The sequence below is a fragment of the Capra hircus genome, chromosome 19, assembly GCF_001704415.2.
Source record: "Capra hircus breed San Clemente chromosome 19, ASM170441v1, whole genome shotgun sequence".
Classification (NCBI taxonomy): Eukaryota; Metazoa; Chordata; class Mammalia; order Artiodactyla; family Bovidae; genus Capra; species Capra hircus.
The window spans coordinates 37,195,907-37,266,032 of record NC_030826.1 but is presented as its reverse complement, the minus strand read 5'-3'; the positions used below and the strand labels follow the sequence as shown (position 1 = coordinate 37,266,032).

Below are 70,126 nucleotides of genomic sequence, written 5' to 3'. Positions count from 1 at the left end.
CTTTGGAATGTGGTCAGAATCTGGATCTGACGTGTACCCCCAGTCTAGCTTGGCCACAGCAAGATTGCCCTCTGAAACAAGTGATTCTCAACCTTGGCTGCACGTTGGAATCGTATGGGGAGCTTTAAAAAATCTTGATGCCCAGGCTGCACCCTATGGGGATGAAATCCATGCATCTGTATTTTTTTTTAGAACTGAGGTGATTATAATGTTCAACCAAGTTTGAGAACTGCCACATTATATTTCTTAAAATAGCTCAAGAAAGCTTTGTTACAGGAGTCTCTGCTTAGGTGACTGTTTCAGGAGCCTTACCAGGCTTACTGGCCCACTCCATTCAGGGTGTGTAACAGTGACTACATTTTTTAGCAAAATAAGATTTTTCCCCTTCTGATTCCTTTGGTGGTCTGGATGCAAACCCTTCCTGTGCTTGATCTGATGTTAGTGTTTTGTTTTGTTTTGTTTGCATTCTGGGATACTGATTAAGGACTGTGCCCATAGAAGTGAACTTTGTTACCCAGTTTTAAATGGAAAGATTGCCACTGCTGACTGCACCAGGGTCTCTGGTACAGCCATGTCTGATAGAAACAGTAATGCATTGATTGACCTTGAAATACCTTGGACTTGTTTTATTTACAATATTTGTAATCTTTTTTGACAGCTCAGCGGTTAGAGGGGTTTTTTCTTTTGTCTTCTTGCCTGATTTGGAGAAATGTGTGTTTCTGATTTTATAGATCCGTTCTTGTACCAGGGGTCTGATTAGGCCTGTGTCTGCCTCCTTCCTGAGTAGGCCAGAGATCCCATCTGTACAGGTAAAGGAGAATGGGCCCTCTTAAGAATGTCCCCAGACTAGGTTCTTTTAAGTTTGTGCAGTTGCCTCTAAGGCAAAGTGGGAAGACAGTCAGAGAATCTGGGGGGCTTTAATAGTTTTAAGTACCCACAAAGTGAGTATTGTACGTGAGACTTGGAAAACTGAAATTATGTTTTCATGAAATTTCCCTAGCCCTGTCTGGAAATGGACCCTAAGACTAATTCTAATCACACCCTGCAGTCTGAGCATTCTGTACTTGCTAAGCAGCCTTCCAACAATTTCTGAGCTCAGGTGGGTGGAGTAAGGGGCGGGGTCAGCCACCTGTCCTTGAGCCTCACTATCTCCTCTCTCTTTCCCTACTTTCCCTCTCTCTCCCCCTCCTTCTAGCCGTCCTACAGCAGTGGCCCACTGCAGGTGGCTCGGCGGGAATTCCAGACCAGTGTTGTCTCCCGGGACATTGACACAGCGGCCAAGTTTATTGGCGCTGGGGCTGCCACAGTTGGTGTGGCGGGTTCAGGGGCTGGTATTGGAACAGTGTTTGGCAGCTTGATCATTGGCTATGCCAGGTAAGGTCCAGGGTGGTCTAGAGCATCTCCTACTGTAAATTCCACCTTCAGCAAAAGATCCTTCTAGCTTTGTGTTGACTTCATCTACATCCTATTTTCGCAGAATTTAAATGTTTCCAACTTGGCTCCCTTAAAACTTACCATGTTGATACTCTGCTTGCCTGTCCAGTCCCCAGGATATATGCAAGCTGGGCCCTCTCCCATTTAGCACCCCCCATTCACCTAAACTACTTGAGTCTTCCACCACCACCCATGACCCATGCCCTCACCCTTTTCTTTCCCTGTCTCTGTGCCTGACAGGAACCCGTCTCTGAAGCAGCAGCTCTTCTCCTATGCCATTCTGGGCTTTGCCCTGTCTGAGGCTATGGGGCTCTTCTGTTTGATGGTCGCCTTCCTCATCCTCTTCGCCATGTGAGGCTCCGTGGAAGTCACCTACCCACCCCTGCTGCTTCGACTCCAGGCCATGCCCGGTGCTGGAGTATGCTAACCTTTACCATTAAACACAATGTTTCTCTAAACTCATATGCCAATGCCTCAGTCCTTTGCCCTTGGGGAGGGCCTTCATATATTAATAGAAAGGTGAGACAAGGAAGTAGGATTAGGGCAGCCACTGGAGATTAAAACTCCTCAGGGCTGAGAAGTAGCACTGCCATGACTGTAATAACATCCCCAGAGGAGAGAACATGGATTTGTCTAATGATGATTGGTGCTTTTTTCAAATTTAGTGTAATAACATATAACATTTTTGAGGGGCTTAATTTGCACCAAGCTCTTTACAGAGTGTTTTGCATTTCTTACCTCAGCAACCCTATGAATTATAAGTGCAGTGATTATACCTGTTTTGCAAATGAGGGAACTGAGGCTTAAGGAAACAAAATAACTTGTTCCTCATCTCAGAGCTGGTAAGTGGCAGAATTAGGGATTCCCCCCTCAGGCCAGCCTAAGCCTTTATCTGCTGTGTTGCCCATCTGTTTTCATTTTGCCACACAATTAAGGTGGCACAGACAGGGAAACTGTCCTAAAGACGTTGAATAGCACATTAGAGGTGGGCCTCCATCTGCCAGCATTTGGCTCCACTGTAAGTTTCATTGCCATTCTCAATTAGAACACTTAGAGTGCCTAAATGTTCTTGAATAAAGCTGATAAGGGACATGGTCTGTGTTCCTGGAGAATTTAAAATCTTAGCTCTGCTAGAGATGAAAAGGAGCCAGTGCGGGGTGAGCAGACTCCGGGAGTTGGTGAGGGACAGGGAAGCCTGGCTTGTTGTACTCCATGGGGTCGCAGAGTCGGACATGACTGAGCGACTGAACTGAGTGCGTGGGTGAGCAAACTGCTTTCAGAGCTCCTCACAGTATCTTCCTGTGGTCTCAGTCTCCGCTCAGCCAGTGTCCCACACTTGGCCAAAGTGGACTTATGACCCAGGTAAAAGAAAGCTAAGCTGATATATCCACAGAATGAACTCAAGGGTGCTGGTAGACATGACCTGCCTCAAAAAGAGACTCACTTTTTGAAAGCGGTACTTAAATATACTGTAAAACTGTGAACTAGGAACAATAATTAACACCTTCCAGCTGAAGGGCAGCTAGCAAAGGTTAAAACACAGAAAAAAATGTGAGTCAATAAGAATGAATTCAGTTTACATGCAATTTAAATACAGTCATGCAGGTATTTAGGTGTTAAGCATTCTCCTAGGAGTTTTGGGGAATGCTGAAAATCAACAGAGTGGAAACAATACTGAACAATGCCAGAAATTATCAGCTCTGTGGGTAGACAAGCCATGTGCTGAAGAAGAGGGAAAGCAAGGAGGCAAGTGTTGGTTGTAACAAAACCAGCGAACATTTGGGCACTTGCATGACAGGCATATGTGTGTGTGTGTTGCTCAGTCATGTCCAACTTTATGACTCCATGGACTGTATTCCCACCAGGTTCCTCTGTCCATGGAATTCTCCAGGCAAGAATACTAGAGTGAGTTGCCATTTCCTTCTCCAGGGGATCTTCCCCACCCAGGGATCAAATTTGGGTCTCTTGCATTGCAGGCAGATTCTTTACCATCTGAGCCATCAGAGAAGCTTCATGACAGGCATCAGTTCAGTCGCTCACTTGTGTCTTGACCCTGCAACCGCATCGACTGAAGCACGCCAGGCTTCCCTGTCCACCAACTCCCAGAGCTTGCTCAAACTCATCCATCAAGTTGGTGATGTCATCCAACCATTTCATCCACTGTCGTCCCCTTCTGTCTTCAGTCCTTCCCAGCAGCAGGGTCTTTTCCAAGGAGTCAGTTCTTCACATCAGGTGGCCAAAGTACTGGAGCATCATCTTCAGCATCAGTCCTTCCATTGAGTATTCAGGACTGATTTCCTTTAAGATTGACTGGTTTGATCTCCTTGCAGTCCAGGGGACTCTTAAGAGTCTTTTCCAACACCACAGTTCAAAAGCATCAATTCGTTGGCACTCAGCTTTCTTTATAGTCCACCTCTCACATCCATACATGACTACTGGAAAAACCATAGCTTTGACTAGACGGACCTTTGTTGGCAAAGTAATGTCTGCTTTTTAATATGCAGTCTAGGTTGGACATAGCATGACAGGCATGATGATAAGTATTTTCAATTAATAACCTTAACATCCCTAGGAAATAAGTTGCTCTATTGGTAAGGAAAATGAGGGAGGCACAGAGGTAGGGAATCCTATGAAGGTCATTCAGCTGGTCATTCAAACTCCAGAACCTGTATTCTAATCACTGTGCTGAGTCATCTAAGGTCAGTGACATGCTCAAGGTCATATAGCAGGCCAACGGTTTCAATCCTAGACCACCTCACATTCAATAATCATGGTCTTCTCCCAGAGGTTTGCTCACCTGGCACATTGGAGGTCAGATAATTCATTGTATGAAGATGTTTAGCAACATGCTTAGTCTCTACCCACTAGATGCCAGTGACAACCATCCCTTCCCCGATTGTGACAGCCAACTGCGAAATGTCAGATATTGACAAATGTCTTCTAGTTAGGGGACAAAATCACTCTCAGTTGAGAACTATTGGTCTACCATAATCTGCTGCTTGTCCTCTTAGCCTCTTCCCCTTATGTAACTCAAGATTGTCCACAGCAACCCAGTGATAGAACCTAAAGCAGAGCCCAGGAATTTCAGGGCCAAAGAGAAAGAACCAGACTGAGGTTGAAGTGGTAGCTCAGGTATCATCAAGAGAGCAACTGATCAACTGGTAATGCTATTGTGCAAATGGAATACGGTAACCTTTTGGGATGTCAGGCTGGTACCCTCGGGCAGTAATCAAGGAGCAGCCCTTAGGGAAGATGGTTGCCTTTTCCTTCCTGTGAAGTTCCAGGAACCTTTATTTTCCCAAGTGGCATCATGGGTTCCAATCAGCTTTGAAACTGCTGGGGTTTCAGATCCAAAACAGCAGGATTGGGAATGTGGTTCGTGAGCCCATGGAACCTTAGAGTCAAGAGAGAATGTGTTCCTAGCCTGAGTCAGGCAAATAGTCCATGACCATTGAGGTTCTTTATCTAAGGTCTATGGCTCATGGGTGGGATCATTTTGCTTACTGCAAAATATTTGAGTGGAGACAAGGGTACATTGTTCTTGGGAGAGGGTCCTTTGTTTTCATTATACTCTCAGAGGAATAACGACATTGAGTAACCACAGCCTTAAGCATGGTGGCAAAGAGCATGGACTTGTGAGTTACAAGGGAGTGCAAATCTCAGCCCTGCCATTTCCTATGAAGTTAATTTTCTCTCCTGAGCCTTGATTTCCTCAGCTCTAAAATGGGGATGAGAACAATTCACGGTGGTTGTGACAACGAAGTAAGATAATACAGGGAAATATTGGGTTCCCTGGTAGCTCAGATGGCAAAGAATCTGCCTGCAATGCAGGAGACCCGGGTTCAATCCCAGGGTTGGGAAGATTCCCTGGAGCAGGGAATGGCAACCCAGGCAATCCCACTTGCCTGGGGAATTCCATGGACAGACCATGGGGTCGAAAAGAGTCGAGCAGGACTGAGTGACTAACACTGGCCTCTAGAAGGAATCTACAAAGACCTTTATTAAGATGTCAAAAATACGACCTTTTGCAGAAGGAAATAGTAACCCTGGCAGGCTATAGTCCATGGGGTCACAAAGAGTTGGACATGACCGAGCAACTATCACTCACTCACATATGCAAATGATAATACATGTAATATATACATGTACAGATTTTTAATATACATGTATAGCATTAATATATGTAATATAAAGATGTATTGATATATGTAATAACAATACATATATTCTTAAATTTTTTTAATTTAGCTATTATTACTTATAATCAGAAGTCTCAAGATACCCAGTCCAAGTTCTGATTTTTCTGTTTATCCCCAATTTACAACCTGGGTGGGAGTTCTTCATCTGTTCCTGGCACCCCAAGACAAAAGGCTAGGCACTGGGGAGGAGAGGCACTCCCGACAGCAGTGGGACACAGGACCTTGGGGAAGGACCACCTTCACGATGTATCGATATAGAGAGGGTCGAGGCACAGCAGTGACCTGAACTCCAGGGTACTTGCTGGCCTCTGTCCTGGGGAAGTGTGCTTGCCAGGTTGCCATGAGTAAGGTGCTACCAAACTGCTGCACTAAGAGATGGCTCAGTGCAGTCTAGTGTGCTGGGGAGGAAAGAGGCTTGGATCCAAGTTCCCATCTCCCAGTTCTCCCAGGGAGACTGCTTGGTTGTGTCATCTATCCCCAGAGGCCATGGGATTGGCTCCAAAAACCACTCTTGCCCTCTGGTCAAGCTGCCAGGGAAAAGCGCCAGGTATTGCCTTGAAAAAAGTAGCACATGACCAAGAAATGCCAGTTCACAAAGTCCTGCTAGCCTCTCCCTGGTCCTTCTTCTTCCCAGTTTATAGGCCATCTGGAGTTCCCTTGGGAGTTAGTGAGCTGGTCCTTTAAGCAGTTGCAGCCCTTCAGGCCTCGAGTTGATTCTTTGTACAAGGCTGGCCAGCCCTTTGGAAAGAAAACAGGCATTTCTGAGGAAAAGGAAGTGAAATCTTAAAGATCCATGGTAAGGGGAAGGGCAACTGGCTACCATGTCTTAATTTCCATCTGTTCACCATTTCTTCAATAATCACAGACTGTCAAGTCCTGGAGATGAAGGTTACTCCATGCTTATATCCCAGAGAATGTATGGACAGATGAGTAACGAAACCACTAAAATAAAAAGCAGGATGTGCTATAACAAAAGAGAAGGCAATGGCACCCCACTCCAGTACTCTCGCCTGGAAAATCCCATGGATGGAGGAGCCTTGTAGGCTGCAGTCCATGGGGTCGCTAAGAGTTGGACACGGCTGAGCGACTTCACTTTCACTTTTCACTTTCATGCACTGGAGAAGGAAATGGCAACCCACTCCAGTGTTCTTGCCTGGAGAATCCCAGGGATGGGGGAGCCTGGTGGGCTGCCGTCTATGGGGTCACACAGAGTCCGACATGACTGAAGCGACTTAGCAGCAGCAGCAGCTATAACAAAAATCTGAGTTACTTCAGAGGATGAAGTCATTTTAAATGGCTAATTAGTAATAATATTAATAATATGCCTGGAGGTGTTAACGCTTGGCAGAGTAAGTAATATTACAGCCAGCCTTGACAATGAGGAAGAATATTAAGAATTAATAATTACTGAACACTTACTCTGGCCAGGTATTGTGTACATTCGTTATCACATTATCTCTTCTTTATAACTGCTATTACTTTATCAATATTACTGATGAGGAATAGAAGCATAGAGAGTTTAAATAACTAGGATTTTCCCTAATGAAGGGAAAGAGTATTCCAGGTAAAGAAAATTATGAGCACAGGCTCAGAAAAGGTACATGGGCAAGTGAAGTGCCAACTATTTAGACAAGGCTTGAAGGTGAAGTCGCTCAGTCGTGTCCGACTCTTTGCGACCCCATGGACTGTAGCCTACCAGGCTCCTCCGTCCATGGGATTCTCCAGGCAAGAGTACTGGAGTGGGTTGCCATTTCCTTCTCCAGGGCATCTTCCCGACCCAGGGATCAAACCCAGGTCTCCCTCATTGGAGGCAGACGCTTTACAATGCTTACCACTTTGCAAAACACACCTAAAAGTGCCACACTTAATCTTCAGAAAAACCCTGAAAGGTAATAATTTATCACCATTCTATGGATGCAGAAATTGGCTCAGAGAGGATATTTGCAGAGTGCTACAGATCAAAGGTTGAACCTCATTCTCTAAGGCTGTGTTTTCTGTCATAGTCCCAGTGCTGATGGACCTTATACTTGAAAACAATGTCCCAGTAATAAGGAAGAGACTCACTGAGGGACTCCCTGAGGGTGAGAGGGAAGAGACTCTCACCCACGGGTCTCTGCAGTCTGTAGCCCTGGAGAAGCTATGTAGTGCTTTTCTTTGTGTGAGGTTTTACCCTGTGAGTTGACTTTTGATCATCTTACTAAGTAACTAATAACCAAGAAAAATTCTGGAATCCTTGAAAAACAAATGAAATGTATAGTTTGAATAGGCAATAGATGCACAGCACATATAAAAGGTACAAGTGTGTGAATATGTGTGTGTACCTATGTATGTATGTTGCAACCAAACCATCAAGAGGCAACCACTGTTACCAGTTTCTTGAGAATCCTTTCACAGATATTTGGGCATTTTTATTATAGAGAGGTAAAACACTATACCAACAAAACATGAAATCTGTATAGCATATCAATTCATTTTGCTTCATGTTAAGTACCTAAGTTTATAACAAGGCCCCTGCTAGATTCATAGATAATACATGATCTAAAGTCCCAAGAAACAGGGGTGGAAAGTAGGAAGCAATAGGTATCAAATTAGTTGTACTTTTATGTACCATAATTAGTACAAGGTACAATATGATAGTGTGAGAGAGTTCCAAGCTGTAACAATATGCCACCTATCAGAAGGGACTAATAACAATACTCACTTCACAAGTTTGTTGAAAGGAATAAACAAGACAAAATATATAGAGCCCTTGGCACATATTCAGTTCAGTTCAGTTGAGTTGCTCAGTCGTGTCCGACTCTTTGCGACCCCATGAATTGCAGCACGCCAGGCCTCCCTGTCCATCACCATCTCCCGGAGTTCACTCACACTCACGTCCATCGAGTCGGTGATGCCATCCAGCCATCTCATCCTCTGTCGTCCCCTTCTCCTCCTGCCCCCAACCCCTCCCAGCATCAGAGTCTTTTCCAATGAGTCAACTCTTCGCATGAGGTGGCCAAAGTACTGGAGTTTCAGCTTCAGCATCAGTCCTTCCAATGCACACCCAGAGCCGATCTCCTTTAGAATGGACTGGTTGGATCTCCTTGCAGTCCAAGGGACTCTCAAGTCTCCTCCAACACCACAGTTCAAAAGCATCAATTCTTCGGCGCTCAGCTTTCTTCACAGTCCAACTCTCACATCCATACATGACCACAGGAAAAACCATAGCCTTGACTAGACGGACCTTTGTCGGCAAAGTAATATCTCTGCTTTTGAATATGCTATCTAGGTTGGTCATAACTTTTCTTCCACGGAGTAAGCGTCTTTTAATTTCATGGCTGCAATCACCATCTGCAGTGATTTTGGAGCCCCCCAAAAATAAACCCCGACACTGTTTCCACTATTAGGCACTCAATAAATGTTTTTTTTTCTTTTTTTCTTTACTCAATAAATGTTAACACAATATTTTAATTCCCAATAAATGCTGGCTATTATCATTCAGCTCCACAGTCCCTTGTTGGAAAATTCACAAAACAGTGAAGACAGGACTTCCTTTTCACGAATAAATTTGGCAGCAAGAATATAAAGTAAAGCTATTTGTTTTAGTATGAATATTCATAAATTACCCAACTAGTATGAATATTCATGTGCTTTCCTGCAGAAATATCAGTATGGTTACTCAGTGCTGCCCCAGGTCCCGCTGGGAGTGCTAGATTACGATCCTGTACTCTTGCTAGGAAGAAAAGGGAAGACTTTTTTTTCTTGATAGCTTGTGTTCCTTAGCCCGTAGTGTTTTTTCAGCTTACATATCTCAATAAAGTCCTGAGAAATCCTTCCAGGATTTAAACTCACATCCCCTTGAGTCCTGCATATTCAAAGATTTGTGGGAAGAAATGCTGAGCGTGGAGTCAGGAGGCTTGATTTTTTTTTTTTTAATCAAGCTTCTCTAGGTCTGTTTCAATATCCCTATGGCAACGCCTAGCAAAAGTGCCTGGCATTTAGCAGGCCCTTCATAAATATACATCGAATAAAATCTAAAACGAGGTAGCTTTTCCACTAGCAATTTCTGATTCCTTCCTTCCTTCCTCTTGCTTGTGTTGCAGGCAGGGGGCAATGGCAGCCTGCCCTCCGTGAGTGAGGGTGCAGGAAAAATAAATCACAGTTTCGGACAGGAAGGGCCCTAAGCGAGTCAACTCCTCTATTCAGGGCCTCCCCACAAAGAAGCTGGAGCCTCAGTCCTCCCCCTTGCTCAGGTCTGAGGGTCGCGTTCCTAAATGTGGTCAATGGTCCTCCTCTCTTTCCCTTTCAACGCCTGAAAACAAAATATTCCTTGGAGTTGGGCACCCAACCACACCTAGGAGTTCCAACAAGCCTCAGGACCCACTCTCCCAAAGCGCGGGATCCGCGCAGGCCCAGTACACACTTTTGCCCGGCGAGCTCCGACCCCCACCCTCTCTGGAGGACTGTGGGTGGACGCTCTTGCAGAGCGCTTCTCGCTGCTCTGCGAGGGGGCGGGCGGAGCCAGCGCCGCCCGGCCCGGGGAAGCGGAGGGTGGGGACACTCTGGCCCGGCTCTCGGTGGTGCAGGCACGGGAGGGAGCAGCGGCCGCTCTGGTCGGCGGACGTGCTGCCTAGCAGTCCCGGAAGCGAAGGAGCGATGGCGGAGAGTCCGACTGAAGAGGCGGCGACGGCGACAGCAGGCGCCGGGGCGGCGGGCCCTGGGGCAAGCGGCGTTACCGGTGTTGTCGGTGTTAGCGGCAGCGGCGGCGGGTTCGGGCCGCCTTTCCTGCCGGATGTGTGGGCGGCGGCGGCGGCAGCGGGCGGGGCCGGGGGGCCGGGGAGCGGCCTGGCTCCGCTGCCCGGGCTCCCGCCCTCGGCCGCTGCCCACGGGGCCGCGCTCCTTAGCCACTGGGACCCCACACTCAGCTCCGACTGGGACGGCGAGCGAACCGCGCCGCAGTGTCTACTCCGGATCAAGCGGTGAGCCGGGGTTTTTCCTCCCCCAGCCCCGAGCTCCGGGACTCGACCTTCCCCGCCCCCCCTACCTTTTCCCACTACCACCCCCCCAAACCCCGCTGCCTCCGCGCTGCCCTCGCGATGGCCCAACTCCAAGGCCCACGTCTTGCTTACCTGGAGCTTCGGGATCCAAGTCTTCTTTCCCCCCGCCCCACAAGCACCAAGCCCCTCCTAGGCTGTCCAGGTCCGACCCCGCCCCTCAGTAACCTCTCTTGAGCCCTTGGTCTCCAGTCCGGACACCCTCCCCCACACCACCCGACCTCCCGCCCGAAACCCGACCCTTTCGCGCTTCAGTAACACCCCCTCCCGCCCTCTGCACCGCCTCAGTCCCCTCTTCCCCACCCCAGCCTTGCTAGATGCTGCCGGGAGGCCCCACCCAGCGGTCCCCTGCGTCGTCTCCTCCCGAGCCCCGTTTGTAATACACAGCTTGCTTTGCCCGGGCTGAGACTCCAGACCAGTCTGGCTTTTTATTCCCGGCCTCCTCAAACCCCCTCCTCAGAGACCCTTCCCCAAGTCTAGGTCTCTTCCCCCATATGCCAGCAGCCTTCCCTTGAACCACTTTTCTAGAATCGCAAAACTGTCTGCTCTCACACCTGTTCCAGGAACTCAAGCTTCCTTCACACTCAGCCCCCACCCCTAGTCTCACTTTTGCTTGTAATATCCCACTCAAGACTTTGTTTTCTGTAGTCTTTCCCCTGAGTCATCTGATTTACTTTCTGAAGCCAATATACCCAGTTCAAATATAGGAACAAAGGTTCAGGTCCCTTCTGTGCTTATTTCTTGGGTGACTGGTCTTAGATCATATCATTTAATAGATAATGTTTTTGCGAAATGGCTTAGCGTATAGTACCTATCACAGAGGAAAAGGGAATGCTTTTAGGCTACCGTCAGTCCTGAAACCTGTTTGCTGACAACCAGATTCTCTCCCCATGCCCCCATCACAGTCATCCTCATCTGGGTAATCACATTCCCCACATTCCAAGTTCCTTCAGATGTTTCTACCTACTGATTGTTCTGAAAATTAAACAGCATACTGTGTGTAAAGTACCTGGCTCAGTGCCTGACACAGTTTGCCAACTCCATCGAGGTTGCCACCACTAAGTTAAATTCAGCACTCCTCAACTCTTGTACTCCTTTGGCCATTTTCAGCCTTCCAGTCCTAACATACCTCTCAGTTCTGCCAATACTTCTTTTCCTTTACTCTGTTGCTTATTTGCACTTTTTAATGTCCCTATGTATCCTCAGTTCAGTTCAGTCCAGCCACTCACTCGTGTCCTAACTCTTTGCAACCCCATGAACTGCAGCACACCAGGCTTCCCTGTCCATCACCAACTCCAGGAGCTTGCTCAAACTCATTTCAAGAGCAAGTCCCTAAACTTTCCAACTAGAACATTCTTCTGTAGACCCTTGCTCACAACTGATCCGTTCTAGTTCATGAGCTATGACCTAGAAGTTTTCTCATCTTATATAGTAATGGTTACATGACCTCTTCCACATGTGCAATTCTCAGCAATTTCAGAGGATCCCTTCCCCAGCCTGAGGACATTTGTACCCTATTAGTCTCCTGGTCAAGAAGGCTGTTATTGCTCCCTGTTAGCTCACTTGCTTCATATAATCCACATGCCAACAACGATCTACTATGTGGTTTATAGAATTGGATTTTTAATGGAATTGATTAAGCCTTCATAGTAACTGAAAAATCTTCATTTAGCATTCAGGAGTAGTACCTGGGAATCTCGGAGGTGGGGAGTGAATGAAGTGCCATGTGGGAGGAAGTGAGAGTAAATGGGATGTGGCTTTTCCAGGGTGACATCTGATGCCATTGGGATCTCTGATTTCCCCCCCCCTCACTACCCTCCCCCTGAGGAAACAATGCCCCTTTGATAATAATTTGCTCTCTGCTTGCCTGACAAGTACTCCCTCAGCTGAGATTTCTCAGCCCACAAGACAGTGCAAACATTTGTGATACCAAGCACCACCTTTTCAAACCCTGGCCTCACTGAGGTGACAACTATCCTGCTCAAGGGATTCCCTTTTTTCTCCTCTCCCTCACTCCCTTCCACTTCCTCTTGGTGTTATACAGGGATATCATGTCCATTTATAAGGAGCCTCCTCCAGGAATGTTCGTTGTACCTGATACTGTTGACATGACAAAGGTATGTACCTTGGTGGGGTTTGGGGAAAGTGGGGCCATAAAGTTGGAAGAGCCTAAAAGAGATTATCCAGTTCACATCTTTGATTATATAAGTGAATAAATCAAAACTGCAAGAGAGTAAGTGGTTTGCCTAAGGTGACACAGTGAGGTGGAGCAGAGCCTTGAACAGGTTATTTGTTTTTGGGGTGCCAAAGGTTCTAGTTGGCTTGGAAAATCCCAGTTTATGCCTGTTGTCCAAGCCTAACTATTAATAGGGCTCTCTTTCCCTCAAAAATGCTCCAGTTTGCATAATAAATTATATGGACATCCTGTTGTACTACCCAACTCTTCCCCTATCCTGCCATTCTTGACCTTTAAGTGTGGTGCTCTAAATCAGATGAAAAGATGGTTGGGGATGGGGAAGCTTGAGTGAGCAGTGTTTGTAGTTGCAGGGCCTTGTTTAGGCTCCTGTCCTTACTGATCTTTGAATATCCCTTCCACCCCAAAGACCATTCCTGTCTTGTCCACACACAAACACAGAGAAAGCTTAAATTCCTCTGGCATAGATACCTAGACTTCCTGTCACTGATTACTCTACCTTAGAGATGAATTTTCACTTAAACTGATATTAGGAAGAAATTGGATTACCTGAATCTTGTGTTGTTTAAATGAAAATTCCTCATATCATATTTCTTACAGTAAAAATTCAGATTTAGTATTTTTTGTGTGTCTCTTTTGTTTTAAATAGGTTTCCCTTTAAATTGAGATTTTCCTTTTTATGTGGTTGGAAATTTTTTTCCTGGGACATCTTGTCCTTAGTTACGTATCAGTGTTATACACTAGTCCCTGGCATCCCAGAGTTGATGTCATGTTGATACCATTTGAGCTTGCTATTCCAAAGAACTGAAGGCTAAAAGATAACAAAGGATGCCACCAGGACAAGGTGGGGACTATAAATGGAGGCATTGGATTGCAGGTTCTTTTTCCTCTTGCTGTTTAAATTCTGAGCAGACTTAAGTGCCTAGGAGCCTTTGCAGATGAAGAAATATAACTGAGTCAGTTAAGGTTTTCCTCCCTTGGAGAAGAGAAATCTTGTTTGATAATCACAGCTGGAGGAAGAGAATTTAGTTCTAAGTGCTGATTTTTATTATTTAACCTACGGTGTTGGGGAAAGTTCTGGGGATAGTCTGTGGCTCCGAGTGGACCCTGAGTTTCCCCATTTTTCTTTGTATCTTTCACACAGCTGGATGCTGCCTGAGCCACATCCTCTACAGTAGGTTTGATCCTTTGCAGAGGAAACAAATACCAGAGGCCCCCATCACAAACCTCAGCTCTGCCCTGTGATTGGCACTGTTGTTGTGGCCTCCGACCCCTTTCCTCTTTTCTGTTCATCTGCCTCCCCTTTGTGCTACATAACTGGAGGGTGGAGTTGCATCGTACACATGTTTAACCTAGGCAAATCCAAATATTCGTACTCAGTTAAAAAAAAAAGTATTGATTTCTTAAACATTGCTAGGATAATATTTTACAGGTGTGTGTTATATTTTGTGCGTTGGTGTTCTATTCATTTGTTACATAAAATGCTGATCAGCAAAGTCCAAACGGAAAACATACTTTAAGGGACACTCAAGGGTGATTTTTGGCTAGATCGAATGTTCACCCTGGGCTCTAACTTTAGAATGTAACCCCTGAGTAAGATGCCACTCCACTGTAGTGGGGGTTCTTAAAATTCCAAAAATATTAGTGTGAGTGAGCACAGGCCATTGATTCTGCATGGTGAGGAAATGGAATATGGATTCAGATGAAGGTCCTGCTTCTGGTGTGGTAGCAAGTGGAAGTCAGGAGGGTTTGGGATGGGACATCACCTCACAATTTTGAGATGGGGTTTTATTTTGCAGATTCATGCATTGATCACAGGCCCATTTGACACTCCTTATGAAGGGGGTTTCTTCCTGTTCGTGTTTCGGTGTCCGCCCGACTATCCCATCCACCCACCTCGGGTCAAACTGATGACAACGGGCAATAACACAGTGAGGTTTAACCCCAACTTCTACCGCAATGGGAAAGTCTGCTTGAGTATTCTAGGGTAAGAGGAGACTCCTAAGTGGCCAAGTTGGTTGTCAGCAAATACTACTCAAGGCCAGCCTTTATCAACCAGGGTTTCTCATCTGAATCACAGAACATGGAAAATAATTGGAATGACTGTTTCCTCAATTCTACCCTGGATGGTACTTGATTAGTATCATTCTAGATGCAAAAAACAGAATTTATGATGTACAATGGATGCCTTAGTGAAGTGGTTCACCCGGAGCAGCAGTAACACCTGGGAATTTATAGCCATACAGAATCTGGGCCCCACCCTAGACTTACTATATCAAAAGCTCTGAGGGTAGGGCCAGCAATGTGTCTTACAGGCTCTCCAGGTGATTCTGGTGCAGACTGTTGGAGAACCACTACCTTAGGGCATCAGGGCTTAATTCTTTGCTGAGCAGGTTGAGAAAGGCTGCAGATCCTGTGCCATTCAAGGGTGTGAATGTCTTATTTCTGAGTTTATCGTGAGTGGCTTTGGAGGAAGTGGTGGTGGTGATGATTAAATATTTTAACAACTGAATGAAAAATGTTAGATTGGAAATCATATCAGATATGAAACAAATTTCAAGTTCATTTTTGTTTCTAGGTGATGCCAAGGTTTTGCTTCATGTAGTTCTCATCCATTCCCTTTTAACCACCTTTGGGGGTTAATTCAGAAAGAAGATATCTTCTAGCATATTCTGGATTGGTCTTTTTAGTGTGATCTGAATTTCCCTGAGTCGGAGAACAAGTTAAGAAAGTTAACAACTTTCAGTTAACAACTGAAGTTAAGAAAGTTGCCCAGACTGGTGGTACTGTTCTCTTTCTTCCTGTCCAGTCCAATACTTTTTAGGTTTGTGTAGGGAAACGGCAGCTGAAACAAACTTCTCCTCATCCCCATTTCTCTCAAATGTAGGAATATGTTGCATGATTGTGGCAGTGAGAAAGTCCTTTAAAGGAGATTGTCTTTAAAGAAGTCCTCTTATTTCATTAGGGTAGAGAATTGTCTGTGCTGGAAAGATGGTGATATGTGTGTCCCATAGTGGTAAGGAGATTTAGTTGTTGCTTCTGTATGGAAGCCGTTCTTGAACGTGTTTTTGTATTAAGTTTTCCTTCATTAGGCCAGTATAAAACTATTTTGAGCAAACATCAGCTCACGGTAGAAACAGGGGAAGTAAGATGGTGTGGAGTACAAGTGACATAAGTACTGGGTGGAAAGGAAAAGAAGCTACTCTGAAATGGGAAATTGCCATCGAGAGTCAGAGGAGAATATTCCCATGCATACTTAGTTGTCCATTCACTTTATCACCGTCATCCCTTTCCTCCTTAACTATAAAAAATATTGGGCTGACTTACAAAAGACATTGAAAGTTTACCCTGTTGACTTTAATTCCCATATACTAGAAGCTTCTAAGAGTGTGATGTCTAGGGTTCCTGGGGGAGCAGAGCTGAGAAGAGAAGTTGAGAGGCACTGAAGAGTGAGCTCTGAGGAAGTTGTTATTCCTCATCACTTACTGGCCTTTTCTCAAGACGAGCAGGGAGAAGGAAGTGGCCAGTTAACTTGAACAAGCCAATACTGTTTTAGGTTGTGTTCAGCTTCCAGCTCAGGTGCCATCTCTTCTGTTAATTGAGCTAAAACATAAATGTCTTTATGTCCAAGCTTCCCTGCTTCTCCCAGCATTCCATCAGGTTTATGAAAGAGCAGTAATTTTGGTGTTTCTCTGTTGTTGAAGATGTTATTTACTTTCAAATCCTCCACGCTCTCGGAATGCCCTTTGTTTCCTTTCTGTCCTTTGTCAGAGTTATGTAGTCTTCAGAGAATTTGGTCGTCTTTGGGGGCTTGATAGAGACTGGATCCCCAATCATCAGTCCCACCACATGGCCTCTATCTAACCAGATGGCTTCACTCCCTTCTCTGCCTCTGTGCTCAACTTCTCTCCTCTCTGACTCCATCACCACCCATAAATAAATAAGCAAGCCCTTTGAGATCCATAGAGGTTAACATTTAGACTGTCGTTGGAGTTGTTTTCTTACCTTATTTCTTTCATTTTGATGAAGGGAACCTCCCCTGTCTGCTGTTTCTCTCCTAGCCCTAAGAAAATCCCTTCAAAGTTACCATGCTTGCTTTACCCTCTTTTGTGCCACTTGATAAGAGGATTAGTCAGTTGACTGATTTCTGGTGAATGAGAGGAGATGGAGGCTGGGAAATTCCAGAGTATTCATAGTGAAAGAGAAAGTGAGTCACTTACGATGGTGCTGCCAGGCCCCAGGGTACTTGTACACTGGTCTTTCTGTGTGGCCTTTCCCCGTCTCTCTCTGCCTCACGTGCTTCCCTCCCCTCTGCTGTGTTTTGCAGTACGTGGACCGGCCCTGCCTGGAGCCCAGCCCAGAGCATCTCTTCTGTGCTCATCTCCATCCAGTCCCTGATGACCGAGAACCCCTATCACAACGAACCTGGCTTTGAGCAGGTAAGGCCACGTGGGCCCAGCTCTGCAGTGTAAAATATTGAATATCGAGTTTTAAGAGATCTGAAAGATCCGCTTGAGGGTTTTTGTTTCATTTTTGACCTGGCTCAGTCCAGTGTATTACACTTGTCCCTGTTGGAACTGGCATGTGTGTGTCTTAATGAATTTTTTTTCTTACTAAATTACAATAACATCATCAAGTTATTTCCATTGACTTGGATTAATCTACCATGTGGAAGTCAGTGGAGTCATTTGGAAATTGATTTCCACGTCTTATTTGGAAGGTTGCAGCCAGTGTGTTCTTCTGTATGCCTCCATTCTCCAGTATCCCTTTAAGGTGCTCCCAAGTGACTGCTGCTGAGCCAGACTTTCTTCTGGAGTCCTGAAGTACTGTTACCTACAGAGCCAAAGGAGCAGTTGTTGGCTAGAGCAAGAGTATTTTAGTCAGTGCTGCCAAAGGAAAGTGGAGGAAACTCATGTTTTCCAAGGGGATACCGTATGCCGCTGCCAAACATTTATATGCAACTTCTCATTTAATCTTCATACTGTCTCCGCAAAATAAATGTTATCCCCATTTTCAGCTGAGGTAATTGTGACTCAGAGAAGTTAGTTAACTTTCACAAGGACGCACAGATCAGGATGTAGTCCCAGGAGCCCAAAGTTTTACATTGTTCCAGAGACCCTTCCAGGGTTACTCGTGAGCACAGGAAAAGAATTCCACTGATATCTCAAAGGATAATAATTCAGTTTAGGTGATTAAAACAGCTTAGTTCATTTTGAAACTATTTGAGATAATGTTAACGTTGGTGATTGCTTGCAGGCCTAAACAAAGGGAAATACCCATTAAGAATGAACAGAAATTATTCCCTAAGCCATCCTTTCAAACATATAGTGAATGCAATTTCAGGAGTAGTGGAAATGGAAATAGACCTCATTGGCTAACCAGGGAGCTTATTTTTACATATTGTCTTGTGTGCTAAGTCGCTTCAGTTGTGTCCAACTCTTTGCAACTCTATGGACTGTAGCCTGTCAGGCTCCTCTGTTCATGGGATTCTCCAGGCAAGACTGGAGTGGGTTGCTGTGCCCTCCTCCAGGGGATCTTCCCAACCCAGGGATCAAACCTGCATCTCTTATTTCTGCTGCATTGGCAGGCAGGTTCTTTACCACTAGCGCCATTAGGAAGCCCATGTCACTTTCAAGACATGTGACTTTTATTCTTAAGTCTACCAAACATTCTTGGTTCACCGAACCCTCTTGTCTTGGTGGTTTTTCAGTTTCCCAGGCAGAAACGCCAGACTCTTCCATTTGTTAAGTAGTTAGGTCCAAATCACTTACTTCCTTCTCAGGTGACTACAGTGACTTAATAATAGGATGTGTGCACCTGTTGAGTGCCACACAACTTTTAAACTCATGGAAACAGATCAGAGCCACCAGCCTCATTTCTGTTCTTTCCTGTCTTCTTATGGTACTTGATATTTATCAAATTAGAGACTGAAAATCCACCTTCACAAAACAGTATGTCATCAACAGGAATGTAATACAGGTCAGTATTAAAACTGAACTGCTACCTCATGGTAACAGCATGGAGTTTGCACAAGTGTTGAATACTCTTGTTTCCCTCAAAAAGATCACAGTATCCCATATTGCCCTTGTGATTTTGCTCTGATGCACATTGGGAACTGAGATGGTAGGCTGCAAGCACGTTTTATCTTCCCTGTTCCTTTTATGTTTTGATCAGGGCCAAGGCTCTCGTTGATTGGTGGTGGTAGGAGGGGGCAGCAAGGGAAGAGTTAAAGGTAAAGGTTGGGACACCACGCTCTCGCATTTTCTGTCAGCTCTCTCAACCAAGTTTGGAGTTTTTCTTTTGAAAATTTTGAGTTCTACGTCTGATAGATAACAGTTGATTCAGTGATGGTGGCACCAACAGGCATGTAAAGGAGTTAACCAGGAAGCATCCTGCTGTCTATAGGTTTTTCAGGTTGAGACTCCTAGCATCATTTATAACTTTTTGTCCCACCATTATTCTTACATATGGTTATTTCCCACTTAATCCTTTCTGCAAAGCTGTTCGTTTCAAGCGTAGGGAAGTTTGATGCATCTGGTTTGCTGCTTATAGTCAAATGATCCATAGCAGAGGATGGGTGTTGGTATGCATGGGGAGAGGTGAGTGGTCTCAAGTACTTAGTTGCTCTTCATGTCTGCCATATAGTGGGAAAGGTATCCTCATAGTTAATTTGCTTGGTTCATATACCGTATACTAATCTAAAGTCTCTTCCCATTGGGTTTTCTTTTTACCTGATTTTTATACTTGGATACTGTGCTATCTGTCACATTATAGGAGAGACATCCAGGAGACAGCAAAAATTACAATGAATGTATTCGGCATGAGACCATCAGAGTGGCAGTCTGTGATATGATGGAAGGAAAGTGTCCCTGCCCTGAACCCTTAAGGTATGTGTAAAGAGAGCCCACTTGATACTTGATATTCCTTTTGGAGATTTAGCTTGTTCATATCTTTGGGGCAAAGTCCAGTGTTGGGCACCAGAGGGAGATAAAAAGGAAAGATGTGGTTCATGCCTTTAAAGAGCAAGTGACCAAAGGGTTATCTAAGAGGAAGTTCAAAGAGCCTCTCAGTTTTGGGAGAGTGCCAGGCCTGACTGGAAAGATGTAGTCCATGCCCTCAGGGAGCCCTTGTTTGATAAGGACCTGGATGTATTAAAGACATGTGACTGTCACACAGCCAAATGAGGTGTAGAGCACTCCCATAACAAACCCATTTCTTATGTCGACTTCTAGGTGTTAAAACTAGATGAATAAAGAGTTAATGAAACAAACTTTTCTAAGATTTGAAGGGGCTACTTTTCTTTTTTTAAAGTTGATATAGGGTTCATGTACAATGTTTCAGGTGTATCTAGCAAAATTTTGAATAAGGTTTGGGATTAGGGATGGCCTCTGGAAAACGATTGGGCAAGTCATGAGTTGAAGTTGGGGTTCAGGTGATCAGTATTGAAAGTCACTCCCATTTTAAAATCCTTAAAATCTAAGGAAAATAAACCATGGGCGGTCAGTGGAAAATAAAGTAATCTCTCTTTTCCATTCAAAGATTTTCATAGGAAACCAAATCTGGTCATGGGAACTCTAGCTGCTTAATTTGGCATTAAAGTTAGATGGTGAAGTGGTGGTGCCTTCCCCTCTTGTGCCTAACTTAAACTTCTCTGCTTTCCAGAGGGGTGATGGAGAAGTCCTTCCTGGAGTATTATGACTTCTATGAGGTGGCCTGCAAAGATCGCCTGCACCTTCAAGGCCAGACTATGCAGGTAACAACAGAGCCCCTGCTGCTAGCTCCAGAGACCTTACAACAGACCATTTAAACCCCCCTACAAGGGTGACGTCCGCATCTGTCATAGCATTCAGAACCAAAAGGAACCTGATGCATTTGAGTCACTGAGACCCAAAGAGAGTGAAGCCATCTGGAGTTAGTTCTAGGTTCCTGGCCTAAAGTAGGTGCTCATGAGTCATTCTACTTTCTATCCTGTAACCCCTTCCAATCTTGGTCAGCAGTCTTTTCAAACTAAGAATATCAGCCTTCTCCGAATTTAGGGATTATAGAGTCAGTTATTGGGATTTCATCCCTAGTTCAGAGGGGTGCCAAGAGAAAGAATGCTTAGGGAAACATTGAGTGGGCAGTTGTTACTGTTGAAAGATTCCTGTTACAAGGATGGTAACCAGTTGTTCATTCTCTGCCAGAAATATGCTTCTGCTTCCAGTAAGAACGCAGAATCCAGGCTTGTTTAAATGAAGAGGTTCTTATTAAACTAAGTTGTAAATAGACTCAAATATAAGCAACAGGTTGAGAACCCTCGTGTCCTGAAGGACCAGTCCTGTGTTTTCGGATCCTTTACTTGCTCTAGAAAAGTGGTGACTTGGCTAAACGACTAAGGCGTCATCAGGTTTTTTCCAGTTCTTTTTGGTCTGTGTTGCCACACACCCACCACCACCAGCCATGGGAGTAAATGTCCTATTTCCTCAGGTGCTCCTCAGAGATGGTATTTTCCCTATACTTCCTTCAAGGACTTCCTCCCTACCTGCCCCATGTAAACTCAGAAGACAGGGCAAGTTCAAGGTTGACTTGTTCCTGAAACTTCTCTAAGAGTACATTGAGGATGCTGCGTTCTGTAGCTTGTTTCCCATCAGGAATTCTCTTTGCTGGTATCTAGCAGTATTTCTAATACTCAGTCTGTGAAGGAAAAACAATTTCTGATGAGGGAAGGGCAGGAAAAACATCTGGGGAAGAGGAGAGTGGGTGGAAATGGAGCCAGTGATGGAGGAAGATTTGAGAAATTGACAGCTCCAGAGTAAGTGTGAAGTTCAGCCTCTGGGGACCATAACCCTCACATGTGAAAAGTGCAAGCTGTAGTCTCGAGACTGTGCTTCCCATCCACTGGCCCCGATCGTGAGGGTAATGTGTGTGCAGAAGTGTGACCGGAGTTTATGTGGGAGAGGCAGGAGCATGCACTTTTTTGTAATTGCCAAGGAAAGAGGTCTCCACTTGTGTAAACCTTGGCCCAGCTACATTGCTGCCATAATCCCTATTTAGCATTTTTAATTCCTTTTTTATATTCTCCACCCCACCCATAGTTATCTTTGAGACTTTAAGGACAGTTATCCCCTTTCCACATGATGTTTGGTGGTCTTTGATCTCGAATGACAAGGACTGGCTGCTGCTGCTGCTGCTAAGTTGCTTTAGTCGTGTCCAACTCTGTGCGACCTCATAGACAGCAGCCCACCAGGCTCCGCTGTCCCTGGGATTCTCCAGGCAAGAACACTGAAGTGGGTTGCCGTTTCCTTCTCCAATACGTGAAAGTGAAAGTGAAGTCGCTCAGTCGTGTCCGACTCTTAGCGACCCCATGGACTGCAGCCTACCAGGCTCCTCCGTCCATGGGATTTTCCAGGCAAGAGTACTGGAGTGGGGTGCCATTGCCTTCTCTGGACAAGGACTGGAGTGATGCCCAAAAATCTGGACAGGAATGTGGTGACTAATCCTTGGGGAGGAGGGCAGGTGCTTATCCAGAAGTCAGAATTCCTGAGTTCTCTACCTGCCTGTGATCTTAGAAAAGTAAATTTTCCTTTTGAGTATAGGGAATGAAGGACAGTTTTTCCCTTGTATAGTTTGAATGAAAGTGAGGTGTTAGTCGCTCAGTCATGTCTGACTCTGTGACCCCCATGGACTGTAGCACACCAGGCTTTTCTGTCCATGGGATTTCCCAAACAGTAATACTGGAGTGGGTTGCAATTTCCTTCTCCAGGGGATCATCCGACCCAGAGATCAAACCCAGGTCTTCTGCATTACAGGTGGACTTTACCATCTAAGCCACAGAGAACCTCTCATAGTTTGTATGAGGTTAATTGAAAACATCGCCATACTTAATGATTACAGTCCTCGTCTTGAATTTCTCTTCTCTCTCCTCCTGTTAGCGTGTCCCCTTTTTGCATGCTGGCTTGCTTTTGGGGAATGCAAACACATTTCAGTGTTAGCCCAAGCCAGACCTGTCTGGTTGTTGAACACGCCACAGTATTCTTAAACAAGGATGATGTCTGCTGTTGGGAATCTCTGTGCTATGCCTTCCTCTGTCCCCATGCTCAGAAGTTGAGCGTGTACTTCATGCGGGCCTAAAGCTGTCTCTCTAGGGTGAGCCACCCAGACTTGAATCTTCCTTCCCGATTGTCTCCTTTCCCCCCCACAGGACCCTTTTGGAGAGAAACGGGGCCACTTTGACTACCAGTCCCTCTTGATGCGCCTGGGACTGATTCGTCAGAAAGTGCTGGAGAGGCTCCATAATGAGAACGCCGAAATGGACTCTGATAGCAGCTCATCTGGGACAGAGACAGACCTGCACGGGAGCCTGAGGGTTTAGACCCTGCTCCCCTCTCCCCTCCCCCAACTCGAGAGTCCCAGCAAAGTCCCTTTCCCCCACCCCAGGGATGGAGAGGCACTGTGTATCTCCCTCCAAATGTGACGTCATCCTGCAAGATGGCAAGAACCAAGCAAGCTCGGATCCCAGGGTGTGGGAGAGGGGAGGCTGTTTCTGATCTGACCTCCTTGGCTCTCGAGCATCTGGGACTGTGTTCATCCTAAATCAGGGGCCAAGGTACCTATGCAGAAGCACCTAGGGCGAGGGCCTCTGGCAAAAAAAAAAAAAAAAACCAATACACCTCTCCACAGGGCCAGCTCCTTAGGGACAGGTGGGAGACGGAAATTGCAATTCCTAGAGGGAGTGTTCCCAAAAGATTTATGGGGATATCTGGAAGGGAGCTTGGGGTGGGGGGCTGTCTGTGACACTTCAGCAGTCTGGGTGGTTGTCTGTCTGTCTGTCTGCAGTCTTGAAGCAGGGCTCCCCAGTGCCCTTTTCCTCCCTGCCTCTACCCCCATTATTTCCCATGGGCCAGCGTAAAAGTTTTTCCTAATTTATAGTCACTGTTCTAGACAGACCAAAGAGAAGGAACAGTGGTGGAGTCTAGGCTGCTGATGAGTAAGCTTTACCTAGCACCTGAGCACCTTTCTCCTCTGTCCCCCATTCCCTCACCCATTTTAGATTTAAGACAGAAGGTAAATGTGACTGGGACTGAACCAAGGTCGTGGTAAAGCCTGCACAGGCACCATAAGAAGCTGAAAATGCCATTTGTTCCCACAATCACTGATTAGAAAAGTCCCCCACACAAGCAGCTGCTGTGTGGATGGGATTAGAGCCACTACATAAAATAGTCTAACAGATTTTTCATAAATACTAGTCACGATGAGGGTCTTTCTCCTGGGGGTGGGATACAGAGAGGAGGCTGATGCTAGTCCTATTGTATTTTGTTTGGCTGTCCTTGTGTATTTTCACTTCAGCCTGTAGTCCCACCTCCTCCCTTCAAAGCCCAGGGAGTTGTGGGGAACAAGGGTAGCCAATGGCAGAGGGGATGGGGGCTGGGACTCTGAAGACTCCTCCCCTTCTCCACCCCCCCTCACCTCCAGCTGCTCTGTCACTGACTGACGGGTGTTTCCCTGGCTGTGTTGCTTCTCTTATCTGTATTTAGCTGCGGTGATCCTTTAGCTGGTTGGCTCAGAAAAATGTGCTTTAGGTGCCCTGTGATACTGGGCATCAAGGGAACCCATCCTTCCCTGCTTTGATGTGTTCTGTACTTTCCAGATTCTTACTGTTAGGGCTCCCAGTGGGCTAATAGTGAGCCGCATGACACAGGGCCTCAGTCAGTATCCAGCCACATGTAAAGGGGAGGATACTGGTAATTTGTACCTGCTTCGCCCGCTGCAAGGGAGGCCTCTGCCTTGTGGATCATGGGACCTCCCAGGGGTGGCAGGGTGGGCACAAAGGAGAATGTCCTACTTGGGAGGGCAGGAAGAAAAACTGGACAGTAAGTGGGCTTGGCGGATGGAGGTTTAGCTTTGTTCCTAAAGGCTGGGTCTTTTCACAAGGAGACTCAGAAAGGGACCCTGCTTCCAATTTTCCCTCTTCCGTTCCCAGAGCTAGTACAGGGCTGAGAAGAATGCCCTTGGTCTGTTGGTCCAGTGTCGTCTGTCATCCATTTTAAGTGTTCCCACTTTCAAGTGACAATCCTCCTTGGCCCTGCCATGGGCAGAGCATGTCTGGCATACCAGCCTGACTTTTACGCCCTAAATCTTGAGTTGAGGAAATATATGCACAGGAGTCAAAGAGATGTCTTTATATCTGTACATAAATGAATTTTTTTTTCCTTTTTGGTGCAATAAAGTTTGTTTTGGCAGAAGGAGGAAGCGCCTGTGGGTGTGGGAGGGTTTGTGTAAAAGGAAGAATGATCGTTTTGACAACCAAACTTTTCACCTAGGCCTGAAACTGTCGGATAAAGATAGTGCTCATTGGAAGCCAGAAACTTGGGTTAAAAGATGTGTGGAAACAGGACTGCTAGTGACAAGAAGTTTCCATCCATCAGAAATATGGTCTTTTTTGAGGCTGTAACTTTGGCAGTCAAGGAAAGGAATGCCACCTTGGTCTTAGTTGCTTCCAAAGAAATACCTATTCAGGAAGTGAACATGTCCTAAAGGACAGGCAGAGCTAGACAGGCTCCGACTATAGATCCCCTTGGTAGGGGAAAGGTGTGTCAATATGGATATCCCAAACCATTGGGTTTTCAGTTTTCTGATAGCAGACCAACCCTGGGGAATTTAGAATTAAAGACCATGAAGACAGAGCTTAACTCTGGCCACCCAGCTCATCACCTCTATTTGCTATAGAAGGCTCTTGCTTTCTGGTACAGAGGCTTCTCTTGGTTGACCATCTGTATGGGAAGAAATTAAATACAAAATCTATTAACCTGTGCCATGCAAAGCTAGATAAAGGCAAGTGTGGGCTCTGGGGTTAGTTGGCCTAGGCTCTAACTTGAGCTCTGCTTAAGGTGGTGGGTGAAAGTGAAGTCGCTCAGTCGTGTCCAACTCCTCACGACCCCATGGGCTGTAGCCTATTAGGCTCCTCCGTCCATGGGATTTTCCAGGCAAGAGTGATGGAGTGGATTGCCATTTCCTTCTCCAAAGGTGGTGGGTGGGCCCTGTTAATTAAGATTCCTCACCTGAAAGGTTAGGGCACCCATTTGACATTTACCATTGTGAGGACTATATAAAAGGTATAGAAAACTGGGTGTCTCACGGGTGTTCAATAAATGATTCCCACCCATAAGGCTAGAGGGACCTGGTGATCACTATAGGAGGGAAAGTCAGTAAGGAATTTGAGAAATACTGCATCCACTACTGGTTGATTCCCCTCAAATTCCATTTTCTTTCCTCTAACCACCATTGACCTGTATTTCCTTCACACTCACAGCTGAGTCTGCGGCCATAAGCTGGAACCTCTACAGAGGAAGCTGGAAGAGACTGAATATTTATTGGCCTATTAGGGTCTGCTCATTTGAGATAAGGAACATCTTATGAGGAAGGGGCTGGAATTAACAGAGACTAGAATTTATGTCTCAGGGCTACAGGGACTAGACTGTCCTAGCCAGGGGACAAGGCAGCCTTCATTCTAGGCCCGGCTCGACCATGACCTTGTGGTAGATGACCTGTGCAAGTCGTTTTATATGAGCTCGCGGTTTTCTGTTACTCAGGTTATCCTTAGTGGATAAACAAGGTTTTCTCCAATAAAAATGCAATGTGAAGGCACTTTAAAAAATAATAATAAAGCAATGAATGAAGAATATTGGGGGAAGAAAAAAACTTGGAATTTTTTGGGGGGGTTTTTGGTTCTTTTTTAAAACAAAGTTGTCCAGGTTTTATTCACCACCAGCTCCTCCCTTTTCTCCCTGCCTGTTGCGGTGCCCACTTCATTCCCAGTCAAGGGAGCGCTTCTCTGGCCTCCTCCGCTGTAATCTCCTGGGAGTAGAGGTCAGTGAAAAGAGCTGGCAGCCAGTAGTGGGCCTCCCCTGGGGCCTGCAGATCCAGCCAAGCCAGCCCTTCCTTCAGCAGGTGTTCCTGGTGGAAAAAGGAAAAAGTCAGTTGAGAAAGGGGAGTTTCCACAAAGTAGGGTATATAATCTTCAAACCTATCTTGGCTTCAGTAGGGTTTTCAAGCTAAATCTACAAGAGTGCCTTCACACATCCACACAGCCAAACTGGAATGATGTGTTTAACCTAGACCTTTGCCCGCTGTGTGAGAAATACTACCATGTTGCTTAATCTGTGCTGCTGGGAAAGAGGATCATGACAAGGGGGAATGTTGTGGAAGGAAGGTAGGGCCACAGAAACATTTGCTACATGGCCTTCAGTAAATCACTAACTCCATTCCCTAAAACAAATGGAGATCACTGACTTTCAGTTAACTTACTGGGTAACAGACAGCTACAAGACAGGGAAACCCTTTTGGAGAAGTTAATGGAAAGTCTGTATTAGAATGGACCCATAGTTCCTGTAACTGGAAGTATGCTCCAGATGGGTTGGTTTAACCCAATATTATTAAACAAATGTTTATGTCATCCCCACTTCACAGATGAAGTTAAGTCTTTAGTTTAACTGCCCGCGTAAGGATACTGAAAGCCAGGGCTCCTACATGTTCATGCTACTCTCTCTTCACACTAGTCTTGCATTAGTACCAAGAAACTTGTATATATAACTATATATAAATGCACTAATTATAGAAATGTAATATCATTAGTTAACAATTCCCTTCACTATGTATCAACTGTTAATTTCAGTCAAACCACATTAACCATCTGACGAGGCTCTACAGGTCATGAGAGAAGGTATTGGGGACTCCCCAGTGGCAGAGGCAGGCTGGTTGCACCTGTGTGCCAGGGTTCGAAGCCCCTTCCTTTGTGAGTTCTACCTCTCTGTGCCATCTGCAGAGAAACACTGGGATTACTTCTGTGTGGTAGCAACAGCCTTCAAGGCAAGAAGTTAGCAGAAAGAAGCTGCAGCCCTTGCCTGAGTGGTACCTGTCTACCCACCTCCTCCCATCTGGGGCCCATCTTTTCTCAGCCATTCCAAAAGTCACGTACCAACACTTGCCGCGCTCGCTCCGTCTCCCATTTAAGATTGGCCTTGATATCACTGACAGTCACATAGCCATTTTTCTAAAGGAAGGAATGGGGAGTGAGTTAAGTGTGTGCTTTCCCTTAGAATCCAGCATCTGCCCAGGGACAAGTAATTTATCCAGACAGGAGGGGGACCTGCCCTTGGGTGGAGCCTAAGGGGGCACAGAAAAGAATGTTTAGAGGTCCCGGCAGAGAGTAAGAAGTGATTTTCAGGATGACAGAGGTAGGCAGACTGAGGTGCTCAGTCTTAAGTAGAATCCCTGGTACTAAATATTAATGTAGACTTTTATCAGAAAACTCGAGAGTATGGCAAAGATTCAGAATGATTAACTGATAGGAAGGAATGATGATCATCAAAACTGATCATAATCTAAAATAATTAAGAATTCAGCCCTTGTCCAGCCTCACCCGAACCATTAAAGCCCTCCCTTGTTCACTTCTCGTCTACATTACAGCACTGAAAACTGAACGGGTCTTCCCTAAACACATGATAAGGATCTGAAGGAAGATGGTATAGCTTGAGGCACTATTAAGGAATAGGAGGATGGTAAACAAGATGAAAAATTTTTTTCAAAGAATCCATAAAGTAGTTTTACAAAGACATCAAAAAAATCTGTTCACTGAGGATATTCAGTTAGTTGTGTGCATGTCTACTACTCCACTAGAATGTAAGCTCTTTGAGAGCAGGAAATATGTGGTGCCCATCTTTATTTGCCCCTACAGCCTGGCCCAGTGCTTTGCACTGTAGCTGCTCAATAAACATCTGCTAAATAAGCACAGGCCTGAGTAGTGCATCCGTTAGACTGTTTCAACAAAAGCATGAGTGATGGTGGGGAGATGAGAAAATACCTTCCTAGACTCTCACGCATGCACACGCACATGCACGCACACACACACTCCCTCAGAAGGCACACCGGTACCTCTGCCAGCTGCAGCACCACCGTGTGATCCATATTGAGCTCAGCAGGAACAGACTGGATGAGGTAAGTGCCACCCACAGGGATGATGCCGAAGCCAGTGCCGAGTGCCTTTAGTTTCTTGATGGCCCTGATCAGGTCGTCTCTGAGGTGAGGAAGAGCTGCATAAAGATCCCTGGCAGACCAGACCTAGCAACAATGCAGTTTCATCTCTGCCTTAGGCAGGATACCCTGATGGAAGACTCACAGGTCTGCACATTTAACTACATTGGTAAAAAGGCAGGGTTAAAGTGCACCAAGTGGTGCCTGGACGTTCAAGGGAGATGGTAGAGGAGTCAGGCTTTCCATTCAGCAAGCCGTTCCAACACCAGGGGTAAAAAACATGCTTCCAGGAGCCCATCAGGAAATGTGAATAAGCGAGCTGAACTTAATAGGGAGTAGTCTGAACCATAGCAAAATACAGAATGCTTATCCATTTGAAAGGGGGCAACCCAGCTGATTACTGCCATTTGGAAATTCAGACCCAGCAGTGTTAGATTTTCTGATTCCTTAGCTGACAATTGACTGAAATTAGAGCAGAAAACCCACATCTGAAAATGTGCAGACGACATATGCAGTCTACACGCCGATGAGCTTTTTTCACCTTTTCTCAGATTGGAGTCGTGCATAAAGGCTAGTGAACCAGGACCATTTAGACCTCATCTTCTGAGCTCAACTCTTTTTCCCAGCCTTTCTCAGTGCCTGCTCTAATCTCCTTGACCACAAATAACGTCAAGAGTATACAACACCTCAAGTATATTTTAAAAAACATGTATGTGTATACACACACATTCACATATTTATGCATGCTTAGAAGGGAATCTGTCAAATGTTTAATAGTTATAATCTCTCAGCTGAGAAACAATGGGTGGTTTGGGTTTTTTATATCTTTTTTCAGTTTTCTAAAATGAAAATGTTTCTTCTGATCATAAAGAGGAATAAAAAAGATTTCTAAACTAGCCTAGATCTACAAACAGTAAGGAGAAAAGATTTCCACCTGATTTTTAAAGACCTTTCTATACTCCAAGAGGTTGGAAGACAAAACCTACTGGCTGACATCCTGGGCGAATTTGCCCCTTCCTTTTAACACCTGTTGATGCAGTTCCTCCAAAGTTATCAGACCTATTGGAGAGGGGGAACAGAAAGCAGTTGAAGGATTACCTTTATGACTTAAAAAAGTCAGCATCATATCTGAAAAACTATAAATGTTCTCTTGACACCAGGGCTGTGTCTACACAGCCTATGATTTCTAACTGGTTTTAAGCTTTAAGACCATTCAATATGCTTATTAAGATGACACCACTGGATGACCATTTTGAAGGTCACATTTTAGGGAGCTCAGAGACTCAGTTGGCATCACACCTTGGAGAAGCAGAGCAGGCCTACCGTTACTAATGAGAAAATCATAACCCAAACATATCATCTATCAGGGGAAAAGGCCTATTTTCCACCTCCCTATATGTTCTGTAACAACTAGGAGCTAAGCTTTCCTGACCAAAGACCTTTGGAGAATAGAATCACTCATGTTTACCGCTGGCCATGGAGACCAGCCATGAATTCAGCTGCATGAAGCACTAACGTGCTTCTCAGGACCACACAGCTTCTCAAGACCTTACTGGCCTGCAGACTGCCAGACTGGAAAGATCATTTTTCAAGACTTTTCTTTCTCAGAGAAGCCCAAAGCCCAGTCCACAGGACTCCATTCAGCCACCCTCACCTCCATTCCGGTGCTTCAGGGCCAGGCACACTTCAATAATCTGGACACCCAGCTCGTAATAGAAGTCCCCCACGCCTAGCATCTCAGACCAAAATCCTTTTCCAGCTAAAAGACAGAAAAACAAAAGCTAGGTTATTCATTAGTTAACAACTTTTTCTTTCAAAGCTAGATTAAAACATCTACTCTATGGGCAGTCTTCTCTGCCCAGTGTTAACCCCTTTGGACTCAGGATGCTCAACACAATCTGACTCTTGGTTATTCCTACTAAACAACAGGTCCAAAAAGTTTTAAAGGTGGGCAATCTAAAAAGCAGTGCTATTTGGCTGCTATCTCTGGCTCAGAGTGAAATATAATGGGACATATGGTCTAGACAAAGCTAAGAATATAAGCAGACCTGGCATTCAAAAGTCCACTGGAGATATTTTATTGAGTAAAAAATGCAGGTTATAAAGCAGTAATTACAGCATAATCCCATAGATCTTTAAAAAAAATAGTTTATAAATATGATGAAGTGAATATGATTCACTTTCTATGTCTAGAAAGTAAATATACCTTAACCATACTTTATCTCTGCAATAACAGGCAAGGCCAAAAGACTTCTACTTTCTCATTTTCTTTTTTTTGTTGACTGACTGAAACACATACCACTTTTATAAAAACTAAATATTTTTTTAAATAAAGGGAAAAAACAGTCATAAAAAAATTTTAGAGCACGTCATTCCAGGGAAGATCATGCACACTGTCCACTCAGCCTGCACTCCAACCTCTCCATCGTTCCCATCAAACTGGACATTCAGCTACCCTGCTGGGCACTCCCTACGGATAACATCCTCTGGATCTCCCTGTAAGCCTTTACAGATGTTCCAGCAATAATGACGACAACTAGGTGAGCTCTGTCCCTTAGCAACCAAACACTACCCCTACGGATTCCTTACAGGCCAGAGGATCCACTCCAATAGTGGCACACATGTCTTGAAACTGCACCCGGAACTCAGGATTCTTCCGGATCTCCTGCTTGTGTTTGCTGGCAAATTCTTCCAGGTTGGTCTTGAACATGTCCAACTGCTTTGACATCTGCAGGATGAACAAAGGGAAGGTTGGGGGCAAGCCAACCAAGTGATAACTAAATGCCAAGAGTAGGTCCCTGGGCCAGTGGCAGAGCAAAGGCTGAAATGCCCTACTGTCTTCAGGACTACCATAATACTGTTAACTGTTCCCTCCCTTTTCTTTCCTGCCTCTCCTTCACAGTTCTGCTATAACAGAAACAAGATGCTGTAATGTTGCTTCAATTCTAACATACACATTTCCCCCTACGTGTTTCTGTTCTGAAGTCAGTATTCATCTAACAATTCTTTCTTTCCCATTCTTTCTTGTTTAAAAATCTTCATATTTACTCATTCATTCACTTTCTTCCAGATTTATTGAGATAAAACTGACTTACAGCACTGTATATACAGCATTATATGGCATAATTATCTGACTCACATACATCATGAAATGATCACAGTTTAGTGAACATCTATCATCTCATACAAATACAAAATTAAAGAAATAGAAAAAAAATGTTTTTCCTTGTGATGAGAACTCAAGATTTACCCTCTTAACAACTCATTATATAACATGTTGTAAGTGCTTTTCTTTTTCCCAGGGTTGGGGGTGGTGGGGTGGGGAATGTTATTAAACTGAAGGACCTACAAACAAGGACCTACTGTATAGCATAAGGAACTCCACTCAATATTCTGTAATGACTTATATGGGAAAAGAATCTGAAAAAGAATAGATATTGTGTAACTGACTCAACATGCTATGCATTTGAAACTAACAGAACATTGTAAATCAACTATATGCCAATATAAAATAAAAGTATTTTTAAAAAGCTAATGAAATTAATTGAAGATGCACCTAATAATCAATTTTGCAGCATTCACACAGTGGGAAATCTTCAGCAACTGACAGAAAAGCTAGATAGGAGAGTAAGCAAGCCTGGCATGAGTCAGGTGTGTTGTTGAATCTTTGGGTCAAGGACCTCCTTGAGGATAACCCTGGATAAAGAATCTCTGAGGAAGGGTTTTGAGTCTACAGTCTACCACATTACATTCTAAACCTACATTCTTTTTAGCTTCAGGGGCTATTCTGATTTCCTATTTGCATTACTCCTTCTCTTTCCCTAATTAACAAAGCCTATCTTCAACCCACCAAGAATAACCACTCCTGGCCCAGCATGTCCTCATTTTCTCCTATTAAAAATTTGTATGTTATTATAGTCACCATTTCCAGTTGATTCCTGCATGTTATCTCCCTCTATGACAGGGACCTTTTGAAGAGCACAGCCTGTGTCTACCTTCTTTCCTCAGTCCCAGGGCCCCAATTCCCTGCCTCACTGCCTCCTTTTCTTCACCAGGAAAAATAAATGAGTACACTAGAGGGCATGTACAGAAAAGGAAATACTAGACAAGGAAACTGCAGGAACCACACCCTCGTCACTGTCACACACTTCTGGTATGCACCTAGATGTGATGGTGGTGGGTGCCAGAGGTTAGGCAATATTTCCATGTTATTCTTTGGCATTTAAAGTAAAAACTCAAAAGACCCAAATCAAAGACGTGCCTAATAATAAAATTTGAAGCATTCACACAGTAGGAAATCTTCAACCACCGACATGGCTTAAGTTTTCTACCACTTACTATCTATGTAACCTTGGATAAAGCACTTAACACCTCAGCGCCCTCAATTCTAAACTGCAAAGAACAGAGTTCTTTCTTGACAGAACTGTCAAGAGGAATGAACAAGACAGCGTACCTAAAGAGAATGTGCATATGCCTGGGATGCTGAAAGTAGGTAATCATTCAAAGATGTCAGCTATCGTTGTTATTAGCAAGTCACCTAAATGATCTGAGCAGCACAGAAATCAGGATTTGCCAAATACCCTACTTTTGGTTGATCCAAACAATTTGGTTTATATCAAAGGGGTCCTGCCCAGCCTCGTGGGATCTCTTTTGCTACCTGGAGCCCTCCAACCTACTCACCTGGGCCAGCTGGTCCTCAGCCAAGACAGTCCCTCGCTCCTTGTACTTGGCCTGTCAGGCAAAGAGACAAGGATGAGTTGAGCGAATGGATGCTGGGGGCTCCCACTTGTATCGCCTCCTCAGAAGTATGAAAAGAGGAAGATCTCGCAAATGGTTTTTCTTAGGGAGAGGAGGGAACACACGACTCCCTTGTAATCAAATTGAGGGGCGTGGGGGAAAGGACTGATGGGTCAGGGGATGGTGACATTCCAATCCACCGGAAGCTGGAGAAACTCAGCTCCCCGGGATCCGAGAAGCCCGCGTCAAATTCTTTCGGGAGGCTATTTGAGGGTATAGAGCTCTGCTCGGAGAGATTGTCTCTCGCGAGTCAGGGGTGGCTGTGGGCCCGCCTTCTTCCCCTCACCTCGGCAAGCTTCTTCTTGGCGATGGCGCCAGCTCCCACCCCACGACGGTGCATCCCCGCCGTGGCCCGCGGGCCGCCCCGCTGCCGGGACCCCGGGTCTCCACGTCCCGGGATCCACCACCGGCCCCCCGACGCGGAAGCGCGTGTCGTACGTCATCTTCGCGCGACGGAAGTTACGTCCAGACTTCCGGCTGCGGAGCTGGAATGGCCCACCGCCAGGGGCCCGGCGGCCCCGCCTCTAGCGCCGAGAAGGAGCTGCAAAGCTGCGCCCGGGTGTTCCCACCCACGTGTACTCTCGGATCCTCTTAACTTCCTGTGGCCGTCCTCAACTGCCACCCCAGCTTCCAAGTGGAGGTCCGCCACTGCTCCTTGGCTGTCTGCCGAGTGCCGTACGCTGAGTTGGACACCAAGGATTCCGTATTAGGCATACAGCAATCCATTCTATGCTAATAGGGTTTACCTTTTGGAATCACTCAGAGCTTCTGACTTGGGAAGGCCTTATAGTTAAGAACTTGGACTCTGAAATTAGTTTACCTAGCTCGTAGCTTCCACTACATATGATCCAGTTGTTTAGTCTCTTAAGTGAAGTCGCTCAGTCGTGTCCGACTCTGCGACCCCACGGACTGTAGCCTACCAGGCTCCTCAGTCTATGGAATTTTCCAGGCAAGAATACTGGAGTGGGTTGCCATTTCCTTCTCCAGGGAGTCTTCCCAACCCAGGGATTGAACCCGCGTCTCCCGTACCGCAGGCGGACACTTTACCGTCTGAGCCACAAGTCGTGTGCTACTCTTAAGACCCCCATGGAAAAAAAAAAAAAAAAGACCGCATGGACCATAGCCAGCCAGCCTCCTCTGTCCAAGAGATTTCCTGGAGTGAGTTGCCATTTTCTTCTCCAGGAGAATCTTCCCCACCCAGAGATGGAACTCGTGTCTCTTGCATTGGCACGCGGATTCCTTATCGCTGAGCCACCAGGGAACTTCAGGCAAATACCTTAAATCACTTGTGTTCCATCCACAGTTGTGAAAGAGTAATACCTACTCATGAAGTTATGAGAAATAAGCCAGAAAATATATAACAAAGCATTCAGTACAATGTCTGCCACATGAATATCAGCTGTGTTTGTTATTCATCAGGTCTGTGATAGAATCAGTTTTCTGTGTGTTTAGAAAGCTCCATATGTGATTTCCAAGGGCTCTCCTTGTGGCTCAGATGGTAAAGAATCTGTCTGCAGTTTAAGAGACCTGCGTTTGATCCCTGGGTCAGGAAGATCCTCTGGAGAAGGGAATTGCTACCCACTCCAGTGTGCTTGCCTGGAAAATCTGGAAAATCTCATAGACAGAAGAGCCTCGTGGGCTACAGTTCTTGAGGTTGCAGAGGGAGACAGGACTAAGCAACTAACACTTTCACTTTTCCTTTTTTTTTTTAAAGTAGGTGATTTCCATAACATTATTGAGGCTTCCAAAGGAGGAGCCAGTAGAGGTTTGGAGGAGCCAATGGAGGTTTCTTAAGTCAGAGAGTAGTAATAAATTTTTGTTACAGGAAAATTAGTGGCAACCTAGACTTAATTTTTGAGTCAGTTGTAGCAGTCCAAAGAAGAAATGGTAAGGGAGCAATTAAGATGGTGGCAATAAGGATAGAGAGAATGGGACAAATTCAGGGCGTATTAAGGTGGGATGATAAAACTGATGAGACGGGGGCAGTGAGTGAAAGTCGCTCAGTCGTGCCTGATTCTTTGTGACCCCCACGAACTATACAGTCTGTGGAATTCTCCAGGCCAGAATACTAGAATGGGTAGCTAGCTGTTCCCTTCTCCAGGATATCTTCCCAAACCAGGGATAGAATCCAGGCCTCCTGCATTGCAGGCAGATTCTTTACGAGCTGAGCCACGAGGGAAGCCCAGGAATACTAGAGTGGGTAGCCTATCCCTTCTCCAGCAGATCTTCGCAACCCAGGAATCAAACCGGGGTCCCCCACATTGCAGGCAAATTCTTTACCAGCTGAGCTACCAAGGAAGCCTGAGATGGGGGCAGAGTGGGTGGGAAAACTTAGCAGGATGTTCAACTTCCTGGCTTAGGCAACAGGGTGGTACCATTCAGAGAGGTAGAACAGACTACAAGATGAAGTTGAGGAAATAACTGAGTGGTTTTGAAAATGCTGAAATTGAGGTTTGTGTGACATCACAGGAGAGATGGCCAGTCGTCCTTCAGATGTACTGGTTTGAAGTTCTGCGGAAAGATATGGGCTGGGCTACAGGTCAAGGCAAAACCGTGAATGTGACTAATGTTACCAGAGTGTTTTCAAGTAAAAGGATAAAAAGAAGACGTGAGGGACTTCCTTGGTGGTCCAGTGGTTAGGAATCCACCTTGCAAAGAGGAGGCTGCAGGTCCATCCCTGGTCAGGAACTAAGACCCTAGATGCTGCAGAGCCACTAAGCCTCTGCACTGCAACAGAAGAAGCGCATGGTGCCACAATGAAGACCCAGAGCAGCGAAAAAAAAAAAGAGGATGGGAGCGGGGACTTCCCTGGCAGTCCAGTGGTTAAGACCCTGTGCTCCCTATTCAGGGGGCACAGATCGGGGAACTAAGATTGTGCATGCCACATGGCACAGCTTCAGCAAATAAAAGCAGATGGGAGCAGAGATAGGTGGCAGGATATTTAGTTGGCATTTGGGGCCTTGAGGGATGGTGGAGCCATGAACCCAAAGAGCCTAGGTCCCTGAGGATTTCATAGGACAAGCTGTCACACCAGCCCTAGGCTACCTGCCTCTAAGTAGAGAAATAATGCTCTATTTGCTAAAAATATTCAGTACTGTTATTTTATGTTTTACTCTCTTTTGAAGCAGAAGGTAATGTTATAGATTCATGGACTAAGGCTGAAACAGTTATTCTGGCTATCATAGTCCTACCTTTAGGCTCATTCTGATGCGTACCCTCAGATACTGAACATAGATAACATAAGCCCCCTAAAACACAAACTTACTTTCACAAACACAGATTTGTCCCCTCCAACACATATATTTGACACCCTTCCATACACATTCAATCCTCCATTATACCTACCCACCCCTGACTATGAAAAACACACTAACCTCATACAGACGAGCTGAGCTCCATTGATTTTGAGCTCATATTTTCATATTCTTACTATACCACTACTTAACACAAAAATTCAGTCCTTTAGATCCTCACTGATGCCATCTAGACACACCGACCTGATTTTCACTCTGTGACTCCTTAACACGTACAAACTGACCCCCTCACTCATACTCATTACTTCAGAGAACTGTGGTGTTGGAGAAGACTCTTGAGAGTCCCTTGGACTGCAAGGAGATCCAACCAGTCCATCCTAAAGATCAGTCCTGAATGTTCATTGGAAGGACTGATGCTGAAGCTGAAACTCCAATACTTTGGCCACCTGATGCGAAGAGCTGACTCATTGGAAAAGACTCTGATGCTGGGAAAGATTGAGGGCAGGAGGAGAAGGGGACGACAGAGGATGAGATGGTTGGATGGCATCATCTACTCAATGGACATGGGTTTGGGTGAACTCTGGGAGTTGGTGATAGGGAGGCGTGGCATGCTGCGGTTCATGAGGTCGCGGAGAGTCGGACACAACTGAGTGACTGAACTGAAGTGAACCCTGGGTTGGGAAGATACCCTGAGGAGGGCATGGCAACGCATTCCAGTATTCTTGCCTGGAGAATCCCCATGGGCAGATGAGCCTGACGGGCTACAGTTCATAGGGTCACAAAGAGTCATACACAACTGAAGAGACTTAGCACGCCCGCACCTTCAAATGCACACATACATCTTAAAGTACACACATTGGCCCTTGATAAACTTCATTGGCACCCATGAGCAGACATGCTTATTTCCTTCTTCAGACACATTTATTCTCCTCTATAAGAGAAAGTTTATTGACCAATAATGTGCTGGTAAATAATCACCTCTCTAGGTTGGAAGAGAGGTGCTCTGATTTATAGCATTTGCCAGTTTCCATAGTGTAAATACTCTGAGTATGCCCTTTGCTATTGTTTCAAGTTATCAGTGCTTTTGCAACCTGCTCACAAAATTACTGCCAATTTCACAATGCTCTTAGAAGCACTTTGGTCCAGTGCACCACTGAATGCTGACCAACCCAGATGCCCTCACTTGCTTTAAGTGACTATCGAGTCATGGGTCTTACTGCAAAGTGGCATAGAGCATGGGCTTATAATTCTCTGCCTCATGGAGGCAGTATAGTGCGTGGTGAACAGCTATTACATTATCATTATCTTGAAGGATTGTGATGAGGCTTTAAATTAAATGAGATTACCATGATTTTTAAAAACTGGTATTTACAAGTATGAACAAAAACAAGAGTAAAAAAAACCCACCAAAAGTTGAAAAAAAAATGATGTTTAGAAAGCACTGAGCACAAATGCCTGGCCCATAGTAAGACAGTTGTACAAAACTTTTAAAAATAACCCTTTCAGATTCATTGACTCACAGAGACACCCAAGATTGCAGAAATAAAGATCCAAACTCCTCCTCAATGCAGTCAGCTCTATCATGGAGAATCACTAAAATACATCCTCTGAGTAAAGGCATGCTCTAAATTGTGTGATGCATACTTTAAGAACTCAAGGAGTTTAAGGGAAAGGAAACCCAAAATGTTACAGCTGAAAGAGATTGTAAACTGGCAGGCCTCAGGCAAATTCAGTTCTCCAAGGAGTTTTATTTGGTCATCAGAATGCCTTTAGGGTCACATTTCTTTCCCATTTTCACAGTCCCAATCTTTCCCCTTGCTTTACATGCTCCTCACTCAGCTTATTTGGTTTACCAGCCCAGCCATTCAGCCAATCCAGTTTGCCAGCCCCTGAAATTAAGCTAATACTTTGGTTTTGTTTTTTTTTTTTTGCCCCTACATGCAGCATGAAGAACTTTGCTGTGTAGGGATAAAACCATTTACCTCTTCAGTGGAAGCGCAGTACTTTTTGTTTTGTTTTTTTAATTATGAAAATATGATAACACATACAGGAGGCTTGGAAAATACAGAACAAGGTTACATACAGATCCACTACATATTGAAATTAATTTTTAAGTAGATAAATTAAGATTTTTAGTTGGCATTTTAATAGGAAACTCTCAAGAATTAATAAAATGAATATACAGAGAAGTAGAAGGATATAGTAGACCTGAAAAGCATTATGAACCAGTTCAATATAATCAAGATTTATACAGCTTTCACATAAGAGTAGGATACAAATTCTATTCAAGTTCCCATAGACGATAAACTAAGAAACACTGGAAAATATCCAGGGACATAAGACCAAGTGCAAAAACTTGATGGTCAAAATTCCCATTTTCTTTTTTTTTCTTTTTTTTGCAACATAGTATTTCTTTATATTCTCAGCATTGGATTCAAAGTTTCAAGCCTCATTCAAAATTTTTTTTAAATCAGTAAGATAATAAACTTTCTAGACTTTAATCGGTAATAATACTAGATACCAAAATACATGAAACTATATCAAAGTTTCTAGTGAATATAAATTAGAAATCTAGCATTCTATTCATATTAAGTCCAACAAGTAGAATCAAAATGTCATAAATTGTTTAGCTAGTCAAACAGTGTAAGTTTTCCAAAATGTATATTATATATTATTTATGTGTACATATGAATACACCGAAGAACTATATAAAAAAGATGACCCAGATAACCATGATGGTGTGATCACTCACCTAGAGCCAGACATTCTGGAATGTGAAGTCAAGTGGGCCTTAGGAAGCCCACTTGAATCACTAAGAACAAAGCTAGTGGAGGTGATGGAATTCCAGTTAAGCTATTTCAAATCCTAAAAGATGATGCTGTGAAAGTGTTGCACTCAATATGCAAGCAAATCTGGAAAACTCAAAGGTGGCCACAGGACTGGAAAATGTCAGTTTTCATCTCAATCCCAAAGAAAGGGAATGCAAAAGAATGTTCAAACTAGCACACAATTGCACACATCTCACATGCTAGCAAAGTAATGCTCAAAATTCTCCGAGCCAGGCTTCAACAGTACATGAACCTTGAACTTCCAGATGTTCAAGTTGGATTTAGAAAAGGCAGAGGAACCAAAGATCAAATTGCCAACATCCACTGGATCATCAAAGAAGCAAAAGAATTCCAGAAAAATATCTACTTCTGTTTTACTAACTACACCAAAGCCTTTGACTGTGGATCACAACAAACTGCGGAAAATTCTTCACTATATGCAGGTCAAGAAGCAACAGTTAGAACTATACATGAAACAACAGACTGGTTCAAAATCAGGACAGGAGTACGTCAAGGTAGTATATTGTCACCCTGCTTATTTAACTTACACGCAGAATACATCATGCAAAACGCTGGGCTGGATGAAGCACAAGCTGGAGTCAAGATGGCCGGGAGAAATATCAATCACCTCAGATATGCAGATGGCACCACCCTTATGGCAGAAAGTGAAGAGGAACTCAAAAGCCTCTTGATGAAAGTGAAAGAGGAGAGTGAAAAAGTTGGCTTAAAACTCAACATTCAGAAAACTAAGATCATGGCATCCGGTCCCATCACTTCATGGCAAATAGATGGGGAAACAATGGAAACAGTGACAGATGTTTTTTTGGTGGGGGAAGGGCCTCCAAAATCACTACAGATGGTGACTGCAGCCATGAAATTAAAAGACACTTGTTCCTTGGAAGAAAAGCTCTGACCAACCAACATAACATATTAAAAAGCAGAGACATTACTTTACCAAAAAAGATCCACCTAGTCAAAGCTATGCTTTTTCAAGTAGTCATGTATGAATGTGAGCGTTGGACTATAAAGAAAGCTGAGCACCAAAGAATTTATGCTTTTGAACTGTGGTATTGGAGAAGACTTTTGAGAGTCCCTTGGACCGATGAAGAAGCTCTATACAGTCAGCAGAAACAAGACCGGGAGCTGACTGTGGCTCAGATCATGAACTCCTTATTGCCAAATTCAGACTTATATTGAAGAAAGTGGGGGAAACCATTAGATCATTCAGGTATGACCTAAATCAAATCCCTTATGATTATACAGTGGAAGTGAGAAATAGATTTAAGGGACTAGATCTGATAGACAGAGTGCCTGATGAACTATGGATGGAGGTTCGTGACATTGTACAGGAGACAGGGATCAAGACCATCCCCATGGAAAAGAAATGCAAAAAAGCAAAATGGCTGTCTGAGGAGGCCTACAAATAGCTGTGAAAAGAAGGGAAGTGAAAAGCAAAGGAGAAAAGGAAAGAAATAAGCATCTGAATGCAGAGTTCCAAAGAATAGCAAGGAGAGATAAGAAAGACTTCCTCAGCGATCAATGCAAAGAAATAGAGGAAAACAACAGAATGGGAAAGACTAGAGATCTCTTCAAGAAAATTAGAGATACCAAGGGAACATATCATGCAAAGATGGGCTCGATAAAGGACAGAAATGGTCTAGACCTAACAGAAGTAGAAGATATTAAGAAGAGGTGGCAAGAATACACAGAAGCACTGTACAAAAAAGAGCTTCACGACCCAGATAATCACGATGGTGTGATCACTCACCTAGAGCCAGACATCCTGAAATGTGAAGTCAAGTGGGCCTTAGAAAGCATAGCTACAAACAAAGCTAGTGGAGGTGATGGAATTCCAGTTGAGCTATTTCAAATCCTGAAAGATGATGCTGTGAAAGTGCTGCACTCAATATGCCAGCAAATTTGGAAAACTCAGCAGTGGCCACAGGACTAGAAAAGGTCAGTTTTCATTCCAATGTCAAAGAAAGGCAATGCCAAAGAATGCTCAAACTACCGCACAATTGCACTCATCTGCTGCTAAGTCGCTTCAGTCGTGTCTGACTCTGTGCGACCCCATAGACGGCCTCCCGCCAGGCTCCCCCGACCCTGGAATTCTCCAGGCAAGAACACTGGAGTGGGTTGCCATTTCTTTCTCACTCACTCATCTCACATGCTAGTAAAGTGATGCTTAAAATTCTCCAAGCCAGGCTTCAGCAATACGTCAACTGTGAACTTCCAGATAGTCAAGCTGGTTTTAGAAAAGGCAGAGGAACCAGAAATCAAATTGCCAACATCTGCTAGATCATGGAAAAAGCAAGAGAGTTCCAGAAAAACATATATTTCTGCTTTATTGACTATGCCAAAGCCTTTGACTGTGTGGATCACAATCAACTGTGGAAAATTCTGAAAGAGATGGGAATACCAGACCACCTAACCTGCCTCTTGAGAAACCTGTATGCAGGTCAGAAAGTGACAGTTAGAACTGGACATGGAACAACAGACTGGTTCCAAATAGGAAAAGCAGTACATCAAGGCTGTCTATTGTCACCCTGCTTATTTAACTTCTATGCAGAGTACATCATGAGAAACGCTGGGCTGGATGAAGCACAAGCTGGAGTCAAGATGGCCGGGAGAAATATCAATCACCTCAGATATGCAGATGACACCCCCCTTATGGCAGAAAGTGAAGAGGAGCTAAAAAGCCTCTTGATGAAAGTGAAAGATGAGTGAAAAAGTTGGCTTAAAACTCAACATTCAGCAAATTAAGATCATGGCATCTGGTCCCATCACTTCATGACAAATAGACGGGGAAACAGTGGAAAGAGCGTCAGACTTAGTGTTTTTGGGCTCCAAAATCACTGCAGATGGCGATTGCAGCCATGAAATTAAAAGACGCTTACTCCTTGGAAGGAAAGTTATGACCAACCTAGATAATATATTCAAAAGCAGAGATATTACTTTGCCAACAAAGGTCCGTCTAGTCAAGGCTATGGTTTTTCCAGTGGTCATGTATGGATGTGAGAGTTGGACTGTGAAGAAAGCTGAGTGCCAAAGAATTGATGCTTTTGAACTGTGGTGTTGGAGAAGACTCTTGAGAGTCCCTTGAACTGCAAGGAGATCCAACCAGTCCATCCTTAAGGAGATCAGCCCTGGGTGTTCATTGGAAGGACTGATGCTGAAGCTGAAATTCCAATACTTTGGCCACCTCATGTGAAGAGTTGACTCATTGTTTGAAAAGACTCTGATGCTGGGAGGGATTGAAGGCAGGAGGAGACAGGGACGACGAAGGATGAGATGGTTGGATGGCATCACCGATGTGATAGACAGGGGTTTGAATAAACTCTGGGAGTTGGTGTTGGACAGGAAAACCTGGTGTGCTGGAGTACTTGGGGTTGCGAAGAGTAGGACACGACTGAGTGACTGAATTGAACTGACTGATGAATACAAAAACTTTTCTAATATGCTTGATAAAGGCTTGAGAAAGAACATTAAAAAATGATGGAGAAATTGGAAAACACAAGCTAAATTAAATGGGAACACTGAAGATGAAATAGAAAAAGTGAAACTAGATAAAAGTAAAAATCTTCATATAGTCTAATTGTTTTTAAACACAGCTGCTCATTAGAAACACATCTGGATCTTCGGAGGAAAAAAAGCAATACCTGGGCATTTGTATTTGTCAAAAAATTCTGAGTTAATTCTGATATGCATCTGAATTTTAAAAAGTAATTGCAGGTTTTTCTATTAAATAGTAGTTTTAGTGATTTAGAATTCTATCATTTTCTGTTGGCCAGTCATGATACAATGCTATTAAGTGAATAATAGTTACATAATTACAATAGTAAAAGATGCTTATCAATTTTCACAATCAATAGTCAGGCAAAAAATAAAAGATAATTATAGTTGCAAGCCATAATGGAAACATGATTAACCTAACAATATAAAATAGATACAATTGGTTAAGTAATGGTGTATGAAGTGCATACGTGTACATATTTCATCAACAGTCCTACTGGTAGAACCATTTACTTAATCATAGTATGAGATGGTGACTGCCTGGACACTAAGGTTATGCCCGATACTAGTCAAGGCTATGGTTTTCCAGTGGTCATGTATGGATGTGAGAGTTGGACTGTGAAGAAGGCTGAGGGCCGAAGAATTGATGCTTTTGAACTGTGGTGTTGGAGAAGACTCTAGAGAGTCCCTTGGACTGCCAGGAGATCCAACCAGTCCATTCTGAAGGAGATCAGCCCTGGGATTTCTTTGGAAGGAATGATGCTGAAGCTGAAACTCCAGTACTTTGGCCACCTCATGTGAAGAGTTGACTCATTGGAAAAGACTCTGATGCTGGGAGGGATTGGGGGCAGGAGGAGAAGGGGACGACAGAGGATGAGATGGTTGGATGGCATCACTGACTCGATGGACGCGAGTCTGAGTGAACTCCGGGAGTTGGTGATGGACAGGGAGGCCTGGCGTGCTGCGATTCATGGGGTCGCAAAGAGTCGGACATGACTGAGCAACTGAACTGAACTGAACTGATTGATGGTCCTCTGGGTGGAGAAGGAAATGGCAACCTACGCCAGTATTCTTGCCTGGAGAATCCCAGGGATGGGGGTGCCTGGTGGACTGCCATCTGTGGAGTCGCACGAGTCAGACACAATGGAAGCGGCTTAGCAGCAGCAGCAACATGGTTCTCTGGGTGGCACTAGGGGTAAAGAACCCGCCTACCAATGCAGGAGATGTAAGAGATGTGTGTTTGATCCCTGGGTTGGGAAGATCCCCTGGAGGAGGACATGGCAACCCACTCCAGTATTCTTGCTTGAAGAATCCCATGGACAGAGGAGGCTGGTGGGTTGCTGAAGTGACTTAGCATGCACATTATCGTTTTGTTAATTGTTCGGGTTTGTTTTGTGTTGGTCTTTTCCTTCTCTTGTGTTTCCCGCCTTGAGAAGTTCCTTTATCATTTGTTGTAAAGCTGGTTTGGTGATGCAGAATTCTCTTAACTTTTGCTTGTCTGGAAAGTTTTCCTTGCTGAGTAGAGTATTCTTGGTTGTAGGTTCTTCCCTTTCAACACTTTAAATAATCTTGCTATTCCCTCTGGCTTGTAGTGTTTCTGTTGAGAAATCAGCTGATAACTTACAGGAGTTTCTTTTTATTTGTTGTTTTTCCCTTGTTGCTTTTAGTGTTTTATCTTTGTCTTTAATTTTTGTCAGTTTGATTACTATGCGTCTCAGTGTGTTCCTCCTTGGGTTTATCCTGCCTGGGACTCTGTGCTGCCTGGACTTGGTTGACTATTTCCTTTCCCATGTTAGGAAAGCTTTCAGCTATTACCTCTTCAAATATTTTCTCAGGTCCTTTCTCTCTCTCTTTTCCTTTTGGAACCCCTCTAGGGGTTTGCATTATAATGCAAATGTCGGTGCCTTTAATGTTGTCCCAGAGGTCTCTTAGGCTGTCTTCATTTTTTTTTTCATTCTTTTTTCTATATTCTGTTGTGCAGTAATGATTCCCACCATCCTTTTCTTCAGATCACTTAACTGTTCTTCTGCTTCATTTATTCTGCTATTGATTCCTTCTAATATATTGTTCATCTCTGTTTGTTTTTTAGTTCTTCTGAGTGTTAGTCATTCAGTCATGTCCTACCCTTTGTGACCCCACCCCATGGACTACAGTCCATGAGACCCCATGGACTGTAGCCCATCAGGCTCCTCTGTGAAATTCTCCAGGCAAGAATACTGGAGTGGGTTGCCATTCCGTTCTCCAGAGGATCTTCCCAACCTAGCGGATTACATTTGAGTCTCTTGCATTGCAGGCAGATTCTTTACTGTCTGAACCACCAGGGAACCGTTCTTCTAGGTCTTTGATAAAAATTTCTTGTATCTTCTCCATTCTGTTTCCAAGATCCTGGATCATCCTCACTATCATTCTGAATTCTTTTTCTGGAAGGTTGCCTGTCTCCACTTATTTAGTTGTTTTTCTGGGGTCTTATCTTGTCCCTTCATCTGGGACATAACTCTGCTTTTTCATCCTGATTAACTTTCTGTGGTGTGACTTTCATTCTAACTGCTGTGAGATTGTGGTTCTTCTCACTTCTTCTGTCTGCCCTTTGGTGAATGAGGCTTGTGTAAGTTTCCTGATGAGAGGGACTATGTGGGGAAAACTGTGTCTTGTTCTGGTGGGTAGGGCCTTGCTCAGTAAAGCTTTAATCCAATTATCTCTTGATGGGTGAAGTTGATCCCTCCCTGTAAGTTGTTTGGCTTGAGGCCACCTGGCCCTGGAGTCTCTGGGCTCTATGGCAGGGTTAATGGTGAACTCCAAGAGGACTTAAGCCATGGGCCTCAGGACTGCTGCTGCCAGGACCCCATCCCTGGGGTGAATCACTGCCAACCCATGCCTCCACAGGAGGCCCTCCAACACTAGCAAATAAGTCAGGTTCAGTCTCCTGTGGGGTCACTGTTCCTTTCCCTTGGGTCTTGGTGCACACAGATATTGTTTGTGCCCTCCAAGAGTTGAGTCTCTGTTTCCCCTAGTCCTGTAGAAGTCCTGTAATCAAATGTGGCTGTCCTTCAAAGTCAGATTCCCTGGGAATTCCCAGTCGCTTTGCTGGATCCGTAAGCTGAGAAGCCTTACGTGGGGCTCAGAACCTGCACAACAGTGGGAGAATTTCTCTGATATTATTGTTCTCCAGTTTGTGGGTCACCCACTTGGCGTGTATGGGATTTGATTTTATCGTGATTGTGACCCTGCTACCATCTTGTTGTGGCTTCTTCTTTGTCTTTGGACGTGGGGTATCTTTTTTGGTGGGTCCAGAGTCCTCCTGTCCATGGTTGTTCAACAACTAGTTTCAATTTTGTTGCTTTTTTGATAGGGATGAGTGCGCGTCCTTCTACTCGACTATCTTGAACCAGGAGCCAGAAGCGCAGTCTTAATCCCTGGACCACCAGAGAAGTCCTAATACCCCCATGTTTGTAAATTGATGCTTCATGTGTGAATAATAATAACAAAAGTTACTTTGTGCCAAGCATTATCTTAAAATTCTTCAACTCTATGAAGTGAGTACTTTTTAATCTTTTTACAGACAAGAAACTGAGCATCAGAGAGAGGGAGGAACTAACTTGCCAAGTCACAGACCTAGAGTGATTTGAATCTAGGTGTGTTTGACTCTAGTCTGCTAAGACGTGACTAGATCAAGGGGATAGGGGGACATTAGTAAAGACAACCTAAACTAAGTGGGAAGGAGAGACAGCCTTGCCTTCTGTGGATGCAGGGCAGTGAGAGAAGGCAGCACACCAAGGTGGAAAAGTCTTGAAACACAGAAAGAAAGAGGTATTGACTTTTGGACAAACTGAGTTCTCCCACTTAACTTCACCTTCCCTGCCATCTCCCTAGTGTGAAACCTGGAATCCTGCAAGAGAGATTTCTTGTTCATTCCTCTTCATCTCAATATAATTCTTACCATCATCAGTATGATTGGAGATGTAAATAGATCTTGTCTGACTGCCCCCTGCTCAAACTCCTTCAAGGACCTGCCCTTACACTAAGGATAACATCCCAAAGCTTTACTGTGGCCTTTGAGGCCCTGCTTCTGCCTACCTTCCCAGTCTCCACTTGTGCTCTTCTCTCCACCCCATTGCCCATTTTGCCATAGAACAATACTACCGGCTAATAGTTATTGTCTCTCTTCACCATTTGGCCATTTAATCCTTCAGATCTCACTCAGCTTAGGGTTTCCCTGGTGGTTCAGTGGTAAAGAATCCACCTGTCAATGCATGAAACATGGGTTCCATCCCTAGTCTGGGAAGATCCCACATGCTGCGAAGCAGCTGAGCATTTGTGCAACAACTGTTGAGCCTGAGCTCTAGAGCCCACGTGGCACAGCTACTGAAGCCCGAGCACCCTAGAGGCTGTGCTCCGCAACCAAAGACGTCCTCACGGTGAGAAGCCAGTAAGTCACAGAGTAGCCCCCCGTCACAGCAACTAGAGGAAAGCCCACACAGCAAGGAAGACCCAGCACAGCCAAAGAGAAAGAAATGTTTAAAAATTCTCATTCAGCTTAAGCATCATTTTCTCAGAGAGGCCCTCCTGATTGCCTACTCCGTCTATGAGGCTTCTCTGTTGCATGCAGAATCTTCAGTTGTGGGATCTAGTTCCCTGACTAGGGATCAAACCTGGGTCCCCTGCTTTGGGAGTGCAGAGTCTTAGCCACTGGACCACCAGGGAAGTCCCTGTTTGTATAAAGATTAAGGTATGTCTTCATCACTAGACTGTAAACCCCTTGGGGACAATGATTGTGTCTGTTTCCATCACTGCTGTATACTCAGTGTTAAGCATAATCCCTGCCTGTGTTAGGTTTCCAATAAGTGTTCATGAAACAATCGATGAATTAACAGATAGGTAAGAGCCATACCTCCTTTTCACTGAGTAGTGCACACACAGACAAACGTCCAGTTAGTCATCAGTAGACACGTAAGTTTTGACAATGAGCACAAACATTTATTTCAGCTTAAACTTAGTTTGGTTCCTTTGGAGTATCTTGGAGTGGAGCTGAAGCAGGAGCTGAGTAAATGAAGGGCAGAGTCCAGTTCTGAGCTTGGGTTTGGTCAGAGTCACTGAAACCTGTGCAGAGTGGAGAGAGGAGGGGAATATCTCAGCTTGGAGTCAGCAAAGTAAGTGTATTCTGGCACCCAGCCATAGTTCAACTCCTCCTACCTCCAAATTACCTTTCTAAAGGTAATTATTCCAAAAAGTGCATAGACTGTCACCCACTTTACCAAGGAGATTTTCTCATACTCTTTTCTCCATTGTTCTGGCCACATAGGGTCCTTCTAACCCTCTTACAGGAAGCCATTCCAGATTTGTTCCCTCAGTCCCTCAACTTCCCATCACTGAAGCCTGAATTTGTTTTGGTTTCTGCACCTCGGTGTCTGCATCTTCAATGAATGTCCTGTCTCACTGTTCGAGTGGCTGGATCTCTCCATGGTTTTGAGCCATCCCTTGCTTCTAAGACATGATATTAATAAACTGAAAGACTTCCTAGCTGAGGAGGAGGATTCAAGGATTACTGGGACCAGCTGGGGCTACAGAGAAGGGCAACGTTCCTCCAACTCTAGGGGTTTCACCACTGAGAAGCTGCCGTGGCACACGGGTACTGAGGGAAAGCTGAGGATGCTATGGTCTTGGGTGGGTAGGGCAGGTGAGAGCAGCATCTCACCTGGAGGAAACTGAGGAAGAAGTGAAAGTGGTACCACGATCTGTCAACATTACCAAACTCTTAACACTCTGCACATGTTCTTGTCACCCTTTTCCTAGCATTATCTTATTCAAACCCCACCAAATCCTATGAAGTGGTTTAAATAACCCTGACTTTCACAAAAATGCCTCTTTGTGACTCCATGGACCGTAGCTTCCAGGCTCCTCTGTCCATGGGATTTTCCAGGCAAGAGTACTGGAGCGGGTTGCCATTTCCTTCTCCAGGGGATCTTCCCAGCCCAGGGATCGAACCTGGGTCTCCTGCATTGCAAGCAAACCCTTTACCATCTGAGCCCCCTGGGAAGTCTCAAGTTTCAGAGAGTGTAAGTAAGTTGTCAGCCTGTGTTGGGGTGAAGATCTGAACCCACGTCTGACTCCTGAGTGAGAGCTCGCAACCAATATGCAAGATGCCCAAAGCTGCCAGACTCCCACCTGAGCCTGCAGAGCTCCATCTGATCCACCATCCAGGCCAGCAGCTCTCGAATCAGTAAACGCTTTAGCAAATCTTCATCACTGGGGTTCTTGGGTAGGGAACTACAAAGGAGAAAGCCTCTGGCAGGCCCCTTAAGCCCGGGCCCCACCCAGAGAGAGTAAACACAGGGGCTGGGACTCCGGCGTGGTGGGACAAGGTGGGGCGGGGGTGGGGGGTACAAGTCAACACAGCTGCCTCTCAGTTGTCTCAGCTTTCAAAGCTCCGCCCAGATCTGTCCGCCAGGGAATGAATATAGGCTCTTCCATACAGGCAAAGACAACAATTCTGGTGGGAGACATCCCTCCCACCCACCTCTACAAGTTTCCCAGAGTGTATTCCAACCCCGCCAGAGATTACTTTGGGAATGTTCACTCTTTAGAATGATGTGTGTCAATTCCTCAGCTTCCTACAGAGACAGGGTAACTGATTTCAGGGGACTGGCCTTGGAAGGTTCCTTGTTCCATAAAAGCCTTCCTGAAGTTTAGCAGACAAAAGGGGAGAAGCCAGTTTCTGAAGTCCCTCCAGGAGCCTCTCCTGGACTTGGTGACTCTGCACATTAAGTCATCAATCTTAGAAATTCTAACCCCAAATCCCCTCCCAGGACCTCCACCCCCATTCCTCCTAGGCTATTCCCTTAGGCTTGGGCTGATCTCCAGGAGCTCTGTGAAGACCCCTCTTTGAATTCTGGGTAGAAGAGGATGCTTGTCTGGGGTCTAGCCCTGCTCTGGAGTCTGGGAAAGGGAACAATGAGCGGGGAGTGAGTCGGAGGCCCCACCCCCACCCCTTCCCCTGCGGGCCGACTCACCCCTGCTCCTCCTTTGCCTCCTCCTTCCTGTTAGACTGATGGGCCAGCTCTAAGGCCCCAGCCTCCCTCTGGGTGATGTTGTGTATCCAGCTGGTAAAATAAAGATTAGGGAATAGGTGGGGCCAGGGGCGATTCCAGATATTCTCCAGTCCAAAGAAGCTCCAACCATTTGGTACCTCAGCCCAAGGAGCAGAGGGTACCTCTTTCTTCAGTCAACCTCCCAACTGCTTGTCTTCAGCTCCCAGTGAAAAGCTTTTCAAAAGCTACCATGCAGGTCAAACAGCAAAGTCAGGGAAAGAGACTTTGCAAAGAGAAGACGGAGATCAACTCGTCTTATTTCCAAAGTCTGAAGCTGCCACCACTGAAGAGTCATTGGCAGCAGTTCAGCTCCTCTGCCTTCATCCCCAGCCCCCTAGGGATCCTCTCTGAGCCCAATACACCTTCCCTGACCCTTCCCCTTAGAAGCAAAGGATTGGAAAATTGCCCACATCCTGCCCTCAGACTGGACTGCTGCCTGAGCCAGGAGCCCAGGCAGGACTGCCATGCAATTCAGCTCCCGATCAGCACCTAAGAGAAGGCTACACTGGGCTTGTGCATCACACGGGGCACAGGGAGCAGGGGGTGGGGGTGCACGTGACTCACTCGCTCTTCTTCCCCTTCTGCGCCAGTAGCCAGTTCACAAAGTCTTGTTGGCGGATCTTGTCCATGGCGATACTGTAGTCACTGATGAAGGTGCCCTCAGCATACCTGGCTGCTCGAGGCTGGGAGCCACTGGCCTTAGAGTGGAACCTGAGGAGCAGGGAGGAAAGAGAGAGGGAAACCGAGGTGCCACAGAAGGAGCAGAGAGAGCAATGATAAATGATGGTCACCACCATTTGAAAAGGAAGCAGCCCATTTCTTGGGAGTCAGTTTTTATGGAGTCACCCTTTTGTCCATGCATCACACACCTGGGACTTTATCCTCAACTCAAGAGCCCACTTCCTGCATCCTCAATACGTGAGGCTCTGGCTTCTGGGCAAAGATCAGAGGTTCCCCTTGTCCCCAAGGACTGAATCAAAGGTCCCTCCTTCGCTCCTTTTGTCCTGGTGCCACCCAATTCAGTTATTTGGTTCTCAGTTTCCTAATAATGGGTTTTCCTGGTGGCTCAGATGGTAAAGCGTCTGCCTGCAATGCAGGAGACCTGAGTTCTGTTCCTGGGTCAGGAAGATTCCCTGGGGAAGGAAATGGCAACCCACTTCAGTACTCTTGCCTGGAGAATTCCATGGACAGAGGAGCCTGGTAGGCTACAGTCCATGGGGTTACAAAAAGTCAGACATGACTGGGTGACTTCACTTTCACTTTTCCTAATAAGAGTGAGCTCTTATAAAACAGGACTTAATATGAGTCAGGTCCTATACAAGTCCTTTAATACATAAATTCATTGTGTAGGAGGTACATGTCTTTGGTGAGTGAGGCAACCACGATGCAGAGAGATGAATTTAGCACACAGCGCAAGCATGACCAGGGCTGACCCTCAGCTAGTCTGGGTCCAGGTCTACGGTCTTTAACTTCTACACGATGTTGTCTCTCCTTGCACTTGTCTGTGCCTCAAACTTACGTGGCCAAGTTGATAGGGCCATACGGTTTGTCCTTGCATCTGAGAAGGCCTAACTCTACTCAGACATGTCTCTCTTGGTCTCCCCAACACACAAACAGATTCCCCTTCTGTGGCTGTGTGTGTGTTCAGTGGCTAAGTCGTGTCTGACTGTTTGCAACCCCACGGACTGCAGCACACCAGGCTTCCCTGCCCTTCACTTTATTTCCCCCTATTATATTCACTCATAACCTTCTCTGCCTCTCCTCACAGCACTCATGACAGTTTGAAGTTTGCTTAGATGGGTCTTTGGCTTCCCCGTGGATCTATACACTCCATGAGGACAGGTGGCATTTGTGGGCCACTCTTCCTGTGTATCCCTGGTGCCGAGCACACAGGAAGCTTCCTATAAAATCTGATCAAATGCACAAATAAATGAGCAGTTAAGGCTTTCATCAGGGAGATACTACCACCTACTTCAGCCACTTCACTGCTGAGAAGTCCTTCTAGAGATTTAACTACAATCTCTTCAGCTGCAACAGTAGCTGGTAAAAAATACTCCCTGGTTCTAGCCTCGTTCTTTCTTCTCGGCCTGGGATTCCTCCCTTTCTTACTTGTCTCTTGAAAATCAGAACCCAATCATCCCCCCAGCCACCTGACCCCTCCTTCTCACCCTAGCTTGGAGTGATCCTCTTCTTTCTCCCCCAGCACCACTGCCAGGAGCAGGGACACCACCAGCAGGGAGAAGGTCTTCATGGCCAACATCTTCCAAGGGTTCTTTCCTGAGATAAGAGAGAAAAGGACAAGGGTGAGAGGGAAGCCCTGTGCTGAGGGGGCAGCCAGTATGGTGGTGCACTTAGGAGCCCTGGAGCCTGTGGGGAATCTGGAAGCTGGGGGCCAGGCCTTGGGAGTTAGAGCTTTTCTAAGATGCTGGAGAAACACCTTGGGGATGGTGAGGGGTGCTGGCATAAGAGCTAGAATGGACATTAGAAGGCACGTGGAACCTGGCCAAGAGTGAACCTGTTTTGGGGGTTTTAGGAGGAGTCTAAGCAGGCAGGAAGGAGGGCAGCAGGGGGCAATCGTGGCAGGAGAAAGCAGTGAAGGCTTGTATGTCTGGATGGCTCCCTTCCTGGCCCCCATGGCTAGACATCATGGGCATGTGAACTGGCAAGATTCTCACCTCCAGAGTCTCCAGCCAGCCTTCCAGATCTCAAGTTGGCTGTCACCTAAATCATTGCAGCCCTCTTGTCCAAAGTGAAAATTGCAAATAGAAGCCCCCTCCACTTCTCAGACTTCACTGTCCCTACTCAGGGGTGTCTGATGCTTCTGGTAAGGGTGAGCCCCATTTCCGCAGGGCATCTTCAGCAGAACTTTCCTTAGATGCTTTGGTGCTTTGAACACCAAACAAGAACAAGCTCTGAGCACCAAAGCTAGCTCTAGAGATGTGTAGGCTGCAAGACCCTGCCTTCCTGCCTTCTCACCTGGGTGTTAAAGGAACCCTTAGAGCCACCTTCTTATTACTTGTATAGAAGAGAAGTGCTAGGGTGCCAAGCACTTCAGGGGTGCCGAGACCCACCCCCCTCCAGCATCTCGTCCATGGCCACCCCTTCCCAGCTGCTCTCTTACCAGGCTTCCTTTCCAGCTTGCCCAGAAGGACAGGGCAGGGGTCTTCTCCTCCTCCCTCCTGGCCCTTCAGAGCCTGTCTCAGGAAAGTTTGCCCTGGCTCCTTTATATCCAGACATCACTGATCTGCTGATTAGCCTAAAAGCATCTTATCTCAAGAAATTAAGCCCACAGCACCCGCCACATTAAGTCCATTTTACATGTAATAAAGTTGTCCTTTCCACGTGGACTGTGCTAATTGGTGATTAACATTTGGGGATCTCCAGCTGTTGTCTGGGCTTGACCTGTGGGCAGGGTAACTTAAGTGCCCCTTTTCTTCTCCCTTTCCCCTTCTGGGCCCCAGAAGGGCCCTCTTCCTTTATAGGTGCCCTCGCTTAGAAAGGATGCCCCTGGTGAGGGCAGGTGCAGGTAGGGTGGCACTAACTGGAGTGGGGTCACTCTCACCGGTAACAGGCTACTCCTGGGTTGGAGGGCATGGGGCCACAGTGGCCTAAGGCTTAGTCAGTGTGGCAATGTCTCCATCTAGATGTCTAGGAGAGGGTCCAGCTGGCTGGGGAAAGGGCAGAGACTGATGGGTAGAAGGTTAAGGGAACATGAAGGATGGGGGTTTCCTGGTGAGAGCTGTGAACTGAGAACTTCCACTCGAGCTACCTTCCTGCTGAGGGGCAGGCAGAGTTGGCAAAAGAGGATCATGGACACCAGGGGGACGCAGAGCAGGGCGGGCCAGCTACAACTCAATTCTAACTGGAGAGTTTTATGAGCTCCAAGTCTCTCCTCAAACGCTCTGCTCTCCTGTAAGAGAGAAGTATATGCCCCTGTCTTTGCTATGGGAGTGGGGCCCCTGAGGCCCTGCTCTCCTCCATCAGACCCTGGGCTCTAAGCTCAGCACTGGGAGCCAGGCTGTGTGCCCCATGGCATGGAGGCTTCCTCAGGCTCAGGATGGTGTCTGATCCTTGGACTAGAGACTTGTTGAGAGGCGCCCTTTTCTCTCTGCAAGCGCAGTGCATGGCTCTGTCCACGCGGGCTCTTGGTCCAGAAGGGACAGGGCACAGCCTGCACGTTTGGCCGACCCCCAAGGCCTCCTGCCCAGGCTGTCCCTTCTCCACTCGCTGTGGGTACTTTGAACCCTAAACAGCCCTGCTAGCTGCAGGGCCGAGTAAAGGCCACTTTCCTTTCCAGGTCAACTCCCCAGCCTGGGAACAGGTCCAGCATGAAATTAAGTGCTTGTGTGGGATGAGAGGTAACTGACTAGGACAGCCACTCACCTCTGCTTCCTAGAAACCTCGCCTACCCACTACCCATTTTCTACCGTCTTAGAAAATTTCTCTCTGGGCAAGCTCTGCAAATTCCATCTCCTAGCTATCAATGGGAAGAGATTAGACATCAGTTCAGATTTGGCCTCCAAAGAGGGTGTGGGGGCTGCTTGTGATCCTGCTTCCTGGTGACTAACACAGTAAATAGGCTCAGAAGGGTTGATGTCCAAACCTGGGCCTCTGCTGGAGGCACAGCTTATCCAAACAGGGTGGACGTCATTCCCTGGGACCCTTACGTCTCATGCCCCACTGAAGTCAAGGAAGGTTCTGGAATGGGTCCCAGCAGTCCTGAGCCCCTGCCGGGTACCCTGGGGACTCGTTTGGAGTGGAGGTGCAAGATTGCTTGGAAGACCAGCTGTGCTTTTGGTTCCGACCTTACCCCCTCTTAGCACTGACCTTTATGAAGCCCTCCTCCCTTTTCCCCTTTGATTTGGGGCTCTCATGCCCATCAGTGGACAGATTAGGGAGAAATGTAGCCTGAGTCCTGGGGAAGAAGATCAGAGAAGATGCCAGACTCCAAGGGGAGCACACAGGCCCCTCTCCCTGCCTGGTATAGTGGGAGCCCAGAGAATGGGAAAGACGACTTTGGGAAGTTTCTGGGGATCAGAAGGGCCTGCTGCACTTAATCGAAATAGTTCAATAGGGACTTCCCTCCAGTGGCTAAGACTCCACACTCCCAATGCAGGAAGCTCAAGTTCAATCCCTGTTGGGGAACTGGATCCCACATGCCACAACTAAGAGTGTGCATAGATCCCCCATGCTGAAACAGAGATCCAGTGCAGTCAAATAAATAAAACAAACATTGAAACAACAGTTTGGTAAACCCAACTGGCAACCCATTCAGCCTGTCAATGCCATGATGGGCAGTGCCCTGGTGTGCAGAATCCAGAGCAGTGGAGTACAGGAGTGGGGGTGGGGTGGAGAGGCTCAGGAGGGAGCGGAGAATTCTACTGTGGAGAATTTCTAGGATGTGAGGGATCAGAGAGGACACACAGAATGGAGAGGCAGGAAGACACGCCCCACTGGTGGGGAGCCCAGACACAAAGGATGATGGCCCAGACAGGTGGAGAAGGTCTGTAGATCTAGGGGTATCTGAGGAATCAGGGAGTCAAGGAATCAGAGTGGGGAGGGGAGGGGGATGGCAGTTCTGTTGCAAGAGAACCCAGCATCCTGCTTCCCCGATCCTCCTGGCATCTTGATTGAGGCGCTGGGGGCTGGAGCAGCAAAAAAGCTTTGGGGGCTTCCTGGCTCTTCCAGCTCATGGAGGTGACTCACCCCTGCCCCCCGTGAGGCCCGCAGGGACACCACAGATGTTCCAGGCCTGGCTCCGAAGCCAAGCCAAGGTGACTCAGAGGGCTGGCTGCAGCCTCCCTGCCGTGGATTATGTTCTAGAAATTCACTAGGTCTTTAAGCTTACCGGCTGACTCAGGAAGCAGCCATCCCTCTTGGAGCTTCCTTACACCAGGTGGCAGATTTTATTTTCCTCCTGAAGAGGAGACAAGAGGTGACTGGGAACCCTGACAAACTCTGCTGAGTCATCTGGTCTATCGTGATTGCTGGAAGGATTACCTAGAGCTTTCCCCTTGAGTCACATCAGAAACACAGGCATAGTCCCAGACATTCTTTCCCATTTAGCCTCCACTGCCATTCAGATCAAGATACTTTTCAGAAAGATCTTAAAGAAAATATGTACTACCTATAGCCTGTCTTGACCATCTGCTCTAGGGGATTGGTTTGGAAGTCCCCTCTGGTGGCTCAGATAGTAAAGAATCTGTCTGCAATGCAGGAGGCTCAGGTTTGATCCCTGGGTTGGGAAGATCCCCTGGAGAAGGGAATGGCAACGCACTCCAGTATTCTTGCCTGGAGAATTCCATGGACAGAGGAGCGTGGTGAGCTATAGTCCAGGGGGTTGCAAAGAGTCAGACACGACTGAGTGACTAACACTCTCACTTTCTTCACTCTAATTCCAGTCCTTCTTGCTGTTTTGAAAGGTTTGGGATTTTTTGTTTGTTTTTTTGGGGGGGGTTCTTGTTTTGTTTTTGTCTGCTTTGGTTTGTTGAGGAAAGGGCTCAGTCCTTAGTAGTTACAGAAGAAGAGCAGTGAGGAATTAGAATTGGGAGGGGGGTGGCCACAGGTTCTCAGTTCCAGGGACTGAAAGAAATGGGATTTAGGTAATAAAAGGCCAAAGAGCTGGCCCTCCCAGAGAGAACAGCCTTCCTGAGCCTCTCACTCTCCTGGGTAGGAGCACATCCCAGTGAAAGAAAAAGAGGGGGTAGGAAGTGAGGGCTTTCCCCTTCCTTTTCCTTGCATGGGGATCATGAAGGATGAAGTGATTTTCAGGGTCCCTAGTGAGTGCCCCCCATTGGATTAGGGAGTAGCCTGGTAAGATGGAGAGAGAGGAGGAGAAGGATTCAAGCTCCAGCTCCACCCTCTCACCACTCCAGGGGATGTTTGGCTTTGTTTCCGCGAAGGCTTTACCCACACACAGCCTTAGCTTCATTGTTTCTAAACTGGGGACCAGAAAACAAAATCTGCTCTGCCTAGCTTATGGGAAGTGTGAAATGCGTGTTTTGTTCATTTTGAGGGCTTCCTGCCAGTGTTGGCTGGTGGTTTTCTCTGGAATGACTTTATTTATCTCACTCTATCATGAAACTTAAATAAGATGAAATAATAAGTCCAGGTTGGTTCAGTCCAGCACCCAAAACATAGAAGATGCTGAAATTGCCAAGGAGGGCTAAGGGCTTTGGAGAGAGGTCCACCTATAAGGGTGATTTGGAGTAATGTGTCCTCCTTGTGCTTTGGTTTACCTTCCGGCAAAATGAGGAGTGTAATAGTTCCTGCTTCACAGCATTGGTTTGGAAAGTATTATACTTAGAAAATGCATTATGTTACACTATATCTTGATACATTAGGTATCTTATGCGGTTTATCAAATTACTCCAGATTTTAGCAGTTTAAAGCAACGAACATTTACTTCTCACAATTTCTGAGGATCACTGATATGGGAGAGGCTTAGCTGGGTAGTTCTGGCTCAGGGTCTCTTCATGTCAGCTGAGCTGTAGTCTCAGAAGACTCATCTGGGGCCGAAGGTCACCTTCCAAGTTCACTCCATGACTGCAGGCTGAAGGCTTTAGTTCCTCACCATGTGGATGTCTTCACAAGGCTGCTCACTGCGTGGCTTTGTTCCCCCAGAGGCAAAGATGAAAGCCCAAGTAAGTGTCTTAAAACCTAAACCCGGAAGCGACATACCACATACCATCAGGTCATCTGCATGCTATCGTCACAGGGACCAGCCTTAGCACAATGTGGGAGGGACTCCACGTCTGTGGCTACCATTGGAGGCCGCCTTAGAGACTGGCTGTCTTATCCATACTGAAGCAGGCCTTCTTGTCTCTCCTTGCTAGTCTCTGGAACTCAGCATTTAGTTGGGTGTACCTTTCCCTTTCTCCCTTGCTTTTCACTTCTCTTCTTTCCACAGCTATTTGTAAAGCCTCTTCAGACAGCCATATGGCCTTCTTGCATTTTTTTTCTTTGGGATGGTTTTGTTCGTTGCCTCCTATACGATATTACGGACCTCTGTCCACAGTTCTTCAGGTGCTGTTTACTCGATCAAATCCCTTGAATCTATTGGTCACCTCCAATGCATATTCATAGGGGATATTATTTAAGTTGTACCTGATTGGCCTAGTGGTCTCCCCACTTTCTTTAGTTTAAGCCTGAATTTTGCTATGAGGAGCTGATGATCTGAGCCACAGTCAGCTATAGGTCTTGTTTTTGCTGACTGTGTACAGCTTCTCCATTTTCAGCTACAAAGAATGCAATCAATTTGATTTGGGTATTGACCATTTGGTGATGTCCATGTGTAAAGTCATCTCTTATATTTTGAAAAAGGGTGTTTGCTATCACCAGTGTGTTCTCTTGGCAGCAGAATTCTGTTAGCCTTTGCCCTGCTTCATTTTGTACTCCAAGGCCAAACTTGCCTGTTACTCCAGGTATTTCTTGACTTCCTACTTTTGCATTCCAGTCCCCTATGATGAATTTGCTATTCAGTCACTTAGTCATGTCCAACTCTTTGTGACCCCATGGACTGCAACACTCCAGGCCTCCTTGTCCTCACCATCTCCTGGAGTTTACTCAAACTCATCTCTATTGAGTTGGTAATGCCATCTAACCATCTCATCCTGTGTCATCCCCTTCTCCTCCTGCCTTCAATCTTTCCCAGCATCAGAGTCTTTTCCAATAAATCGTCTCTTCACATCAGGTGGCCAAAGTATTGGAGCTTCAGCATCAGTCCTACCAATTAATATTCAGGGTTGATTTCCTTTAGGATTGACTGGTTTGATCTCCTTGGTATCCAAGGGACTCTCCAGAGTCTTCTCCAGCACCACAGTTCAAAGGCATTAATTCGTCGGTGATCAGCCTTTTTTATTGTCCAACTCTCACATCCGTACATGACTTCTGGAAAAACCATAGCTTTGACTATACAGATCGTTGTAGGCAAAGTAATGTCTCTGCTTTTTAATATGCTGTCTAGTTTTGTCATTGTTTTTTTTTTTTTCCCCAAGGAGCAAGTGTCTTTTAATTTCATTGCTGCAGCCACCATCCGCCGTGATTGTGGGGACCAAGAATAGGACATCTTTCTTGGTGTTAGTTTTTGGAGCTCTTCTAGTTCTTCATAGAACTGATCAGCTTCTTTGGCACTGGTGGTTGGGGCATAGACTTGAATTACTGTGATATTGAATGTTTTGTCTTGGAAATGAACCAGGATCATTCTGTTGTTTTTAAGGTTGCAGCCAAGTACTGCATTTTGTACTCTTTTATTAATTATGAGGGCCACTCCACTTCTTTTATGTGATTCCTGCCCACAGTAGTAATTATAGTGGTCATCTGAACTAAATTCACCCATTCCCGTCCATTTTAGTTCGCTGATTCCTAAGATGTTGATGTTTACACTTGCCATCTCCTGCTTGTAACTGAGGATGGTGACTGCATCCGTGAAATCAGAAAATGATTGCTTCTTGGCAGGAAAGCTGTGACAAACCTAGACAGTGTGTTAAAAATCAAAGACATCACTTTGCTGACAAAGGTCTATATAGTCAAGGCTATGGTCTTTCCAGTAGTCATGTACGGATGTGAGAACTGGACTATAAAGAAGACAGAGCATTGAAGAATTGATGCTTTCAAACTGTGGTGCTGGAGAAGACTGTTGAGAGTCCCTTGGAAAGCGAGAGGATCAAACCAGTCAAACTTAAAGGACTCAACCCTGAATACTCTTTGGAAGGACTGATGCTGAAGCTGAAGCTCCAATACTTTGGCCATCTGATTCGAAGAGCTGACACATTGGAAAAGACCCTGATGCTGCGAAAGATTGAGGGCAAGAGGGCGACAGAGGATGAAATGGTTGGATGGCATCACCGATTCAATGGACATGAACTTGGGCAAACTCTGGGAGATGGTGAGGACACGGAAGCCTGACGTGCTGCAGTCCATGAAGAAGTTGGATATAACTTAGTGACTGAACAACAACAATATCGTATGCATAATCAGTACTAAAAAAATGTTAACCACCATTTCCACTGTTATAGAAAATGCTAGATTCATTGTTTCTTTTCATCATCACAAATTCTGGTCATTTAATATCTCCCTATCCCTATCTCTCCACTTAATATCTCCCAGTCTTGATCTCTCTGCAAGGGTGGAAACAGAGATGGTTTTTGATATCGAAGACCAGCAGAGGACAGATAGCAGAATGAATTGCATTCCAAGAGGGTAATTGCTTGGGTAGGCAGCAAATTCTGCATGGGATGTATTTGTAATAAAAAGTGTTTTAACATGGTTGTTTATCTGAAATTCAGATTCAACTGAGCGTCCTGTGCTGTTACTTGCCAAATATGGCAACCTGAACTTTCCCAAGATTTAAAAAATCCTAGTGCCTCAGTGTCATTCCCAGAGACTCTGTGTGTCATTTGTCTGGAGGTTTTTAAAACCTTCTGTTTTGAAATATGTTAAAACTTACAGGGAAGTTGTAAAAATAATATGGAGAACTCCAATATATGCACAGATTCACCAGCGTTCAACATTTTGCCACTTTTCTTCCATCACTCTATTATCTATCTTTTAAATTCATATTTACCAGTTCATATTTTCAAGCATATTTCCTACAAACAAGGATATTCACTTATCTAACCACAATAAGCACAATTATGAAATGTGAGACATTTAACGTTGATGTAAACACAGAGTCTGTATTAGAATTTTTTTCAATTATCCTGCTGACGTCCTTTCAGGCATTTCTCCTCCGTTCATAGATCCAGTCCAGGATTGTGTTCTGCATTTCATTGTTATGTCTCTTTATTCTCCTTTACTCAGTTTCTCAGTCTTTCTTTCTCTAATGATACTGACATTTTTAAGAGTATAAGCCAGTTATGTTATAGAGTGTTTCCCCATTTGGTTTTGTCTGATGTTTCTTCTAGATTAGATTTGGGTTATACATCCTGACCAGAACACGGGAAAATGAAAATGTGTCTTTTTTTCAAGGTATTGCACCTGGAGGAACAAGGTGTCTGCCTTCCCATGACTGATGATAATTTTGGTTACCCGAAGTTGGATTTTTCCACTGTACAGTTCTCCTTATAACTAATAAGCAATGTACATGGAAACACTTTAGGACAATGCACATGACCGCTTCTTCATCAGAATTCCCCCACCCTCAGACTTAACAACTTTTGATGATTCTTGTATGAACTTATCTCTACTATGATAATGAAAAATGGTTATTTTTCCAATTCACCACTCCTTCCTCAGTATTGGGATTTTTGAAAATGGCATTGTTGAGGTATAACTGACACATACTTAACTGCACATATTTAAAGTGTACAATGCAATGTTTTGACATGTGTCTCCTCCCATGAAATCATCACTCCACTTAAGGCAGAGAACATAACTGAACATAACTGCTGTCTCCAAAAGTTTCCTTGAGCCCCTCTTATGACTTACCCCTCCCATCACCAATCTGCTTTCTGTCACTGTAGATTTGTTGGTATTTTCTTGAATTTTATATGCATGGAATCACACACTATGTATTCTTTTTGTCTGGCTTCTTTCATTTAGCATACTTGAGATTCAATCACATTGTGACACAATGTCCATTCTTTTTTATTGCTATGTAATATTCTTCCATCGTATGGATATATTAGTTTGTTTATCCATTCATCTGTTGGTGGACATTTAGATTATTTCCAGCTTTTGGCTATTACAAATAAAACTATTGTGAATACTTGTGGACAAGTCTTTGTAGGGACATATACTTTTATTTGTATGGACATATAAAAGAACAATACCTAGGACTGGGGTATATTTGGCTTTTTAAGAAACTGCCAAGATGTTTTTGAAGTGATTGTAACATTTTACATTTCTACAAGCTGTATGAAAGTTCTTCCACCATTTTGCCAAAACTGAATTTGGTCACTTTTAAATTTTAGTCATTTTAATAGATATATTATGGTATCTCATTGTGATTTTAATTTGCATTTCTCTAATGGATAATAATGTTAAGTAGCTTTTTTATGGGTTTATTTGCTATCTGTATATCTACTTTGGTGAAATGTCTTCTCAAATCTTTTGACTATTTGGGAGGAGGGGTGGTTGTTTGTTTTCTTGTTACTGAATTTTAAGAGTACTTTGGATGCAAGTCCTTTGTCAGTTATATGATTTACAAAACTTTTCTCCCAGTCTATGATGTGTCTCTTTTCATTTTGCATATTTATTTTTTATTTTTCTCTTCCAGTTTAGAGGTATCATTGACATACAGCACTATACATCCAATCAGCATGATGACTGGACTTATACCTACATTGTGAAATAATTACCAGGGTGTTTAGCAGACAACTATGAAAATTTTAAAAGAAGAAAAAAAATTTTATTATGATGAGACTCTTAGGATTTACTCTCCTAGCAACTTTCATATATCACACACAGCATTGTTGAGTATAGTATTCATGTTGTACATCATATTCCTAATGCATATTTATCTTATAACTAGAAGTTTGTAACTTTTGACTGCCTTCACCCTCCCCTCCAATTCACCCTCCCCTCACCCATCATCTCTAGTACTACAAATCTGACCTTTTTCTGTTTGTTCGTTCAAAGTATAATTGACCTACAACACTATATTAGTTCCAGGTATACAACATAGTGTTTCTATAGGATAATCACCATTGTGACTTGTCTTTTCATTCTCTTAACAATATCTTTTGAGAAGCAGTTTTTTAAAATTTTGATGTGTCCACTTTATCAATTAGGCTTTCTTGTGAATTTTGCTTTTAGTGTCATATCAAAGCTTTGTCTAACCCAAGGTCACAAAAATTTTTCTCTTAAAAGTCTTATAGTTTTTGGTTTTTCAGTTAATTATATGACTCAAATGATTAGATTTAGGTATATGATTGAGTTAACTTTTGTATATAGGATGGGGTATGAAAAGATATTTATTTTTTGCATATGGATATTTAATTGTTCCAGTACCATTTGTTGAAAAAATTATCCTTTCCCCATTGAGTTGTCTTTACACATTTGTGTGAAATGAATTGTGATGTATATGTGGGCTACATTGGGATTTTTAAATGCTCCACTGATATAATAGCAAGCGCAAGGACTTATGTCTAAGCATACTTGGGTTAGACTCCTGGTCTATCTGTGGCATAGCTGACCTATAGAATAGAAACAATGATACAACCACCTCAGGGTTTTTACCACATTGTCCATTGTTCTTTCTGCATCTCTTCTTTCCTCTTCTGCTCTCCTTCCAAGCAAAGCACTGGAATTAAGAAAGCTGGTCCTGACTAATGTTTCTCAGACTCTAGAGTCCTCAGATCCAGGACTCTAAGAAGGAAGGAAGGTGGAATGGGTACAGTGTTGTCTATGAGCTATTTTCAGCATGATTCAGTGGGTAAAGAATCTGCCTGCAATGCAGGAGACCCAGGAGACATGGGTTCAAACCCTGGGTCGGGAAAAATCCCAAGGACAGAGGAGCCTTGCAGGCTACAGTTCAAAAGGTTGAAAAGACATGACTGAGCAACTAAGCATGCATGCACACCAGACATCACACGCAAATTATTCTAGGCGCAGCTGTGTGGGTAAATTTCAATGCCAAGTCCCTCTGCTTTTGGTGGAAATAGTGTAACCTCTTGCCACTTGTGTAGAAGCTCTGCTTTGTTTAGTCGCTCAGTTGTGTATAGCTCTTTACAACCTTGCGGACTGCAGCATGCCAGGCTTCCCTGTCCTTCACTATCTTCTGGAGTTTGCTACAGCTTGTCCACTGAGTTGATGATGCCATCCAACCATCTCATCCTCTGTTGCCCCCTTCTCTTCATGCCCTCAATCTTTCCCAGCATCAAGGCTTAGCCACTCATTTGTTATCACTTGATCGATGGAATTTTTTGATAAGGCAACATTTTGAAAAATGTTGGGCTTATATATGTAAGCATGTTCAGTCGTGTCTGACTCTTTGCGACCCCATGGACTATAGCCCCGCCAGACTTCTCTGTCCATGGACTTTTCCAGGAAAGAAAATGAGTGGGTTGCCATTTCCTTCTCCTGGGGATCTTTCCAACCCAGGGATTGAACCCATGTCTCTTGTGCCTCCTGCATTGCAGGCAGATTCTTTGCTGCTAAACTACAGGGAATTTCTCACTTGATCAATGGAATTTTTTGATAGGCAATGGTTTTCAGAATATTGGGCTTATAGGGAAATAATAAAGGAGATCTTAGGTGGTAAAAATAATGAAGCCACTCAGAGAAAGGAAACAACATGGATCCTGCCACGAGGTTTCCAATGTACTGAAGGACATGATCCCTCAGCAAGACACTCCCAAACTAATGAGAAAGAAATAAGCTTCACCCTATGGGTTTCCAGTGATGCAAATGAAATGCATCTACAAGATCTAGGATAGACTGGGCAGGTGTGAATCTGGGTGCTTGCTTCCTATTATTCACCAGCTGGTCCTAAGTTTCAGCACAGACCATCTCAGTTTATTATGAATACATGTATAATTAATCAGACCTTTAGCTAAAGTCAAGCCACATCCATTATTTGGCTTGTAAAGATATTTTGGGATGATTAATTTCAATATCCACTTTACCTTTTTAAAAGAGTTTGTTACAAAAAGGTAATAGACAGTTGGGAAACCCAGAAAAATATAGGAGAGTAAAAAGAGAGAAATGGACAGTAGGGGAGAGAGAGAGAGAAACAGGGAGGGGAAACAGAAAGAAATTCACTAACAGTCTTAAAACCAAAGTTATTGTTAGTGGTGATAATACTGAAATGCATAGAAATATCAAATCACTGTGTTCTGCATCAGGAGCTAACATAGAGTTGTAGGTCATTACTTCAAACAAACAGAAACAGAGATGAGATTTGTGGTTACTAGAGATGGGGGCGGTGAGGGGAGGGAGAACTGGAAGAAGGTGATCAAAAGTTACCAACTCCAAGTTATCAGATAAATAAGTAGTAGGAATATAAAGAACAAAATCATTAATATAACACTTCTGTATGTTATACACGACAGTTAATGTACACAAATGTATACAATGCTGTATATCAACTATAGCTTATTAAAACTGAAAGAAAAACTATTGTTAACAATAGTTTTCCAAGCTTTATCATTTCCATTAATTTTTATTATGAAATAATTATACTTAACAAAAATAACGCAAACTATACACATAGAGTTTCGACAATCATAAAACAAATACTTATGAAGCCACGACTCAGATTAAGAACTAGGACATCCATTCCCAATCTTTGAAGTATCCTATGAGTCTCCCTACATACTGTTTAGTTTTGCATATCTTTTGAACTTACATCAATGGAATATTACTCAATTCCATTGGGTATATTACTCAATCTCTGGTTTTTCTTTTTAAAATCAAATTATGAAATTCATCCATGATGACACATTACTGAAATTCATTCATTGTCATTGCTCACTAGTATTCCGTTGCATAACTATACCTGGTTTTACCCACCCATTCTATCAATGAACATTTGTAGGGTTTCTAGGTTTTGTTATTATAAACAATGCTAATGTAACTATTCTTGTACATGTCTCTGGGTCTCCATGTACAAGAGTTTCTATAAGGTAATTTCTAGTCCTTTATGCACATGTAATTTTTATTTTCAATCATATAGACTACATAAGCACAAATACTGTTTTGCGACATACATTTTTTGGTAAACTTCCCCTAAGTTTTTGTAAACTCTAAACATAACTTTTTGTTGTTTTAACACAAATGCAATTTTATTTTAATAAGATTTATGTTAGTAACTGAGTTAAGAATTTGTATACTCAGATAAGATAAAGGAGAAAATTCAAAATTGTAGGACTTATGTATTCAAGGAGTTTTATACAAAATACTGACTCCAAACAATCTTCCCAAATTTAACTCTATGACAAATGCTAAAGTATCTGTTTTGGCAGTAAAACTAATATTACTGAGGTTACACTTTGAAATGATATTACCTCTTCTGTACTTAATTAAGGAAACAACATACTCCTGTGGCCAGTTTCTTGAGCTGTCTAAGCAGAAAGTACCGTGAAGTAGGTTTATGCCTCTCTAATCACAGTCATCAGGGATGATCTATGGAATCTCATTTTCGTATCACTTAATGAAAAACTGATCAAATTTAATAATTTCACAAATTCTTATTTAAAAATATAGTCTATTTATAACTTTAATTTTAAACTCAAAATTCTCCCTCTATCACAGTTCTCCCTCTACATTGTATGTTCAGGCTTGATCTGGAACTCTTGACAGTTTATTGTGAAAGATGGTAGGAAAGATAAGATATAGGTCAAGTATACAATTTGATAAGCTTTGACACATGTATAGACGCAGGAAATCACCACCCCAATCAAGAACGTGGTTCAGAGTATGTGAGACTTCGCACACATTCCTTTAAGAGCAGAGTTGCTGTTTCCAGCACCCTTCCAGTTCTTCCAAACACAAGTCCCACTGGCCTGTGTGAACATAATTTTTAATGACTACATAATATTTTACTAATAAAGTTACTTGAGGAGTTCGGTGTTTTAAAGCATTTATAATATATTGCCAACTGTTTTTTCTTGACAGATACATACATAACACATCTTTGTTCATTAGGGTTTTTTTTTCTTTTTGAAATTTTCATTAAGTTTTTTGCCTTAAAAAAAACTTTTTGGGGGGAAGTGGCGCACTGCACAGCATGTGAGATCTTAGTTTCCCAACCAGAGATTGAACCCATGCACCCTGCAGTGATAGCAGTGTCCTAACTGGACTGGACCACCAGTCCACTGGACCACTGGGGAATCTACCTTTTTTGCCTTTTTTAATCACGGTAAAATATATATAACATAAAATTTATCATTTTAACCATTTTAAGTGTAAGATTCAGTGGTATTAAGTGCATTTCAGTGTTGTGCAGTTATTGCACTGTTTCAAGAACGTTCCTGTCCTCTTAAGTTGAAATTCTGCACCCTCAAAACAGTAACTACCCACCCCACCTCTTTCTCCCAAATCTTGGTACTTTCTGCCTCTGAATTCATTCTAGGTATCTCAGGTAAGTGGAGTCATATATTTGTCCTATTGTATCTGGCTTATTTTACTTGGTGTGATGTTTTTAAGGTTCATCTATATTGTAGCAGTTATAAGAAATTCATTTCTTTTTAAGGCTGAATAAAACGCTTTATATACCGGACTTTTGGTAGAGATGTTACTCAAAGTGCAATTTCTTAGTCAAATGGTATGAATTTTTAAAAGTGTTTGTTGCTTTAAACTTCTCCTCCACAGTTACATGGAATGTTCTATTTCCTTATATTCTTGCTAGTAATGAGTAGTATAAATTAAAAACCAAATAAAGCATTTTGCTATTTTCATAACTGGCTTTATTTTTTTAATCTAACCTGCTATTAAAATTTGTTTGCCTTCTCCTTGAGTGTTTATAGCTGTATTGATACCTGTGTATCCGTGCTCAGTCCTGTCTGACTCTTTGCTACCCCATGGACTGTAGTCTGCCAGGCTCCTCTGTCCATGGAATTTTTCAGGCAGGAATACTAGAGTGGGTTGAAATTTCCTACTCTAGGAGATCTTTCCTGAACCAGGGATCGAACCTGCATCTCTTGGGTTCTCCCACATTGGCAGGCAGATTCTTTACAAGTGTACCACCTGGGAAGCCTGTACTGATAGCTAGAATATTTAATAAACATCTGCTATCGTTGGGTGACTATACCAGACATTCTGAGAATTATCAAGATGGAGGGCTATCCTGGAATGACATTTTTGCTTTGGATGATGGTTAATGGGGAGCTGCCTACATTCCAGAGGAAAGACCCAAAGAGGGATCTTGGCAGGAGGTGTATGTAGATTGGGATTGTCATGCTGGCTGTGTGGCATCGAGGGAGATCAAGATAGCAAAGAGATTGGCCAGCTCTGTTGGTTGCCAATGACTGCCTGAAACTATGAGTTGAGAATAATTTCAAGACTATTCTTTTGACCAGATGTGGAAGGAGGATGCTCCACATTGGGCATTGGGCACTGTCATGGCACAAGACTAGGGAGTGAAAAGCCCAGAGATGCCATTTGGTTGCTATTCTTGATGCAGGCCAATCAGTTTTTTGGATGGCTGCATTTACTTGTATTTCAACTGATGATGGTTGAGTATTGTATTTAAAAAAGAAAAGAGGAGGGGAAGGTAGGGGAAATGAAAAAAAGGAAAAAAGGGAGGAAGGAGGGAAATAGGGAGGAAGGAAGGAAAGAAAATGCACTTATAAACTGAATACAGCATTTTATCTGATTACATTGAGTTCATCTTCTCAGGTAGCATCAAAAGACACTTATTTTATATATACATATCTCTCTGTGTGTGTGTGTGTATATATATATATATATATATGTCAGACACCTGTTAGCACTGTGTCCCACTCCCTGGGTAACAGTCTTTGCTCTCAAGGATTTGATGCATAAAATGCTAATAACCAAATTAGTTATAAGCAACACAAGACACAGGAAAATGATACAAATAAGGAAAAGTGTCTAGGGAATGTCCAGACAAAATACACTGGGAGTACAGGGGTGAAGGAGCTCTGGGGTCTGAAAAACCCTGGAGTTCTCAAAAATTTAACAAGTTTCCCATTTTGGTGTATAAAATAATTCAAGCATCTCTGTGTCCTTCCACTTCACCGGAAATAACAGTTTAAATGACACGTCAATGATAGTGGCAGAGGAAGCGGGAAGGAATGAAGAAAAGCAAAGAAAGTTTGAATAGGTGTACTGATTAAAAAGAGGAAAGGAATGGGTTGAGGGGCAAAAGACCCAGAGAATAATAAAAGGGGGAAGAGAAGTAACAAAGAAAAAAGAAAAACTGAAAAGAGGGTAAAGGTAAAGGGGGAGGAGGAAAGGAATTGGCAGTGTCGGGAGTAGGAGGAAAAATGGAGGAACAAAAGGCGAGGAGGGGGAAGAAAAAGAGGAGGGGTGGGGGGAGGGGCGGGGAGGAAGAGGAAGATAGAGATCCTGAACCTCATTTCAAAGCAATTTAGAAACAACTCTAGTATTTGTTTCCTACACACTTTGTAAGCACATTTTAGAAATGAAAAGAAATTCATAAAAGGTATTCAATCATTTATCACACACATGCTCATCAAATACTTTCAGGTTATGTTTAAAACTGGAAGTTGTGCTAATAATAATTCTTAAAAATTTTTTAGTATTTATGGGAGAAGTGGATGGACCAAAACTCTAGACTGTTAACCCATGAAAACTGAAATAACTTTTAGAATTGTGTCTCAGTTTAGTTAAACAACCATTAAAAAACAAACAAACAAACAATGTACTGTTAGGCTGGGTCCTTTTTCTTTTAGAAAGAAAAAGTTTGTTTTATAAAGACAGATTGAAGTGTTTTTAATGAGTATTTTGCTGATTAACTATCAGTGAAATAGTATATGTATTAATTTTTTCATCTTAAATATATTTTTTAAAGTATTCCTTTTAAGCACTCAGAAACATTTAAACATTCAAGACACCTTCTGAAAAAAAGGGTCCAACTAGAAACAGGAGTAAGGTAAATTAATTTTATTATCAGAAGTAAACTTTTAATGAAGGAAACAAAAATAGTTTGAGTTCCAGATAGAAAAATTCTTTTAGTCTTGAAAAGCATAGAGGTTATCCAGATAAAATCAAATTAACTCCATGCAATTTAATGTTGTAACTTAAAATCATTTACTTAGAAGACATGTAGCTTTCAAGTAAAAAATTGTCTTATTACTATTCCCACTTAATAATATCCATGTATGCATTCCCTCACTTTTGTTGCTTGTTATAAT

At 44.3% G+C, this 70,126-nt stretch overlaps 4 protein-coding genes across 5 annotated transcripts in view; 2 read left to right on the top strand and 2 right to left on the bottom strand.

Annotated features, from left to right (window-relative positions):
- ATP5G1 (ATP synthase, H+ transporting, mitochondrial Fo complex subunit C1 (subunit 9)) overlaps positions 1 to 1,896 on the top strand; it is a 2,774-nt gene extending 878 nt beyond the window's left edge. For both annotated transcript variants that reach the window (XM_005693700.3, XM_013972310.2), the window contains exons 3-5: positions 732 to 809; positions 1,196 to 1,374; positions 1,675 to 1,896. In XM_005693700.3, the coding sequence (XP_005693757.1) occupies positions 732 to 809; positions 1,196 to 1,374; positions 1,675 to 1,789 (372 nt within the window). In that variant the 3' untranslated portion in view covers positions 1,790 to 1,896. The remainder of the gene's footprint in view (positions 1 to 731; positions 810 to 1,195; positions 1,375 to 1,674) is intronic.
- Positions 10,141 to 25,084, top strand: UBE2Z (ubiquitin conjugating enzyme E2 Z). The gene is made up of 7 exons (XM_018064927.1): positions 10,141 to 10,591; positions 12,711 to 12,783; positions 14,660 to 14,847; positions 17,188 to 17,299; positions 19,635 to 19,747; positions 20,523 to 20,613; positions 23,041 to 25,084. Exons 1-7 carry the CDS (start codon positions 10,269 to 10,271, stop codon positions 23,209 to 23,211), a joined length of 1,071 nt encoding a protein of 356 aa, XP_017920416.1. The 5' UTR covers positions 10,141 to 10,268; the 3' UTR covers positions 23,212 to 25,084.
- Positions 26,184 to 34,106, bottom strand: SNF8 (SNF8, ESCRT-II complex subunit). The gene is made up of 8 exons (XM_005693698.3): positions 33,952 to 34,106; positions 33,549 to 33,599; positions 31,458 to 31,596; positions 30,523 to 30,627; positions 29,855 to 29,927; positions 28,770 to 28,911; positions 27,814 to 27,888; positions 26,184 to 26,792 (listed from the first exon to the last, which is right to left on the bottom strand). Exons 1-8 carry the CDS (start codon positions 34,003 to 34,005, stop codon positions 26,655 to 26,657), a joined length of 777 nt encoding a protein of 258 aa, XP_005693755.1. The 5' UTR covers positions 34,006 to 34,106; the 3' UTR covers positions 26,184 to 26,654.
- On the bottom strand, positions 48,218 to 53,513 carry GIP (gastric inhibitory polypeptide). The gene is made up of 6 exons (XM_005693697.2): positions 53,488 to 53,513; positions 52,514 to 52,622; positions 50,910 to 51,056; positions 50,268 to 50,357; positions 49,423 to 49,524; positions 48,218 to 48,357 (listed from the first exon to the last, which is right to left on the bottom strand). The coding sequence occupies exons 2-6, from the start codon at positions 52,603 to 52,605 to the stop codon at positions 48,348 to 48,350; spliced, it is 441 nt and encodes a 146-aa protein (XP_005693754.2). The 5' UTR covers positions 52,606 to 52,622; positions 53,488 to 53,513; the 3' UTR covers positions 48,218 to 48,347.

What these genes read in the sequence shown, in the direction of transcription:
- GIP (XM_005693697.2), bottom strand. Translation starts at nt 52,605, where the DNA reads ATGTTGGCCATGAAGACCTTCTCCCTGCTGGTGGTGTCCCTGCTCCTG. An exon ending in GAGGATCACTCCAAGCTAGG is followed by an intron (nt 51,057 to 52,513) that starts GTGAGAAGGAGG and finishes CCTGCTCCTCAG; the next exon opens with GTTCCACTCTAAGGCCAGTG. An exon ending in GAGGCAAAGGAGGAGCAGGG is followed by an intron (nt 49,525 to 50,267) that starts GTGAGTCGGCCC and finishes TCTCCTTTGTAG; the next exon opens with TTCCCTACCCAAGAACCCCA.
- UBE2Z (XM_018064927.1), top strand. Translation starts at nt 10,269, where the DNA reads ATGGCGGAGAGTCCGACTGAAGAGGCGGCGACGGCGACAGCAGGCGCC. An exon ending in TGTCTACTCCGGATCAAGCG is followed by an intron (nt 10,592 to 12,710) that starts GTGAGCCGGGGT and finishes GGTGTTATACAG; the next exon opens with GGATATCATGTCCATTTATA. An exon ending in ACGAACCTGGCTTTGAGCAG is followed by an intron (nt 17,300 to 19,634) that starts GTAAGGCCACGT and finishes GTCACATTATAG; the next exon opens with GAGAGACATCCAGGAGACAG.
- SNF8 (XM_005693698.3), bottom strand. Translation starts at nt 34,005, where the DNA reads ATGCACCGTCGTGGGGTGGGAGCTGGCGCCATCGCCAAGAAGAAGCTT. An exon ending in CCAAGAAGAAGCTTGCCGAG is followed by an intron (nt 33,600 to 33,951) that starts GTGAGGGGAAGA and finishes TTTGCCTGACAG; the next exon opens with GCCAAGTACAAGGAGCGAGG. An exon ending in TTCGCCCAGGATGTCAGCCA is followed by an intron (nt 28,912 to 29,854) that starts GTAGGTTTTGTC and finishes TCCTCACCTCAG; the next exon opens with AGACGACCTGATCAGGGCCA.